General features: G+C 45.1%; 2 protein-coding genes across 3 annotated transcripts in view; one reads left to right on the forward strand and one right to left on the reverse strand.

Moving 5' to 3' along the window:
* The first annotated feature begins 1,223 nt into the window (after positions 1 to 1,223).
* On the forward strand, positions 1,224 to 39,775 carry LOC149351350 (nose resistant to fluoxetine protein 6-like). Its single transcript, XM_089580698.1, has 15 exons — positions 1,224 to 1,874; positions 14,794 to 15,002; positions 17,323 to 17,437; positions 17,655 to 17,739; positions 18,218 to 18,300; positions 23,609 to 23,791; positions 24,840 to 24,933; positions 25,350 to 25,436; positions 28,424 to 28,589; positions 29,431 to 29,513; positions 30,593 to 30,715; positions 35,417 to 35,537; positions 36,683 to 36,872; positions 38,969 to 39,111; positions 39,521 to 39,775. The coding sequence occupies exons 1-15, from the start codon at positions 1,565 to 1,567 to the stop codon at positions 39,773 to 39,775; spliced, it is 2,247 nt and encodes a 748-aa protein (XP_089436824.1). The 5' UTR covers positions 1,224 to 1,564.
* Positions 39,776 to 46,877: 7,102 nt separating this feature from the next.
* Positions 46,878 to 72,089, reverse strand: part of LOC149351351 (defensin-like) — a 26,495-nt gene continuing 1,283 nt past the window's right edge. Inside the window, exons 1-3 of one of the 2 annotated variants that reach the window (XM_089580701.1) lie at positions 49,508 to 50,036; positions 47,872 to 47,969; positions 46,878 to 47,390 (exon numbers count right to left, since the gene is read on the reverse strand). In XM_089580701.1, coding sequence (XP_089436827.1) covers positions 47,965 to 47,969; positions 49,508 to 49,889 — 387 coding nt within the window. In that variant the 5' untranslated portion in view covers positions 49,890 to 50,036 and the 3' untranslated portion in view covers positions 46,878 to 47,390; positions 47,872 to 47,964. Of the gene's footprint in view, positions 47,391 to 47,871; positions 47,970 to 49,507; positions 50,037 to 72,089 lie in introns of those variants that run through there. The other variant, XM_089580702.1, reaches the window with a different exon arrangement.

Consider the following 72,089-nt stretch of genomic DNA (forward strand, 5'->3'; position numbering starts at 1 on the left):
TAACTCCAATTAGAAGCAGCCGCCTTCTACGAAAACGACCTTGCTTGCCGCATTAGTCATGTGAGCAACAAATATGAGAACAATGGTGTCTTTTTCAGACAGCGCCCACGCTGCGTGAGAGGAAGCCCGGCCTAGAGATAAAACGGGGACAGCCGCACAGCTGAACACGATGCTATCTAGATAAAGGCCAATTTTAAACGACACAGTCTACACCTCAAGAAGTAAGACAAAACTCCCGATTAAAAAAACGTAGGTAAAGAGGAATATACAATTAAAAAGCTTGTCCTAGACTGTGCGAATGTCCTTCTGTTCGCTACGTTCTCCCAAAGACGCGGAAAAGGAAAACGAAGGAAAATTAGCAATACGTAGCACGTCCACGCAGAGGAAAAGCAAAGCCACACCACTCCTTCTAATTGCAGATTTTATTGAGAACGCTCCGGCGAATTGCTGAGTCACTGTTTTCTTTCTTTACTGAGATTAATTATCTTTCTCTTCATATGTAAGTAACGTATAAGACTACTGTGCACATGAAAGAATTACGGTAAGCTCACAGTATCTCTCCAAGCACTCATGAATGCGCTATGGACACTAGTCTGGCCGCCAAGATATTTCCTGTAGCTAGCCACGAAGAGCGAAGCGTTTTTCCAGCAAATATATAAATCACAAACAGTTGATTTTCCGGCTTGAGAGCGGTAAGTAAAAACGTGTACACGTCACATGCTAGCAGATAGCTCATATTATATGCCCTACACGAAGCCTTGCTACGAACGACTACAAAATGAAGCAAGAAAGAAAGGAAAAAAAATAAGCAAATAAAGCCGAACGTGTGCCACAGCCCTCAAGGTGACCTCCTGCTTGCATCACAGTTGTCTTTTTCCGCCCGACGAAGCACCACAGGCTCATCATTCGCATCTTTAATAAACTGGCGTGCATTGTGATTGCTCTCTACTCACCGGCAGCCTTGAACAGCCTATCTCCGGGCCCACACACCGCTGACGCACATCCTGCAGGACCTCTGGCCACAAAGCAGCCGCGACTGGTCACCCATGTCGACTCGGAAGCAGAAGACAGGGCACAAGCATGCCGCTTCAAGGACCCTCGAGGGGAAAGAAGGAGCATGCGCAGCTTTCGGACCCGAAGGAAATCGCCCGGGGCCTCATCATGCATGAAAAGCTCCACTCACTCACCCGGCTCAGTTGACATTATGCGGACGGACGAGCGGCATTTGTCCTTCTTGGTCAAAACCTCAATGATCTACCGTCTTTCAGCGAACTGCTGAAAGTTTGAAAAGAGCCAAACAGCAGTAGAGTGCTAAAATCAGTACGCCTTGAAACGCTCCCAAAGTCACCTGCCATCGGAGTGCGCCCAAGGCTACTATTTAAGGCTGCTGTAAATCTACCCTGAACTCTAGGGCTGAAGTCAGCGTAGCGTTCGAGCTACGTTTCCATTGGAAGCACAACACGCGAAGACAAAACTTCACCGCGACGGAGAGCACACCTAGTGACCGGATAACCCCGGAAGTCATCTTCGTTGTACCTTCAAGCCCCACTGACTTCCAACAACAATGCGATTATGCAGCCACATCGTTCTCGTCTTCCTTCTGTGCTCACCATTGGTTTCGGCTGCGGCGACAACGGCAAAGTCGTCTGAGGCCACGGCCACGGCTACTCAACCCAGCGTGCAAAACCTTCTTACAGTGCAGCCCACGCCCGAGTTTGTGATGGCTCTCAAGGGATTAGTGGATGGCATCTTGGGAAGCCCGAGCGGCCCTCTGGCCAGAAAGCTGATCGCGGCCAAAGTTTCACCCGACTGTTCTCTGGGGCTCGTGAACTTCGTGAGGGCCATACGAAACATGGAGCCCTGGGCATACAGATGTAAGACAACGTTTTGTTCTTTTCTAGCGCCCTTTGTTTTTAAATCACGCTAGTTCTGCTTCTTCTGTGTGTGCATGTAAGGGGGAGGCGTACCATTGATTTGACGAACTGTGGCATTGTGCACGCGCACAGAGGGGAGCACGCTTGCCTAGTGCGCTCGAGCAGTGCTTTGAAGAAGAAAGCACACTGAGTCTCACGGACAGTGCTTCCGCACAAACCCAGCCCGACAGACATACAAACCATCCAGACACTAGTCTTTTGCGCATAGAAAAGCAGCTGCGCTAACAGTATTTCATTTCATTCGTGCCGTAGCACACTGCCTAAGCACTCGTGACACGCGCGCTCACCTCGGTAAATTTTAGTTCTGGTTGCAGTAACACTGATATAATAACATCCATATAGAATTTCGATCAATGTTTCCGTTGTAGCAAGCACTGGAAATGCCTTAGTAAAAGTGAACTATAAGAAAGTTTTTGTACCCTGACGAACATACGCTCCATCACGCTTTTGTTTTGATGCAGTTCAAAACAAAACGGCGCCGTAAAAGGTTTTCTATAATTTTCATATGCTATCAAAATTTATATTCTGCGCTATCACCATCGCGAGCGGTAATCAGCAACCGAGACCGCCAATTCATGGCTGATATCGCTGAAGAGCTGTTTCGTTTGTGTACGGTTACCTACAGGCACTGAACGCCATATCACCCACAGAAAAACGGTTTGACAGAACGCATAAACAGAACACTCACCAACATGCTTGCCATGCATGTGGACTCTGACTGTAATAACTGGCACACCATACTGCCCTTCACCACATACGCCTTCAATACCCCCACTCATGAAATGGCCGGATACAGTCCATTCTACCTCTTGTACGTTCGCACGCCGCGCTACACCCTGGACACCATCCTACCATTTTCTACCAGTGACCACCTTTGTATCGCCGAGATGCTGTCTTTAGCTGAAGAAGCTCGTCGGATTGCCCGCGTGTAATCCATTGCTTCACAAGAGCGCTTAAAAGACCGCTACAATCGCCACCACCGGCATGTTATCTGCGCTCCAGGCGATATGGTCTGGTTCTGGAGAAAAGCCAACCGCCGCGGCTTGCACCAGAAGCTACTGGAGCACTACGATGGCCCTTACGTGGTTGTGGACAGAAATATTGACATCACATATGAGATTGCGCGCCTCACTGCAACTGGCTGTCGTTCCGCGATAACTGAACTATAACATGCTACTCGTCTTAAGCCGTGCCACTCTCGGGACACAACATAACTCGCCCGGCGTGCTTCGGCTGCGCAGGGGGCAAATGCCACGGACGAGCGAAGACGAAGTTGCAGAAGTGAAAAGAGATGGAAGTTGGGTGGGCTGGAGGCTATCGGGAGCTGACTTGGTGCGCCTAATACGCCTGGCGTGAACTGACCTTTACTCAAGGTCTTGCGCCCGTAACAATATTATTTTCATGACCAGCCGGTCTTTCACAGCTAAATACATCCGATTTTGTACTTATTCGAGTGAATTTAGAACTGCAGGCAAGTGATATTGCAATGAATGCATGTATGTGCGCATCTATGTACGCACATACATACATCATGTTTGTGCCTGTGCATGTTGTAAGCGTCGACATTTCTGCTCATGCGCGGACCTGTGGGCGGATTGGCAAGGACAGAACGCATCCTGAGCTTCGCATTTAGTGCCTTTTACGCTTACGTCAGCAGTAACGTATTAAAGGGGCTTCCAGCAGCATTGCAGAGCTCTAATCTGTATAGCTGGCATAGTGGATAGTTGTATAGATGTACAGAGGGCAAAACGCATGCCTAGAACAGCCGAACTGTGTGTTCCGCAGCTCCCAAAGCCGCTGCCACCAGGAAGGCAAAAACTGACGATAAAATCCTACGAGGTTAACTGAACATACTTACGCCGCCGCGGTGGCTCAGTGGCTATGGTGCTCGGCTGCTGGCCCAAAAGACGCGGGTTCGGTCCCGGCCGCGGCGGCTAGAATTTCTTTGAAGGAGAAATTCTAGAGGCCCGTGTGCTGTGCGATGTCAGTGCACGTTAAAGAACCCCAGGTGGTCGAAATTTCCGGAGCCCTTCACTACGGCGTCTCTCATAGCCTTAGTCGCTTTGGGACGTTAAACCCCACAAAACCAAACCAAACATACTTACATCCAGACCGTTTTTAACCTAATGCTATCGCTAGATATTGCGTGTTCAGCCCGAAACACGCCCAGAACGTGTTATAGGTAGGCGTTTTGCCCTCTATACGCATTTATGACCTATAACCGCCAAAATGCGCTTTTTTGGTCACAGCCTTTACTTCATCTTCGTCTATTTGGAGTTGCTTGACCATGAGCTCTAAGCAAATTTCAGTTTTACTTTACATGCATTGTGTATTGGAAATTATTGCCTTCATGCGTTAAAGGTTGTTACGATAATTAGTTTGTTCTTTAGGAATCTAGGGAGCACAGCCACTGAAACTGCCTACTGGGGCCGTATCCTATAAGGGTTCTTCTGAAATGGATATTCTTTTTCCATTTCATTTGGAGCGACGTCAACGTTACGGCAGCATTATATTAAAGCGACAAGCATCCAATCACAGAAATCACAAGGTAGCGGGCTCCCACGAAGGCGACAGCCTTCGACTCTCGTTGCATGCATTGGTTAACCATTGGCTGTGATATGCAACCAATGGCGAGCTCTGGTCGCCAGTGAGCCAATAGTCCGGTTACTTCCCTTGGACGCTTGAGAGCCGCAATGATGTCCCCTAACAACAGGGGCCAAGGCAATAGGGCCAAATGGATTAGAAATCGAAAACGGATGATGACTCCTTAAAGAATACGGCCCCTATTTTACGAGTCTCTAAGCACCACGTTTTCAGTACTTTTTTAACGGCTTGTAGTGCAACCGTTAAGTAAGCTGTAAAGAGAATTGCAAGAGACTACAGTCAAACATACTCCATCTGCAGCTTACGATAGGACAAGGACCAGAAAATGACACCTGAAGCAAAACAAAACACCACGAACGATCAGTTTGTAACTAATATGAAAGCTCACGCAGTATGTGAATTACTTAATCTCGCGTAGCTTGGAAACTGTATTTCGATGTAGAGAGAGAGCCAACGCTTTCTAGCAGTCATGTCAGCTTCACGCAATTCTGGTAGGGCTCATGTTAGTAGCATTTTTTTTCTGTGTTCTGTGATGCGGTTTAAGAATGAAAATTGAAGCAACGAAGTTTGCCAGTGCTTTGAGCTAGACAGTCCTTTTCTTGTCCAGAATTTGTCTGAGAGAATAGATTTGTGACCCCACTAACTGTAATGAGGGTCTTACTGGCCCGTTACAACTATAAGGAAGCGTGCGATTCAGCGCGTCTGTAGGACTTTGTGATAGAGAGCCTTTCGGTGTTGACGATTTCTTTATATACTGTCAGCGACGTGGACCTATCGTTGCACGGTCTTTTCCGCACACACACTTTTCGGTACACGCACATTTCGGTACACGAGCTTTCCATAGAGAGGCTCGGCACACGCATGCGTATACATTCTGACGGCTTCACCATGCGACGGGACATCCGTGATGACCACGAAATTCGCTGACACGTATGAAACATATATGCGGCAATATGCAGCTGGCAATGTGCAGCTGCAGCACGCCATTTTTCATTTTTCTCCTGGCAGGCGACAACCTTTTTCAACCTTTTTGGGTGAAGGTAGGCATCAGAATTGCTGCCTACCCTCAGCCTATGACCTGACCCAGTTAAAACATGATTTTACATGTTTATTTACACTAGATTCATTCACATTACCCTGTGTTCATCTACAGTGTGTCCGTTAGAATGAACAGATTATCCATTAAGGCAGCTTTACTTGTACCGGAAAGGACATGTTTCGATACATCCGCATGTCTCCACATTTCTTCAGAAATGAAAAACTCTTCATTCATGCCAAGTCATGCACAGAAAGGGGCACAATGAGGTCTTTAACAAAAGCCGTATTGCTGCAGAATAGCTCAAGAAAACGTGAAAAAACAGACATGCTTTACACGATTTATCAATCAGAGGGGGGAAATGTACAACGGGAAAATTTTGCAGACTCATGAACGAGACGTACTACTGGGGACAAAACTCTCCAGGACGCATACCCGGGAACAAAGGCCTATCGCTCTGTTGTAAGGCAGTTGATTAAAGCCAAACTTCCGGAAGTCATAGTCAGACTCATTTGCTCTAATGTGGTGCAATGACAGTAGATGTTCGTTGGCAGACATGACACCTATGGACCTAGATCGCATCTTCCGCGTCCTGGAGAGCTTCGTCCCCGATAGTACGTTACAGCTGACAAGACACAAACCTCTACCCATAGTTTCGCGTGTAGCAATTTAACTTCGATGGAGGTAGAATGAAACTTAACTGCGATCTACTTGAACATTAAAGACACGAAGGTAGTCTCTCCACTTCGGCGTTCCTTGCAGCCCAGGTGTAGTGTGGCGAGTGAAAATTAATCACTGTTTTTTTTTCTTAACCGTCTGTATAAAGACCAGGATTGTTACCGGGAAAGGACGACTCCGGGAATCTGACTACTGTCCTGAACAGCCTCTCGTATCAGTATACGAGGAAAGGTAAGGAGAGGCCCGGCCCAAGCGGTAACAACGAAGGCAAATCGTTACACCCTTGTCCGAGCATCCCATTTAATGATCCTCCATTGAGTGCTAACAAAAGATTTGGCGGACCGTCTTCCGCAACGCGAATCGTGAACTAGAGCTGCGCGACTAATGGAGTCATGGCTGACAGCGTCTGCTTGGCTATGCATAACGACGGCAAGGAATCGGTGGAGCTTCGTGGTTTCTGGAGAGGGCCAAATACGCATGCGACCTCGCATGGCTGCTTTCTTTCTATTTCGCCCAGGATCTGGATAGACGGCGACTGCGTTGTAAACAGTCGCCTATCGGAAAAAAAAAGAATTAAGCTTTCCCTTGTAAAGGAGGACTTCCGCGGACTTGTGCCGATAGAAAAAAAAAAAAACTAGCCTGCCGCTGTACAGCAACTCCTTGCTCAGGCCTCCCAGTGCTTGGGTTTCCGTCATATATTAAGCGCCGTCAACTTGGCGAGCATGCACGTCTCTCAAACTAGCTTGAAGTTTACATGTTTACGTCACTGTTTGATCGCATATTCCACATAATACGCAGTTAAAGCTCTCTTTACTTTTAGCAGCTGTACATGCACCAACGCTGCAAAATGTGATTATCTCATCGTACTTGGACGTAGTGTGAATGGCGGCGTAGGTGTTTCACAAAGAAGAGGAAAAAGCGCCTCAGGCTTTTGTATACGAGGTCTGTTAGAAAAGTATCCGACCTTTGGCCGAAGAAAAAAAACTGGCATAACTGGAGCGTTAGATACCTAATAAGCTTCAAAGTAGTCTCCTTGGGGCTACATATACATCTCCCAGCGGTGCTGCCATTGTTGGAAATATTCCGAAAAGGCCCTTTTCGGAATGGAATTTAGCTCTGCTGTCGTTGCAGTCATAATGTCCTTTCTTTTCTGAAATGGCGCTCCTTTCAATGGCCTCTTCATTTCAGGAAACAGCCAGAAGTCTTAGGGGGACATATCAGGAGAGTAAGGAGCCTGTTGAACTACAGGAGTCTGGTTTTTCGCCAGAAAAGTCTGAATCAAATGCGAGGAATGTGCAGGAGCAAATGCCGCGAGGGATGCGCCAATTTCTTGTTGACCTCAATTCCGGTCTCTTGCGCCGCACAGCACCACGTAGGCGATGGAGGACATCCCTGTAGTACTCTTTAGTCATTCTTTGACCCTGTGGGGTGCGTACTCGTGTGTGCCACACAGAGGGAGTCAAAAAAGCAGTCAGCATCACTCTGACATTACTGCGCACTTCCGGGCCTTCTTTGGTCTTGGGGACGTGGAATGCGTCCTCTGTAACGACTGGGATTTGGTTTCCGGGTGGTACCCGTACACCCAAGACTCGTCACTAGTGATTACGACGTCGGTGAAGTCAGGGTAATTCTTTGTGGAATCCAGCATCGCCTGTGAGACTTCAACACGAAGCTGCTTTTTCTCCACCGTCAGCAGCTTCGGCACAAATTTCGCTGCCACTCTCTACATGGCCAAATCTTCGGTGATAATGGAATGTGCAGAAAAATTGCTGATGTCCACCTCTTCCGCCATTTCTCGGATAGTCACACAACAGTCCCGCATCACCACAGCGTTCACTTCGGCAATTACCTGGTCATTTCGGCATGTTGATGGCCGACCGGAGCGTGGCTCTCTCTCCACGGATGTGCGGCCGTCTTTAAACCAGTTCCAGCACTGCTTAATCTGTGTGCTGCTCATAGCATCACCACCGGAAGCCGTCTGAACATTTCGAATGGTTTCCACTTGGCTATCGCCAAGTTTCTGGCAAAATTTGAGGTAGTAGCACTGCTCCTCTCGCTCCGCCATTTTCCTTGCAACAAAAAACCGACGAGAGCACTGCGCACTGCCTCACTCAAACGTTGCTTCCCAGCGACTAACGCTATCGGCAGGCGGGAAAAAATTCGTGCATGCGCACGAGGGTTCAAGGTCGGCTGCTGTAAGCGCGCTTGTTTCGTATCCATCAGGTGTTCGCAAAAAAAAAATAAAGTCGGATACTTTTCTAACAGACCTCGTACATTGCTCTTCAAAGTTTCATGTCACTCACGCGTTACCACAATACATTACTAACCTCCCGCAACCCCTCTCCCGCCTCCCCGCCTAAAAAAATGTATATGATCAAAGCGATAAATAAGCACAAACCTACAGAAAAGGAGAGATATTTGTCTTGCGCAAGGGCCACGTGTTACTGGTGCTTCCGCAATATGATGTCGCTGTGCGAGCTCCATCATTTCTTCTCTGAGGCGTTCTGCTTTTTGAAAAGAACATCTGAATCACGATTTTCTTTTGAAAGGAAACATTTTTTCATAAACACAGACGCAACGAGGGTCAATGATGCCAGAGATAAGCAATAAATTATTTCAACCACGAGGAAGTAGCCTCTCTTGCGTTCTCAGAGTGGGCAGCTTCCTGGAATGGTAGACTGCTACCTCCTACGTAATGCAATAAATCAGCGGCCCCCCATTAGGCGCACACCTCTTGTGTCCTTGGGGACCCCGCAGCGCAAAAAGTGTGACAAAACGTGCGCTGTTTCACTTATGTCTCCCAACGCCGCCTTTCATGGGTAAAGGGCCGTGATTATGTCGGCTTAACACCAGAAAACTCACGGAGGCGGGTAGCATCGACCTTGCACAAGCAGCAATTGCTTCATCGCATTTTTTTTAGCTGCTACGACGGAGTACGATTTAAGTTTGGGTTTGTATCCCACACCTCTTCTTTGAGGAAGAGCCGTTCGTAATGGTTCCAACACATTTTCTCGGAAATGTGTTGCGCCAATTTGCCTGCTTATTGCCTGACATAGATTGACAGAGCGGCAAATAAACAGAACAAATTTAGATCATCGGCTGCGGTGCCACGACGACAATATTGCATTTTCGTCCTGACTGTGGCATAATTACCCTACCTGTAGTTTACCACATCCTGCAGCACAGATTCTAGCTGTAGTCCACATAGTGAAAAAGCAAGGGAAAGAAAGCTGTGGTGATTGATAATAATTTCTGTGCCTTTTTTCAAACAACAATCTCTGAAAGTTGCGTGCAGCTTAGCATATTACCCATAATTTTATGTTTACTCTATTTTACCAAACCTGCGAGGATAGTGGCAATAACTTTAACATGACATCTTAAAGTTTAATTTACCGGTGTTATATTTCAAGCCTTCTTGCGCACTACTTGTCTGCTACGCTGACTGCTAAGAGATACCACGTGGCGTTTAGAAATTATTGTTGCTGCTTACCTAGTTATTTCAACTTAACTCCACTCATGTTGTTCTCGATCATGTGGGTGTGTTCAGATAAGGACGGTAATAAAAGCCCCATGATATATTTTCTTTTAAATTAGGTTTTTTATTTTATGAGCGAATGTGTCGTCGCAAAAGAATGGACCTTACTTTTGCAAAAAAAAAACTGTTGTATTCTGGGCAAAAAAAAATCATATATCATAAGGGAAAGGAAATGTCGCTTTTGCGAATCGCAGGCGTGGATCTTAGGAGAACCAAAAATAAATTTTTTTTAACGGGAAAGTGTTTTTCACCAATTATAGTGAAACTTCTCTTGTGGGAATGGCGCAAAAATACATTTTCGGTCTTGTAATTTCCAAGCAAAAAAAATGGCTGAGGCTTAACTTGGCGCCGTACAACTCTTGGCCCGAAAAAGCAACTAAGCATTTAAAATGCTAAAAAAGCACACATTAAGCCTGGAGAATGCGAAGCATCATTGTGTCGCGTAATTTGGAGGCGCACAACCACAGCGACGGCGCGAGGTGGGCCCCCATTTCTCCACTGTCGTGACGTCATCGCGTCACGTGGTGTGACGTCATGTATCACGTGATTTGGAGGCGCACAACCACAGCGACGGCGCGAGGTGGGCCCCTGTTTCTCCACTGCTGTGACGTCATCGTGTCACGTGGTGTGACGTCATGTATCACGTGATTTGGAGGCGCACAACCACAGCGACGGCGCGAGGTGGGCCCCCGTTTCTCCACTGCCGTGACGTCATCGTGTCACGTGGTGTGGCATCATCGTGTCACGTGATTTGGAGGCGCACAACCACAGCGACGGCGCGAGGTGGGCCCCCGTTTCTCTACTGTCGTGACGTCATCGTGTCACGTGGTGTGACGTCATGTATCACGTGATTTGGTGGCGCATAATCACGGTGAAGGGCTGAAGTGGTAGCTAAAGTAGTATGCTTCGTATAAAAAATCGCCTGCGTCGTTCAATGGGGTATGTGTGCTAAAAAAAGCCACTTTTCAGGACGATAACGGAAGTAAAAGAAATAAGAACATGAGGGTGAAAGTTTTCCTCAGTTTGTCAGTCCGTGCTACTACCGTCAGAAAAAATTGGTACTTCTGGATGAGTAAGTTGTTTTTCAGATTAGGTGTTGATATCTTCTCGAATTCAGGAATCTCTAAAAATGGTAAACTTCGATTCGATTAAAAAATAAATGTCACTACCGATTTCCTTTAAGATTTCCCTCATAGGTTAGGGTTATTGGGGCTGTTTCGGCACGCCCATATTGCGTGGTAGGATTTGGCTGAGTCCTCGCCGCAGTGGAGGCATTCTGCTGTGAAGTCAGTAGGGCACCACTTATGGAGGAGTTGTGGTGTGATGAGTGTGCGTGTTTGTAGTCTACAGAGTGTATGTTCTTCTTGCTGGGTGAAGTGTTTTGTGGGATGAGACTGTTTTTTGACTGTTTTGAGACTTTAGGGTGAGTTCGAGGTATGTGAGTTGCATTACGTCGGTGGACTCGATCGGTGGGGTGCTCGGTGGGGAAAGAAAATCGCGATCTTTTCGGTGGGTAGATTCGTTGCCGATGACCGACTGGTGCCCTGGGGGACAGATGATTTCCGACCTGAGGAGCAGCAAAGGGGCCGGTGTTGCATCGACGTAGAGGGTGTCGGGGTGTTCGTCCCATTCCTTGGAGAGGCGCATGGTTCTTGACGCTCGTCTGTCCAGGTTATTGTTCGGATTTATGCGCTCTGGGAAAAGGGCGAACCTGGAAGCTCGATCTGATCTTCCATATGATGTCTTTGTGTTTGTCAGTGGGTTGTTGGATCCGGTATTCATGCGGGAATAGTAATTGTCTGTCTGGGTCTGTTATCCTGTGTAAATAAACTCAAGGATGTAAATGTGTCTAGTAGTACTTGAACCCGTTCCGGCTTGTAGCTCAGCCTGAATAAATGACCAGCCAAACATGCCTTTTGACGTCGAGGTACTGATATTCACATTCGAAAAAGTCGCTGACTTAAGAGGACACGCAGCTCTGAAACTTTGCCACAGCATTGATTTTTCATAATTGTTGTATCCCCTTGTATGCCCCTTTATTTTATGCTGTCCCGAAGTTTTATTGCCGAAACCAGAGGGGAAGTACTCTTAAATGCAGTGTTTTGTATACCGGGGCGGCTGTGCATTCCAGGAAAACTCTCGGCCAACGGGCGTGTTTCTCTGTTGCGGTTTGCTACCTAGATGCTTTATCACAGGCTTTATCACGACCGTTTCATATATTTTTACCTAGTTTATTTTGTTGCACTCTTAAGACCATACGGCAGGTGACGACATTGTTTGTTTTTCAAATGTGTAAAGTTTAAATTCATTGCATGAAACTTGTCCCTAGATTTGTCCCTGAACACCACATCACAAAAATTCAAAGCCAGAATTTGGGCTTATCAAATAAAAAAAAAATCTAGAATGTCTTAGCCGACAAAAATTCTCATAATGTAAAAACCTGTAGCACGTTATTAGGAACGCAGTGAATGTTGAACCAGACTTCGGCTACATATTCTTAACTCTGGGATAATGAATAAAAATATATATTAGAAAACAACTTTCTGGACGTATAACAGTGAAGTTTTGTTAGAGTGGGCATAAAGTTATCTTTAATACTCTCAAAAAATTTATGCAAATACACCAAGAAATAAGAAAAAATTTGCTCGAAGCCGTGGCCCCTTTAATACGCACAAACCATAATTTCTATAGAGAGCAAGCGGTGATTAAAAGTTCATATGAGACAACAATCAATAAACAAATATAATAATAAAGCAACACTAACAATAAGTAACATTAAGTAACATGGGAACATTCAGGTTCAGAAGGACATATTTGCTTCTGCTGACATTAGCCAGACCTGTAGAGAGTACGCGAAATAAGGGACTGATTAGCGTTGAACTTATTAAAAATAGAGCGAAGAAAAACGCTTAATTCTAAGCTATTTTGTTTGATTTTGGCAATATGTTAACTACGATGCAATTTTATGCACTCAATTAGACGCCGAATTAATGACCGTTACTCTTTCTAATGGTCAATATCTAGCAATGGTAACTGAACGAAAAATTAAGCATTTAGTTTTATAGCTTGGCAATATAAGGCAACACCTCATTCGTAACAAAGAATTATTAGGTACTTTAGGTCTTTCAGCTAAATTCTTAAAACAAATCGGCGGTGAGGTTTTTTTTTTAGTCAGAGTTCAAGAAGAGTTTCGTACAATTTTATATTCCAGAAAGTTTCCACGCCCAATCAAAAAAAAATATCCTTCCAGATGTACGAATTTCCTCTTATGATAGTAGAAAATACCGATATATACTGAGGAAAATTTTCAGCCTCAAGTTTATGCTTCTTCTTGCCCCATCATCGTCCTGAAGTCTCCTTAGGATGCGTACCATTTGGAGCGATGTTTGCGACATTTTTGCTGCGAAAATCTAACAACCAGAAAATATTTTTGCACTGCTTCAAACAGTAACTTTTACACAGGAGTGATGAACAAATATTCACGTTTCACAAAATTTTATGTTCGGCTATGCGTGAATAAAAACTGGCGATTTTGCGAAATCATAAAAGCGACGTTTTCCAGCTCCTGTGATATACGATTTTTTCCAAGCACACTAAAGCTTTTCTCGAAAAGCTAAGGTCTGTTATACGTCGACACATTTTCGTTTCGCATATAAAAATGTAATTAAAGCAAAAAAATGAACATGGGAACTTCATTACCGTCCTGATCTGAATACATCTTATATATAACTAGCGCAGCAAAATACGAATTACTCTTGGGCAGATTTATCTTTCAAAGCAGGAGCTATGCAATGGGATAGGTAGTAGTGGAGGCCTCTGAATTAATTTACATCAAATGGGGTTATTTTATGGGCACAGGAAGATCAGCACACGAGAACTTTCCGCTTCGCCGCCATAGAACTGTGGGCGCCGTGCATTGCATCAACCCATAATATTTTGCCCAGTTTCAGGGTACCACAGGTGCTGAGAGGACCGGCGTGCCGGAGCCGGTCGAGTAGTAATGTCGGACCTATCGTCGAGATCAGTCAATGGAAAGAAATAGAGAAGAAAGAAAGAAAGGAACAAGAAAGAAAGGGAAGAAAGAAAGAAAGGAAGGAAGAAAGAAAGCGAGAAAGAAAGAAGGAAAGAAAGAAAGAAAGAAAGAAAGAAGGAAGGAAAGAAAGAAAGAAAGAGAGAAAGAAAGAAAGAAAGAAAGAAAGAAAGAAAGAAAGAAAGAAAGAAAGAGAGAAAGAAAGAAAGAAAAAATTGCACGGAGATGAAAAATTTTAAAGTTCGGATGAATATGCAGCCTCAGACCTTCAACATACAAAAAACAAGACATGGATTTAAAACATGTTTCGTCTTTTTCTCCTGACAAGAGGAGCGGCATAAATTTGAAGAATATATTTTACGCCTACGAAGTAAACATTGTGGGCAAGTTATTTCTAGTAAACGCAGACGTGACGCTAAACCGTTGAGGGCTACATCTAAGAAGCATCAAGGCTAATAAAGGAAATGAAAGCGCGCTCATCGCATGAGAATAGCCCTTTGCAGCCTACACACTCGTCATCAATAAATAGCCTAACACTGATTGCCTGATTAACTGACTGAAAGATGGCTACCTTGAGGAAGTGCGTAATATTTGTGTAACGTTTACTATGATATTCAATTGCGACGAAACTTAACTCAGCCTAAGATGAGGTAAATTAAGCAGTGTACTATGAAACATAATTAGGTTACTATATTGGTTAAGGAAACCACAACAAAACAGCAAGCACAATGCGTCCGGCGGTTCGTATTGTGCTTCCTTCGGCTTTCATGCGGGTCGCCGAGCCTGAGAAAGGGATAGCGCTATGTAGAGCCTGACCAAAAGGCATACGAAAGCATAACTCGTGAAAAGACAATCGCACGATGAACGCGCTCCTCTTGAAGTCACATTGAGGATGTATGTAGCATCAGCCCACTTCACTCTGGTAAATCGGACAACAGCTAAACACTGAATTTTGTCTTTATGATCTTTTTCCCAGTGATAGATGCCACGGGCAAGTATCCCACCGGATTGTTCCAAGGTACTCTGTCTGACGTTGGAGCTTTCGATGAATGCGTCGAGACGGTTGTGCAGGATCACTACGGAAGAGAAACTGTACGAGCCCATTACTGCAACCTGTACCTGGACGGCAACGCCACTGAGGTGCTCCGGTACTTGACACCGGCAATAACTCTGTCCCACCCAAGGGTGAGCAGCCAACTTGCCTGGCGCATGGCAAGGGCGCAAAAATTGCGGTAGTGCTGGCTCGCTTATGACGATATTTTATTTGTAAAAACTCCTCTGTGTAATAACACAATAAAGGGTAGGCAGAGGTCTTTTTTTTATTACTTTTTAAACACCAAGCTTTCGTGGTTACGTTATTGAAAGCAATCTATATTATTGACCAAGGAGTACCTCTTGATAGTTTTTGTCTACTAAGCCAGTGAATCGGTTTTGTAATACTAGTTGTACACTTCTTTGTCGGTTTTATATTTAATGAACACAAGGCAACAAGAAGCCTGCAAAATATTTATTGTTTTAAGGTATTATTAAAAAACTCCTTTAATAATCTTGTCTATTGAAATACATTATAAATCTCTCCTTCCTTTGCGGGCAAGGTGTGGACTATTCTGCACTCGACTTTCAAAACTTTTTCGAAGCGTCTACAGCTGTTTTTGCTTCTCACTGAGTCGGCTAGATTTAAAATCCCCCGCTGTACAGAATGGTAGGGCTATTTAATGCCTAGAAAGAAATGATCGCTTTTCAAAAACAAGAAAAAAAAGACGGACGTCGCGAGGTTCTATGCTGTGCCTAGGAAGTGCTGTCTGGTGCTGTAACTTTTTTTTTATCTCACGCTCTGTATGGTTTTACGGAAGGACAACGTAGCTGTATTTTCGTTGCACAAGCTGCTTCGAATGGTAAATGACGTAAGCTGGGGCGATTCCAGCATTTTGACTTCCCGCGTTTTTTTAACAGTCCAGGCTCTATTTGTCGACACCGTATGACAAGCCAAAGTTTAACAGCACTGTGACACAGCAAGCGAAACTTAATCCTCCAAAGAAAGCACACGACACGAAGAGAAATTATGCTTGGCTTGTGCACATGGTGCTGAAGCTAAAGTAACTTACGTGGCGCCAGAAAATAACCGCAGCAGTAAGGTGTTACGGCTACAAATGCACAGCATCCTGTTCAGCCCAATGGCTATTCGAACTTATTATCCAGCGAAAAAGTCACTCCGACTGAAATGTTAAACCCTTCAAAAGTGAACGATAATGTACTTTCATTCACTGAAATTTAGCTGCATTGTGAACTCTACAGCTAACGGCAGCATATTTGCGTCTGCATTGTCAAAACCTCTTCAACGTTGGCTCCTGATTGAGTGTTATTTTGATTATTCCATGCCCAACGTTCTTGGACAAAAATTTTGAATATTGAAATATTGTAAGGCATTTTTATGAAAATATTCAAGGTAATGGTTCATTCTTCAGATATGTAGCAAAGCCTTTCATTTAGAGTGTTTTCATCACTCGCATCAAGCAGTTAAGGCTGCTATAGAAAACCAATGGGGGACGCTTTTGACGACAGCAAAAAACGTTAATAACTAAAAAATGCAAGCCTGCCGACGGAAGATCTGTAGATATATTGATTGTTATAATGAAATCTTACAATATATGAAAAATTCGCGTTCATAAATTGGTTCCCGTTCAAAAATGGTTTTATCCAGAATTGTTGGGTATACACACGCGTGGCTAACAGGCTTGTTGAGGTCACTGGCTCGAATTAGTAAAAAACGGTCCAGCATAATCATACATATCAGCCTGGCTACGCCCACTGCGGGACGTAGGCATTTCCCACATCTCTCCAATTTAAAAGCGATGCGTTAAAAAATTTAAAAACCCTTTCCTGTGACAACCGCGGCTACATTAATCCCGCAAACTTCTCAATCTAATCCGCCCTATTAACTTTGTGCCGTTCCCTGCTACGCGGGCCTTCTCTTGGAATCCAGCCGATCCTCAATCTAGGTTGAACCCTTTTCGTTAGCCTCCACGTTTCTGCCGCGCAAGTGAGTTCCGGTGCGAACAGATCTGACACCTCTAGCCCTTGATTTGCAGATTTCATTTGCGCCTTCTACAATGGCGTCGGCCTTTAGTGGCACAGGGTATACATGGCATGCACTAAAATGGGGGCCTTTTCGAATCTACGGCATGTTATGGCAAACTTTTTAAAGCATTTTCATCAAAATTGAGTACGGTACATTTCAACTTTCAACTAGACGGCTGCATTTTTCAAATTCCTGTCGAAGTACTTCCAGCATTAAATTAATACTTATTTGCGTCGATTGTCTTCAGGTAAATGCCACCAAGTTTGTGGCCTACATCTGTGGAAACTCTCACAATCCAGGAGGAGAGAATCCGGGCATTTATCTTCTGGCTTATATAAAATATTATCGTGCTGAAAGCTCAATTTGCGAAACTAATCGAATGAGATTTGCTTCAAAGTAATACTAATCTCGTTTTTAAATCTGCAGGCAATAGATTTCGCACTTGAAAGTGGCAACAACAGGTTTGTCGAAGGTGCACGCATCGGAATTTGCTTCATTAGTGACTGCAGTGAGAGCGACATTCAAAGCCTACTGGAAGCATGTGAGTATAAGTTTCTGCGCGCCGCGAATATTTTATCAACGAAAACAAGCATCGCATGCCTGCTTTAGAATATATTCACTGTACGCGCAATTAAAATTAGCAGGAAAGGTCGCAACTAAACTTTTTACATCTTCATGAGCAAGCAAACAGAAGTCAAGAAAAAACTGCTACCCAGCTTATGTAAGCTTCACTCATGGTCATCTCATATTTCTTACAGTGGTCGAAGGAGCTCTTCAGCTCAACGTCAAAGACTGCGTGACAAACCTGAGCACTCCGATGAGCAAGACACAGAGAGCCATTGTGTGGGGAAATTTTTCCTATTACCCGTGTTTTGGAGCTTTCGCACACTTTTTTCTGTTTATTGCAGGTACTTGGGATGCAAGCCAGTATGACACTTGTAAATGGAGAGATAAAGTGTTCGTACATGATTTCAGAGACAATAAGAATATTTCACGTTTTCTTGGTAGCGAGGTGACTATGTTAAGTTTAGTCAAGTAGATAAACATAGTGCTTTCACTTCTATAGTCTTCCTGTTTCATTTCAGAAATATCTGATGTATAAATATTTCTAATTCTCTATGTGCAGTACCTTTATGCTTGCCACAATCTCTCTCAGAGCATTATAAAAAAAAGGAGATAAGTAGATCTCACTGCACTAAATTGGAATTTGACCCACCGAATACAAAAACAAAACAATGAACAGCGTGGGTAGCATCGGTGCTCTCAGTAGAAGAGGAAAATACGTTTACTCGGCCTTCATTTGTTACCTTCTCTTGTGCAGTGCCTTACTTGGCGCCCTCGTCGCAACGATTTGCGTGAGCAGCGTCACTGACATCTACCTGAACCGTGTTAAAGCTAACAAAAGTAAGTTTGACACGTGAGGGTCTGTTTGGAGTAGTTAGATAGTAAATCAACTAGGAAAAAAAGGAAACATCGTGCTGGTTTATTTCCCAGAAATGCGGCCTAGTTTCGGTTTTAGAATTGTACGGCTAAACTGCTTTCGGCACACATATTGAAAAAGAGAAGGGAAAGCCTCCGGTTGCCTGCCAACGTTTCGACAGCAGGACTTGACTTCGTCTGGGCAAAGCGTTCATCACTGACGTCCGGGGTGCCCTTCACTCCGAGGGGGAAGGCCCGGTGAAGGGGAGGAGGGTTGGAAAGGTGTTAGGATGTGGAGTGCTAATCTTGTCAGGCGAACGTGTGTCGCGAATGAACTACGTCGTGCCAAGTACGCCAGAGTGCAGCCTATCTAAGGCTGCTGTAGTTTCCTTTCAGGGTGAACGGCACTGCGGAAACTGAGATGAACAGTTCCGCCTTTTCTTAAAAAAAAACACCTAGTCAATGAACATTAATATGAAATTAAACAATAGGAAAAGCCAATAATACAGATACGCCTTCCTGAGCCCCGGCAGGACCGAACTCCCTGGTCAGAAGAGCGCATTAAAAAAAACTCACAACGCAGCAGAACCGGTCTCATTCAAGGCCAGTGAAAAAAGCGTTTTTCCTGCATTGAACATAAATAGGAAGAAAACCTTTTAGCCTTGTTAATGGATATTTTGTCAGCGCTTCGAAACCGTGCGAGAAATACATACTGCGCAGAAGAAACATTAGGCTTCTGTTAATACTTGACAGAACAGATGCAGTCGTGCGCAAGCACATGCACTGTTTGCAGGGGAAGAAAGATAAAGGCGCACACGCTTACAAAAAGAGACCGAAAAAGAAAATTAAAGAAAACACAGGAGCAGCGCATTTTTTTTCTTTTTTTTAACAGATTCGCACACTATAGCTGTAGCAAGGAAGGCGTTAACTGAAAGAACAAGAATATAAAATCGCCTAAGCCCACACTTCAAGCTGTCATTCAAGAAGGGTATTTTGAAGATAGCCCAACTAAGGAAGGTGTGCTAAGTGAGACAGTGAAAAAGAGTGTAACAGCTGAAGAAGAAGACCATTATTTCGTGACCATGAAAGATGGCAAAGTGCTCAGTGCCTCCTGTGCTAAATGGTAAATTGTGGGGTCTAACCTGTCGAACTAATTCACGCTATGACAGGCGTTGTAATGGAAGGCTACGGATTAATTTAGACTACCTGGGAATCTTCAACATGCGCTGATAATGCACAGCACACGGGCATTTTTGTATTTCGCCTCCATCGAAATACGGCCGCCGCGGCATGGATCGAACCGGCGACCCTGAGATCAGCAGAGAGCGCCAAAGCCGCTGCCACCGCGGTGGGTCGCCTCCTGTTCTAGTTACGGCTAAGGGCACTAAGTGTGAAGTTTGGTAAAGGAAACACAAACTGCCAGAATGAAAGGGAAAGTGAGCGCTCTTACCAAGACGAGTATTTTTGTTTTTGCGTATGCGACATAAATGCAGAATTTGCAAAGAAATAAAGAATTCATGTGCCACATTATTTAGCCCGCCATCTCAGTGTTTGTCAAGTCGGATTGAATCACAATAAATAGCACGAGTAATAAATTAAGGCAGGCGTATTCTACCATCACAGTCAAAATTTTTATTTTTATTTATTTATTTGGTCATACTGTTAACCCTCAAATGAGGGTCGTTACAGGGAGGGAACAAAAACAAACACATAAATGAGCAATCATGAGTCAGAGTTCAAAATTTGTGCACCATTTCTCAAAAATATATCAACACCTAGCTCAAATTGTTGCACGTTCATACTCTCCACAACATCACTTGGCAATTTGTTCCACATTTCAATTACATCAGGGAAGAAAGAATACCGGCACACATCCGTACGTGTGTTAATAGGCTGTAGTACCCTGCTGTGGTTTTTCCGGGAACCACGTTTTAGAGGCGCTTTCACATAATGTTCTTTATTTATTTTTAATGTCCCTTGCATTATCTGGAAAAAAAGTTTGAGTCTATGTTTTATTCTTCTAATTTCCAGCGTTTCCAATTCACACTGCTGCATCATCTTTGTAACCGAGTCAGTACGACGATACTTTGAACATATAAAACGTGCTGAAATCCGCTGTACTCTTTCTACCTTCTTTTTTAAGCATTTTTGGTGAGGGCTCCACACAGCATTCGCATATTCCAGAACTGGTCGTATAAACGTTTTGTAGGCGACTAACTTAATTTCTCTAGTTGCGTTTGGAAGTTTTCTCCTAAGAAAGCAAAGCTTCTGGTACGCTTTTGAATAGATATTCTCAATATGAATACGCCAGTCTAGATTATGCGTCACTGTCACCCCTAAGTACCGGAAACTCTGCACCTCGACCAAGGTATTTTCTCCAATATTATATTCAAATCTGATAACGTTCTGTTTTTTAGTTACGTGAGTGTATGTAGATTTATTGTAGTTAATTACCATGCCCCATCTTTGGCACCACGAGTTTAATGATTGTAGGCATTTATTTAGTTTGATCTGATCTTCCGTGCAGGCTACACGCGTGTAAATTAGGCAATCATCGGCGAATAGTTTAATTTTTACAGGTGGGTTAATATTAGACGGAATATCATTAATATACAATAAAAACAAAAGTGGGCCTAAAACAGACCCCTGCGGCACCCCAGACACAACTTCACACTTCCCCGACTCACTTTTCCCGATTCTGACCCTTTGATAACGGTTTTTTAAATATGCCTGAATCCACAATACTACATTTTCACTAATTCCTAGGCTCCTCAATTTGGAAAGTAGTTTATGATGTGCAACTTTATCGAATGCCTTCGCAAAGTCTATACATACAACATCTACCTGTTGGCATTCATCTGTAGCTGTACAAAGGTCATGTACAGTTTCGATTAGCTGTGTCACCGTCGAAAGGCCAGATCGGAAACCGTGCTGAACTGGGCATAATAAATCGTTTTTTTCTAAAAAATACAGAATATGTTTTGCTATTGCATGTTCTAGGACTTTACAGCACACAGAAGTGAGCGAGACCGGTCTGTAGTTGTTTACACATAGCCTATTGCCACTTTTAAATATCGGAACAACGGTGGCATCGCGCCAGTCCTGAGGTACTGAATGATCCCGCAAAGATTTTTCGAATAAAAGCTGCAAATAATACGACATCCATTCAGCGTACCGTTGAAGAAATACCGTTGGTATTTCATCTGGGCCACACGATTTTTATTTTTTTTTGCTATGATAGGCTTGCTTTTGTGCCTCTTTTAGCGTATACACTTTTCATGACTTCCACTGAAAATAATAATAATGATAATGACAACAATAACAATCTAAAAGTTACGGGCGCCAATTTTAGGAAAACGGAAGCTGTGTGAGCAAGTAGTAGGTGTGGAACGTTCATTTTTGAGTAAATGGTACCGGTAACTATCGCGCTTAACCTCCAAGCTGTACACCTTCCGCTGTTTCAAACACCAGGCATTAATTGTGCACCGAGATTTCTGTTTCAGTGCGAAGACGCTCTCACCGAAAGGTAGTGTTGCAAACTGACAAAAAACTTTGGCACTGTCCATTATGTACGCTACATTATAAGTAATGCATCCTATTAACGCTCTTCAATCAATGAAAAGTTATAGCAGTCTACAATAGTACGATGGACTATCTCGGTACTGTTCACTATATGTTACTTCTCGTTAAGGCGGAGAATTTCGTGATACGTCGCAATGCTTTGGTGCAAACATCGATTATAGCGGCCTGTCGCAAATTTTGATTTGTTTTTCTTCACAAGATTTAAAGTTAACAGACAGTGACGAGGTGAAGCGTTTTTACGCAGACTCGTATGAAAAACAAACGAAAAATGCCTAAGTAATTTAACCACAGTGGGCATAAACTGTCCCATCATTACACGTTTCAAAGTGGATTCACAGTAGCTAAACGTTATTTCCTGTGCTGAAGCGGCTAATGGACTTCCCACACGGAACAAATGCTTGCGAAATCTTTAAAAGTATCTGTTTTAGGGCGGCTTCAACTGAATGCATATTCTCAGGCTAAAAATATTCGCGTTAAAATCTACAGTTAAGGCCTATGCGCGTAAGGTTTCAAAATGCTACATGGCAACACTGATTATACAAAAACGCAAATGGCATGCTTTTCTTCCATATTTTATCATTAGATACACTGCTGCTTCCTGAGAACAGTACTCAAGATATCCCCATGTGAATAGCCCATTTCCCCGCGAAACTATTAAACTTTACTGCAATAAACATACTTTCCCCGTGCTCCCCGAATTCTCTGGGCCATTGCATTCTACGCAACTGCTGTCGCACCAAGCTCCTACTACCCAATAAGCCTCATCTCTATCGCTAGATTGAAGATGAGAAGGCATTAACAGCCATCTCTAAAACAAGATAATAGCTTATCTGGGCATGAAAAAAGTACTATTTGCTTTCGCCTGCAATTTCTGTCTGCTCGTGTAAAATAAAACTTCAGTTCGAAGTTTACGTTAGCGCTGAAATGAGAACATAGTAGTTGTTTTACGATTCTATCTAGTCCCTTTGTCGGCATTGCCTGCAACGACGCCCTGCTCTCGTTACAGCCGAGATTTGACAGCGGGAGTCACAGACAAGATTTGACAGCGGAATTGAAATTGACCATGACGGCCATGGATTGCTCTTAAGTACAAGCTCGAAAGTAATCTGATCCCCGGTAAAGTTGCCGTGGAAGCTTTTAAAGGTATCACGAGACGTGAAGCATAAAACAAAACTAGACGGCCTGTGGTCTTTTTCTGTCCCTTGCATTTTTTATTGCGTAAAGAATACTGCGCCAGGTTTCGAGCCGTCGCCTAGTTCCCGGTGGCGGTCACGGTTGACCTTTAGCCGCAGCGAGGTCAAACAGATGGAGCACCGTTGCCATAGCAACCGTTTCAGCCCCGCTCAACCAGGCTCCACGCTGCTTACGCAACTTGCCCGGTTTAACTAGAGCTAAACCTCAGCAATTTTTTTAACTACTGTTTTAAAATGCGGTTTACGTCTACTGGTTGTAGAGGAAGTAAAATTAAATGCACCACGTGTAGGAATGGGCGACTCTGGACGGAGCAATTAAAAATGAATTCAAAAGATTCTTTCTGTGCTCTATCTAACTTTAAGAGGCCTTTCATTATCCCATCCCTCTGCTTCCCTCAGCGACATAAATGACCCATATAACTATGGTCCATACAACTATAGCTCCATACAACAATGATTAATTCCAGACATCCGGTAGCGAGAAATAGAGCGCATCTTTTGCATTCCTCTGTTCGCAGGCTTTCTTGCCAAAGTTATGACGGCATTTTCCGTGCGAGCAAACTTGGAGAGTCTTCTCGAAGTTGCCAAGGACCCGGATTCCGACGCCTACACGTACAGATTTTTTCATGGCCTGCGATTTTTCAGCATGTTCATGATCGTCATTGGACACTCCTATAATATTTTTGATTTCATCAATACATGTGAGTATTGACACGATTACTGATGGAAAACTGACAATGGAGCTTGGCATTTCCCGAGATTTTTTTTCAATGCAAAGAAAATTTTTTTTTTATCAAATCTGTACCCCACTATAGCATCTATTAAAACCAAACAAAACGAAATTGCTGCCTTAGCTGTATAGTCTTGTGCAAGTAAGCATTCCTTTTTGTAACGCCAAGGTAAGGCGTCACAAACAGTATCAGAACAGCTGAGAATGTCATTTCGGGGTTTTCTTCAAACCTTTTAGTTCCTGTACGCTTGTATACGTTCTACATTATGAAGAGATGCTTTTTTTTTTTCGAGAACACCGGATCAGTCAATTTGTTTTTATCCGCATTTTTTTCGTTGAAACCAAAAATAACCAAGCAGCTAGCTCACCTCACTATTCTTCAACCATACATTTAATGCTGCTTGAAGGAGGGCTAATACAAGAGCAAAATACTCCTGAAGTCAGCTCGTGAAACGAGAAGCAAAAACGATCATTACCGACCTAGAAGGCGACGCCTCAAAAATGAGGCAGACAAAGTTTAGGTTCTATTTTTCGTTCTCAATTCTTCACATTCCCACCCTGGGATTAATTTTAAGGGCTCTTAGCTGCAAGGGCCTAACAAATGAGCCCTTGCACACCTAAAGGTTATCCAGTGGTAGTTCGGGCAGCTGGACCTCAACAGTAAAAAACCACGTGGAGTTACTTTTGAAATGCCAGCAATGACAGCAGACTCGTACGAGTACTGCTGTCATAATTGATTTTACGATTACTAGTCGCCGATCATTTTCAAGTGTGATGTGCGATGCTCTTCTCGTCTGCGGCGTTGTGACACCTTACAAAGGAGCGAGCAAGGCACAGACGTTATCAGGCCCGAAGAAAACGATGAACACGAGCACCACTTGTGTCGTTTTATTTTTTCCGCATTTCTGAGAACGTTTTGAAGAGCTGCGTGGGTACGTAAGTGCAATACGCGTTCTTTAAAGTACGTAAGCCTTACTATGTTAAAGTATTATGTATGTTTTGTACCTTTTTTTTTGCAGCCCGTATGGTGAACGCTCTGCATTACGCAGACAACATCAGCTTCTCTCTTATCATGACTGGATATTTGAGCGTAGATGTTTTCTTCTTCATAAGGTAAGAAATTAATGAATTCATCGAATTTTGGCAGACCCTGCAATGAAAAAAATCTTTAAAAGGCAGCCAAGGCTTGAAAAATAAATACCTAACTTGAAACTGAAATGAAAGGCCGTTCCAGGCTGCTGCAAGACTGTACTTATAAGACCTGCAGCAATTGTTTTCTTCGCCAGCTGAATACCACAAGAAACACCCGATATCGCAGATTCATCGGTTTAACTTCACCTTATTTGCTCAAGCTACGCATCATTATCGATTTCCAATGCTATAAATTTCTATAAATCGCTGAAGTAGCAGCGCGAACCACGGATAATGATTGCGCAGATTAGAACTTGCACTAAGAGATAAAATGTAGAGGAAACGTGCCACTGCTTATTTTTCTCTTCGGAACTTTCTGGAATTCCTGTTCTTTTCAGTGGCTTCCTCCTCGCACATAATATCGAGCCAAAGCCTCATAACAGACTTCTGGTGGCAGTTATTGCCATTGTACGGCGCCATATTAGGTAAGTAAAGCTGGCAGGTAAGTAAAGCTGGCAGTTTTTGTTTGAAGTTTAAAGTTTCCTTTGAATATATATGTTTGTTTGCCCACCATGGTGGCTCAGTGGTTTTGGCGTTCATCAGCTGATCCCAAGGTGGAGAGATCGAATCCCGGCTGCGGCAGCCACGCTTCAGTGCGGGCGAAATGCAAGAACTCCGTTGAAGAAGCCTGGTAGTCCAAATTAATCCGGAGCACTCCACTAAGGCGTTCCTAAAAGCACAGGTGTCGCTTAGGGACGTTAAACCCCAATAGCAATACACTTTTGTCTACGTTTCATAGCAAGTTCACTACAGTTTTTCTGCAAACAGCAGTACTGATTGCCGAATGATACCTAGTTTCCAGAGCCATAAATTGAGGAAAAATGGGCATACAATAAATTAGAATAGAGTATAATACAATACAATGGGATAAACTACAATGCAATGCAATACAATGCAATTTTATTCTGCGGGAGCTACAGATACTATTTGAGCCAAAAGAAGAGTCGCGAGCTTATGGGCGGGGCACATAGTCATTCGGTGCAAGTGTTGGCACCATAGGTCGGCGCTCGTAACTGCGACTGAAGAGTCATGTTCCCCATATACGCTGAGGCAGGATTGAAGAAAGCAGAAAGCAGTCTGAAAGGCATCACTAAGATGTGTGAGCTAGAAGACCTATACTATACAAAACCGTAAACACTAGTGAGTGTGATACAAGCAGCGGAAAGAGAATGTCGAGGCTGCATAGAGCGCATACTCAAAAACACTGGAACACAGGCAGGATAAGAGCATACACAAAAGAAAGGAAAAGGTGCAGGAGAAAAGCACAACAAAAAAACCAACACTAACGGCCAGGGGGGCAGCTGACTTCAATGCGAGCATACAAGGAAACTTAGAATTGTGAATGCAGGAATGCCGCACTATTATGTTAGCGTTATCTCTTTATCTGAAAAGGGAAGGAAGACACACCATAAGTGATAAGCAACGCCGTGATTTGAAAGCACAATTAGCAACAGATAAAACAATACTAAAGATTAAAGCAAGTATAGAAAAGATGACACAATGAGTGGAGCATCGGAAACAGCTACAGTGGTCTTAATGCGCCTCAAACGGAAGGTCATGCAGTCGAACGATACACGAACCCTTCATAGCATAGACTGCCCGGCAGAAGTATTCAGGGTGCCGCGGCACAGAACACATCATACAGGAATTACGCAATACAAAACCCTAGGATGTAGAGAATCACTTGACACAAAACACACTAGGTAGGAGATTTAGAAATGCCAAGGAAGCGATGCGTTCATATTGCACCTGATCCTTATTTCACGTTTGCACACAGTCACATCACATAACACTAAAATAGTAAAGAAACAAAGAAACAGCAACGGCGAAAAGCATCGCGCAAATTTGTAGTTTCGCGAAATATTATAATGTAACCATGCCTTGTCCTGAGATAATAGTTAAAGAAAGTTGCAAGGAAGTGAAACTACTCGTGGTAGTAAAGTTGAAAAGATGAAAAGAATAAAGAATTCACCCTCGTGGTTGAGCAGCCAAGAATTAATTCTTCATTTGGCTTTCTTGATAGAATCCGGGCCTGGGATATCAGAAGGTAGTCGGTTGAAAATCATATGATGAATGCTCGACATTTTTTGCCGCATTTCGTGTATATCCTGGGAAGTGCGTAGAGCGGTACTCTCTTCAGCAGCACCTTGAATTTTGCCTCAGGTTTCTTCAAGGCAGGAAAAATAAGTTTCTCGTTAAAATCACGAGGACAAATAGATCTTGAAGAGGGTGACCTCTGGAGGTTGCCATCTTTGTATTCTTGCCTGCTTTCTCCAAGCCGGTTTCGTGCAATACTTGTGCGAAGAAGCAGTATAGAATTTTACCGGCATGATGAATTCTAAATTTCCACGCCATACCTAAGCACACAATCTACATGAGGCTCGTAAAGACCGGCACACGTACCCCCTACCTCATCGCACATTCACGAGACAGGAAGCTGTCCTGTATCGGCAGCTACCGACCCCGCCTGAAAATCGATATGCCATTCACCCTACCGACATACCTCCAATGTAATATTAAGTTCGACAGTTCTGTAAACATCCACCAATAGTAATTACAGCTCATGAGGCAAGTGGAAGGCAGAACTTTATTTAAGTTAAGAAGAAGAAAAAAGAAAACAAAAAATTATGTCGTCGCGGGTGGGCCTCTAGGTACAAAAGACCAAGACCAGCGCTGGCTGTAATTTTCCGCGCACGGATGACCAGCAGAAGCTGGTCACGTTATCGCTCTACCACATGGTGTGGGAATGTGCCAGCGGCCCCAAGTGCTCATCCGGAACTCCTCAAGGGCCCTGTGGGATCACTGACTGTCCCTCCCATTGCCCAGCCACCAGCTTCTGCTGGTCATCCGTTCGCCGAAAATTACAGCCAGCGCTGGTCTTGGTCTTTTGTACCAAGAGGCCCACCCACGAGGACATATTTTTTTTTCTTTTGTATTCTTCATAATTTAAATAAAGTTCTGCCTTCCTATTGCCTCATGAGCTCTAACTATGGTTGGTGGATGTTTACAGAACTGTCGAACTTAATCTTATGAAGATTGCAACGATAAAAGAGTACAACGACCGAATTTGGCTTTAAGCAGTTACAGGGTTTTGTTGCCGCATGTACTCAGTGTATCCATGCTTTCTTATATCTCTGCCCCTTTTGTGCGTTTTTATTCGCTGCATGAGCCGAGGCTGTCAAGAACTAAGTTCATTCACGAGGCACATTTTACGCATAACTTGGTCACTTGGTAGCTGTCGATGTGAATAACTAAGAATAAGTAATGACCAGTAGCAGGACTACTGGAGAAATGCGGACGACTGCATGCGAGCATCCTAGAGCAAAATAAGATAATTTAGCGAAAAACTGGAGGACAAGCCTTCAGTAATGTTGTAGCGCTTCAATGCAGAACTTTGACCGTTCCTTTTCAGAACTACTGCTCCTGTCTTCTTTGCTATGATGAGCTGCTTACTGCTGCCTCTCGTTGTGTCCGGTCCTAATCTAAAGGCGTTGATGGAGAAATTTTACTACGAGTTTCGGAATCAGTGGGGACACATTGTACTACAGATACGAAACTTGTATGGCGAAACGGAAGTAGTAAGTATAAAATTTTATTCGCTTATTCATACTTTAAATTCTATTTGCGGCACCGTTTTTTCATTCGACAAAGAACGGGGCGATTTCATCTGCATATGCGCAGATGAAATCCATATGGAAGTTTCAAGACGTAAGCAAACTGCCGTATGATGCAGCCAAGCCCGGATATATCATACCCGGATATTTTGAATTATTCGCTATGTCGACCACACCGATTATTCTCTAGAAAATGCTAAGTAAAAGTATAGGAAAGTCAATCTGTATATCGGACTACCAATTCTCCGCCCGCTCTATGTATCGAACCGCGCGCCGCAACTTTGCAAATGGCGCTTCTCCTAACGACGCACCTTCGGTCCCTTCCCGCGCGCGGGTGGAGACAGATCGGCAGTGGGGCCTCGGACACCTGGTGACAGCGCTAGCACTTGGAAATCCCACACGAGGTGCACGTGGGTGTGCTTGAGAGCGGCCTTCGATCTCTTGTACTCATTTTCCATGCCACATCACTGTAATGTGGTGAAGCCAACCTAAGAAACTGAAGCCTTGTGGCGGCCACCACTGGCGCCATGTTCTCGCGAAGACGTTGCGGAAACAAACTCTACTTTATTACTAATGAGCGACTATAGAGCAGCGACTATTAAGACAGATTACAAAGGAGCGTAACATGTCTGTTTTCCAGCCGTTGAGAATTCGCCATGTAGTGTCATGTGGATCATGTGTGTGGCAGGCGAGCTTGTGAGTGGAGCCTCTCAGAACGGAGACGAGAGGCGACACTAGTGTTCTTGACATCTTAGCTCCAAATGCAAAGCAGATTCTTTGCTAACGCACTGTTTTACTTTTACAGGGAATGTTTGGTCACCTTTGGTTCATTTCAGCAGATTTTCAACTATTTCTCGTGGCCTTGCCCACTATCCTGATACTGAAAAGGTACGTCGAAGAACTAATACCTTGTCAAGCGCATAGTTAAGGGCGCTTATGGAGAGCGTCTCTCGCTACAAGTGCTCTATGACAAAGCCACACAGCGGCAGCGGAGTGTCATTCGTAAAAGAGCATATTCTTGGAGTGCGTTCACTGAACAGACTCGGAGTCCGAGAGCGCATCCTGACCGGCAGCGATATCAAGGGCACAAAATGTATCAAAAGCACGCACAAGTTTGCCTGATCTGTAACAGTGTTTCTAAAAAAAAAAATGCCTTATTACTGCAACGAGCAAAACGGTACAACAAAAAAACAAGATAACATGCAGCTCCTGTGCATGCCGCCATGTTGTTTGCTGTCAGAACTCTGGACAGGATAGAAACCCCTTCCGACTAGTCTTGACTTGCAGTGCCCTAGTAATATAAAAACGTTTATTTTTTTGTTAAACATGTTTTAAGTTTTTTTCTGTTACCGGCTCGATCAATTTTCAGAAATCTGCGCTTTCTCGTCTACTTTTTCCAAAATCCCGCCCTTTACTGGCGCCATTTTTGTCATTACTAGAAAACGCTTTGCTTCCCCGTTTAGCACTGCATAGCCCCAAGTGCCACTTGAGGCATCTGAACGCGCTCCAAGTAAATGAAATTAAATTTAGCGCTTGACATGACTATAAAATAAGATTAATGCTTTTGTTGTGAGTGCAGCAACTTTTATTTTTATAGCACGAATACAAAGCAAATTAGAAATTTCATGTCATTGTTCTGTCTATGCCTCGAACTTCGAAGCAGGCATTGAATGTTTCGTTTTCGATGCTAACGGCCTTTCCTGGATAAATAAATTAACGCCCTCGGGTCAAGTTGATGTCGTAGTCAAAGTCGACAGTGACCTATTACGCATGTCAGACGCATTGCAGCTTTTGTCACCCTATTCTGTTATGACGTTGTCTCATATTGCATGTTGTGGAAACATGCGATCAAGAAAGTAAGCTCGCTTATGCAAAGATAAGCTTAGTTTGTTTAATGTTAACGAAAATTTCATTTTTAACGGAAAAGAGGAAAAGAAACCGCTAACTTTCTTTCCGTGCTTTTACAGATACTACTGGCCCTTGATAGCTGTCTTCATCAGCTTCAGCCTGCTATGCTGCACGGTAACAGCATGGCAGGTCTTCAACACGCCTTACCCTCCTTTCATGACACCTGTTGTGGCAGACATTGGGTAAAGTTTCCACGAATCTCACAACCTATGCTAACGTTCTCGCAGTCTCGAGCTGGAGGTCAAGTGAACACAAATATCAGGAATTCTATGGTATCAAGCAATGCTCAATAGACGTAATCTCCAGTGGAGTCGCCAGAAATTTTGCTCGGGGGGGGGGGGCTCATGTTGCAGCGTGGCCTCCTTATAGAATTTGTTCAGGGATCAAACAGAAGAACAGTAACTGCATTGCCACTGACAATGCCACTGTGTATTAGATAACGCTACGCACTGTCTAAACAAGTGAAATATGCATTTTTTAAAATAAAAGAATATATTCGTATGTCATAAAAATCGCGGCAACATAACTGATACCAATGCTTCCATGTTTTTGCGTATTTAATAAGTAAAGAAAATATCACACGAAGTCTAGAACTATCTCGGTCTGAAACCAGCAAAGCAGCGCATGCCGCTGATATGAAAACGTATTAACGGCCATGAAATAAGCAAGTAGAGGACCAATATATTAATTAATATTTATCGCTCAAGAACCTTAACATTTTTGTACATATGCAACGGCCAGGAAAAAATCTCAATGACGCTGTCCTTTGTTTCAGTGTACTGCGCAGCAGCAGCTGTTACCGGTCATGAATTGCGAGTAATCACATCAAAATTTTAGTCGCAACAGCGAACACTTGCTCGTTCTGCAAAATATACCTTAGAAGTGCAAAGATATAACTTGATAAAGGACAAAAAAGTGTCACTGGAAACAAAGTCACAGTACGTATATACAAAACCTCGCAACAAGATATTTAAATACACGTATCTCTCCATTCAATTTACGTATCTAAGCAAACGTCACTATATATATTGCGTCAAACAAGGCTAATGAACATCTTGCGCAATCACAGATAGTAAACTTTACACACGGAAGGGCAGACGATCCAGGCAAGAACACAACTATGATAGTAGAAGTCGCGATAAGTACGTGGGCCATGCATGCTGCGGTCGGTGACAGTTCGAAAAAATTTGGGGGGGGGGGGGGGGGGCTGCAGCCCCATAAGCCCCCCCCCCCCCCCCTTCCCCCATGGCTACGCCCCTGGTAACCTCGATATGAATGATGAGAATTTACCGTAAAGTAAATCCAGCAGACCCAGAAATATGTTAAATCAAGCTTTGAGCAATACTAGGCACTTTGGCAGCGTGATAAATACGGGATTGCCGCCTGCATCACCTTGCGCACTTTGTTTGGTATTAATTTTCTTCAAGAGAAAAGGGAAGTCAAGGTAACAAGCCGTAGGCGTGACCGGGCCTTTTATCTCTGATACAGACAGCAGCACACAACTCTAATACGTGTACAACACAAAACAAGCATAAATTAAATTCCTCATGCAATATCTCTACAAACCACCACAGAACCTGTAAATGACGCAGTGGTACATATTGCTACCGCTGCAATCTCACAGCCGAGGCGTTCCCGCCAGTTCAACGGGTCAGAGACAATCGGCGAGCGGGCAACAGGGTTGAACGGGCCAAAAACACTTTAACTTCCTCTTATCTCCTTCCTACACTTTCTCCTTCGCAGCTGTTCTTCAAGCCCTGCATACATTAGCGCCTGCCGCGATGGCCTAACGGCAAGGTTCGGCGGCTCTGGCCATTCCTCTCACTAATACTCACGCTCGGCTGACTTCCATTTGCAGTTCAGACATTTTACCCAATGATCCCCAAGCAAATGGTTTAACAGAGCGAACCAACCGGGCACTCACCAACATGCTTTCCATGTATATCGCCTCCGACCACAGGACTGCAACTCTATCTTTTATCGCGAGCCCGTACAAAACCGCTCGGCACGAAAGTACAGGCTACAGTCCGTTCTTCCTCCTCTATGCCCGCTGTCCACGAAACGCACTGGATACCATACTCCCTTTCTCCACCGACAATAACCCTGGGATCGCTCAGATCCCCTGCAATGCCGAGGAAGCCCGCCAGATAGCTCGCCTGAGAACTCTCGCCCCAAAAGAGCGCTCCAAAGCCCGTTACGACGACCATCATAGCCAAGTCACCTACCTCCCTTGCGAATTGGTCTGGGTTTGGCGTTCACTCAGGAAGCGTGACTTAAGCAAGAAACTGCTCGCGAACTACTATTGGTCCCTATGTCGTCTTGGAGTGACTGAGTGACATCACTCATAGGACTGCGCGCATCGCCTGAAGCGGCAGACGTTCTGCCCGCACAGAACTCACCCATGTCGCGCGGCTGAAACTTTGTCATCCCCGTGGCGATGCCTGACTCTCAATAGCGGGCTTCGCCTGCGACGGGGGAAGTGTTAAGGACTTGAAGTGTAGCTACGGAAGGCGAGGTGGAGGAAGGAGAGAAGAGGTAGTGTTTTTGGCCCGTTCGACCCTGCTGCTCGCTCGCCGATTGTCTCTGGCCTGTTAAACCGGGTGGAAGCCTCGGCTGTGAGATTACAACCGTAACAATATTTACTTGTTTGCACATAGAAATAAAGTAGTACATGTGCATAAATAACAAATTTTATGCTAAAAATACCTGGCATAGATTCATGGTCACAAATTCAGAAAAAAAACACCTACAGCGACAACAATCAACAAAATTCTGCAGGACTTGCAATCAAATACTGTTGATATTGGTTTTAAAGACATTTACTGCTGTCCAGAATTCCCCATCTCGTGAGGTTTGGTTGAGACAGAAGGTACCTGAAAAGTTAGTCCTAGTGATATAGGTACGGTACCATTTTTCTTCGTGTTCATATATCGTATCTTAGACGGTATTTTATTTCACGATCACAACGGCATTGTTTCGCTGGGCTGGTGGGAAAAGTTGACAGCGAAGACCGACAGGCCTTTCAAAAGTGACGCTGATACAGTGACTTTACCAGAAAACGACAGAAGATTTGTGTGCATTTCTTGTTTTCATGGAAACATCGGTTAGTATATTGGATCACAGGGTGGTTATTCTCATCGCCAGAATTCTGCTCTCCGGAGACACTATTCAGGGTTCCACGCTGTAAGCAACGCTCGTCTCAGAAATTAGTAAAAATACTCCTCAATTTAGTGTCAGGTTACCCTGGCATGCCAGCCTCTTTCGTAAAAAACTGGTTTAGCAGTCGAAATGAACGTTTGTGCGTAATAAAACTTATGAATGCACAATCATTAAAGCGGCAACATAAACCTCGCCACAGCCAGCGGTTTCGTTAAGAAAACAGCTGGGCTCTCATTGATTTAAAAGAAAACAACTCAGCACGCTGTACTGATCGCGCAATATGGAGAAGAGTTGCATGCTTATCACAGTGCAGCGTACATAACAGATCGGAAGCGTTCTGTGAATATGAACACCAATAGCGCACCTGAGCAACTTAATGTCTGCTAGCACTCGGTGGAACTGTGCTACTTTGTAAACACAAGTGAGACTAGCTGCCCAGTATTCCTTTAGAAGCTGAAGCTTTCTTTTTTTTTCATGCGGGTTTGATTTCTGTGCAGGATGTATTTTTACTTTTGTTGGGTGATTTATTCCCATCCGGTTAGGCGTGCTTACTATTGGCTAGGCATACAAAGCTTTTCAGGTCGCTTCAAGTTTACATTGAAAATGATTGCTTCGCAAGACACGGTCAACGTCTGTGAGGATTTGCTGCGACATTTTTTTTTCTGCTGTACTCACGTAATGAGATTTGTTCTGTCTTCTGTTTGTTTCTCTTGTTTTCAATACAACCTCGTTTTGTCTACCTAAACCATAACCGCGCTTAGGTTTCACTTCGAGAAGGGCCAAGACATTCAAATTCTACGAGAAATATTTAAAAACACGTGAAGGGCAGCTAAGGAATGTAGGTTTTCATCAAATGGTATACTTCTTTTTCCAGGAGTATTTCGTATAATTTCAGCCGATACCTTGATAACTAAAAGGACGTCATTGCCTGACGTCTTGCCAAATATAATAACTTTCGTTTCAGCTAGCTACTTACGGCTCTGATCATAAGATTAGGTGGTGATTGGCTGACGCTCTTCTGGTAGACGATCGTAACCATCAATAAAACGGTAGCTAAACGCAAGTCGACGACTGAGGCGCGAACATCTTTATAAGAATGACTCCTCTTCCTTTACATAATAAGGCCCACTGCAAACAGTTTCTAGCTGCAGCATTTATTTAAGAATAATAGAACATTTTTACTTTGTCATAGCAAATTATTCTGGCCACCTGGTCGCTGCTGCCACCTAGTGCTGTTTAGTGGATCTCTTTGTGTGACACCAGAAAGACGGATCTTTCACGAAGGAAACGATTTCATGTTTATTTGAGCGAAGGAATTTGAAATGTATCGCCATGGTCTTATTTATTCGTGCTTAGCTATTCTAGAAGGCTTTTGATGAAAGTGCACGCCGCTGAAGTTCAGTTTCTGTGTTTTATACGCTTCGTATCAAATACTAAAGACGACCGCTCATAAAGCTAAACTTACGTAGATAAGCTGTGTCACGTCGAAACAATGTGTGGAATGGTTCTGGTGCAAAAGATAATAATTGCTTGGAAACTTTGTCACATCATGCGGCCAGTGTACTATGGTCTTATTTCCCCATATAATGAATGTTAATTAATGTCGCCTTCCACTTCTGAGGCACACCCTGGACGAACATAAAGAAAAGAAAACTGCATCTCCCATTGTTTTTATTTTTTTGTGAACCGTTCCTTCCTGTGACGAAAACATTGTTCTTTTCCAGCATACTTCTTGATACACTAAACGATGTGTACGTCCTTCCATTTTATCATGCCATGTGTTATTTCTCCGGATGTGTCACCTACCTGTTGCTGAAAAAATACCGACAAATCAAGATATCAAAGGTACGCATCATTAATGAACGCTATCTGGTGTTCTGTCTTCCAGCCTCCACTGTACCATTTCCATGATAATTATGACATCATTAACATATTGGTTTGGTCCGCACGAACATGCGAAAAATGTTATACTTGTGATGTTCCCGCCAATGGGGGACAAATGCCGACACTGTAAACGTTTATAAGTACTGAAATGAATTGCTGAGCAAGGGTTTGCTCAAACGGCCGCCTGTGTCCATCTTTCCGTCCTTTACAACATGAAGGAATTATGTTTTAACATAACAAAACAACCTTTCTTAAAAAAAATTTAATGAGCGCTTAGGAAAACTCATCCGATTGCTTTCTTTTTCCGAGAAGCTTTATTCTTTAGTTTGTGGGCGATTCCTCTGCGCGGGGACGCGCAGGCAGTGACTCGAGGCAGGTCTTTGTATGAAAAGGTTTAATCTCACATCAGGGGGGCCGGTCGTCGTCGTGGGGCAGCGGGGTCAGGTGGTCCTCTGGCAGGGCTGGTCCAAGAGAGAGAGCAAGCCTTCGCAGTCGCGCCTTAAGAAGGCTTCCTCCTAGCCTCGCTCCCCCCGCCCCACCACTCGGGAAGAAGGGGTCCGAGGCTACCCGCGGTGAGCGGCGCGGGATTTGAGCTGCTACCGGGAGCAGACCCTACAAGTTTTTTGGGGTTGTGTTGCTTTCGTTCGATTGGAACAAGCGGATTTACTGCTAAGAATTTTGTATTTGCGAAACGCATGCTTTTACCTCCATTTTTCGAAGTCGTGACATTGATGATGACGTAGAGTGGATTGCGGACTCGGTGGTCGCTTGATGTAGACGGGGATGTGGCCTAGCCTCAGAGATCCGCAATTAAAATTGCTTGATGCCATCCCAGTTTTCTTGTGACAACGGCCTGCAGCAATAGCGCCTCTTTTTTTGCTTATCCTTTTGCTGCTACAATTTTTTTTTCCCCTAGAAAGTACCCTCTTAGTTATTAAGACGGGAGGGTCAATTCAGTTTGAAAACCGTGTCGCTTTGAGCTCGCAAGTAAGTCACTCGTACATGCTAATCCCCATTGCACATAGCGCCTGTTAGGCTTGCGTACGTGTGGACAAGCTTCGGATGCGCGACTGCCACAGCGATGCTATTTTTCTCTTTTGTCCTAGATGAAGCAGGTGGGGATGTGGTGCCTAACGTTAACCTGTGCCCTCGCAACCGTGTTCCTGAAATATGACTGGAACCGCGGTCGGGGCCCCCCTGCACAGTGGCTCAAGATTCCACTGGTGTTCATCGACAGGATCATGTGGTCCTTCTGTGTCGGATGGACAGTATTCGCTTGTTCGACCAGCAGAGGGGGTAAGCGCTGTTGCACTATTTTGACAAGTTATACAGCAGTGTCAGACGAAGGCGGTATATATTTCGTTCTGAATCAGTAAAATGACTCCACTCAAAAGCAAGGATCCCTGATAACCCAGAAAAAGAAGTAAATACCGCAAACGGGCTTTTGGACTAGTGCACATGCGTTGTAAGTAATCATTCCTCGCAATAATTAGCCCGATGATGAAAAAAGAAACGCTGCAACGTTAAGCCACTAAATGACTGCTAGAAGTGCGCTGTTTATACTGCGCATATTCGTTGACAGAGTGTTTCAGACAGCAGAAGCATTGCAACTATGCAGTGCTAAAAGGATTTGTTTATTGGGGTGTAACGTCCCAAAGCAACTAAGGCTATGAGGGACACCGTAGTGAAGGGCTCTGGAAATTTCGACCACCTGGGGTTCTTTAACGTGCACTGACATCGCACAGCACACGGGCCTCTAAATTTCACCTTTATCGAAATTCGGCAGCCGCAGCCGGGATCGAACCCGCGTCTCTGGGGTCAGCAGCCGAGTGCCGTAACAACTGAGCCACCGCGGCGAGGCACTGTGCAAGAAAGATACTATAGAGAACTTGCACCGTCCAAATGCCCCCAAAATTTTTTTAATGTTCTGCGCAAAGTTGCTGGCCACAGCCACGTGGATCGTGACAATAACGGGACAGAATTCTATTCGACGTGAGAAGCACGCCTGATACATATCGCGGTTCCCTTTGTTTCTAGGTGCGCATGGTATAAGTTGCCTCGCGAAGGGGTAGCGTGTTCTACTTGAGGTTTCGTTCTTCGCTCGCTTCGTTGTGTGTTGCGTGGCTGCTGTCAGTAGGCTTCGCTTCGGGTTTCATTTCGTTGTCTGCGTAGAAAAGGCGTAAGTCTTCTTAGCGGCTTAGTAGAGGGCGCAATGTTTATGATCGTCGTAAGCCCCGCTTGCACCTCGGCAAAATCGCTCTATAGCCTAAGAGCTGCGGCCGCAACAACGTTAACTATTCCTTTCCTCCAATTCTATTTCGTGCCTATCGCCTACCTCGGTAAGTGGTTGATTCCAGCGATAATGGGGCTTCTTCCGAGATAATGACGAGGTACGGAAAGGGTCAAAATGAAAAAGAATTCAAATAAAATTATCATGATATTCCGGTCATGCATTCATATTTGCGCCCGAGGTGTACACATCAGGAAGGCAGCTGGACAAGACCAACGTCGCTTTGACTGCACTCTGTTAAGAATTGCCACAGCATCCGTATAGGTTGACATAGCGTCAAAGCGCCGCCGCGGTGGCTCAGTGGTTATGGTGCTCGGCTGCTGACCCGAAAGACGCGGGTTCGATCCCGGCTGCGGCGGCTGGAATTTTTTTGGAGGAGAAATTCTAGAGGCCCGTGTACTGTGCGATGTCAGTGCACGTTAAAGAACCCCAGGTGGTCGAAATTTCCGGAGCCCCTCACTACGGCGCCCCTCATAGCCTGAGTTGCTTTGGGACGTTAAGCCCCATAAACCAAACCATAGCGTCAAAGCGGCTGTCTTTCGTCACATCAGCATCATCATCAGCCTGACTACGTCACAGTACAAGTATATTTAGCTCCTGGAGCCACCGACAACATTAGCGATCAGGCAAAAAGTCGTCCGTGGTCACGCGAGCGCAGTTATACGTCGGACAGTGCCTGGACTTTCGCCTGCGAGCGGCACAGACTTGTCTAGCTTTTGTATTTTGTAAATAGCGTGCATAGCTCTTCCTTATCCTTTCTCGCTGTCGCTCCCCACTGTACTTCTCCTCGCTATCTCTTCCCGGCCCATTTAATTTCTGCCGGCCGCAGCTACGATGCTAAAGATATTTTATAGCAATGGCAAGGGCCGGCAAAGATCTTCCCTTCCTTTTTTCGACTTTTCTTTCAATAAACCACTATTCCTATTCGTTCGTTAACGAGTTTTCTTGACTGCCGCTATGCACTGCGGTGCAGCCCTTTAGTTTCATTACATGGGTGTATACATTCTACGCGCGATAAGCGCAAACACTCGTAGTCGGCAATAATACACAGCCACTATCCCCAGGGAAGTTAATTTTATTAACCAATTTTTCGTCCTTACAGGGGTCCTGCGGCGTTTCCTCTCCTGGAGTGCTTTCGTGCCGCTAAGCCGTCTGTGCTTCGGAATATATATTGTCCACGTGCCATTCTTCTTCATCAAGTCCAACATAGCCAGAGAGCGGATATTTTATTCTCACTTTTCTTTGGTGAGCACCGGTTTTTGTATGTTTCAAAACACAGCATGCTGCTCGGAATTGTGAAGTCTCAGTTCGCACTAATGAAACAATTATTTTCTTCTCTCCCCCCCCCCCCTAAATATAATTAACGAACAAACAAATAAAAACACGAAAAAAAGCATATCTCGGAACGCATTTTGACTGACTGTTGAAATAGGCAGAAGTCTAAGGAAATTCGTTTTCGCCCCCAAGCCCCATTCCTAACACACAGTAGCATGCCTGCGGGTTAAGCACGCTGGCTAAAATGTCTGCTTTTTCATTGAGCAATTCTCTATCTCCTGGAAGCAAGAAAAAAAAAAGCCTGCTTGTAGTCGCTGCCGTAAACAGTATTATTGCTCCAGCATCCATGAAATTCTGTTCTGTCGCTCTTATTTTCCAGGTGCTGCAGACATTTGCGGTATTCGTAGCATCGTCGCTTCTGAGCTTCGTCATGTACCTTGCCTGTGAGGCGCCTGTTGGACGCCTCGAGAAACTCTTCTTGATGCCAACTCGCCAGGACGAAAAAACTGGGCTCAGCTGCCATGGACGACAAATCAAAATGCTGAAACACCTTCCATGTAATGTAAGCGATGCACAGATCGCCAGCATGCAAGATCGAAAAGAACCCATTAAAGACCACTCAAGTCGTTTGTGAAATAGAGCACAGGGGCTGCATAATGACTACGGAATCTCCTTTCTTTTTTTTTTCTGGATGGGGGGAGCTACAACTTGGGCTTTGTTCCAGTCATCTTGAAGTGTAATTACATATAGCCCTTTTCAAACGTTACTGATTATGAGAATACAGTTCAACGAAAAGCTGCATTGCGAAAGCTAGTAAAAAACCACCGAAAAAAATTCAATTCAAATAATTCTTCCAAGTGATGGGACAAACGGGTAAAGTGTCTCGCAGAGTGTAACGGCGTACCTGGACAGAAGAACTTCGCCTTATAGCACAGCACGCTCATGTTTAAGGAGATTTTTCACTATACCGCGATTTAAATCCATATTTAGTGATTTTGAACAGGTGTAGTATTCGGATATTACACGAAATCTTACCGGAGAGAATCCAACGTAGGCTTTTATTTGCCATATAGATGGCCCGCACACATAATCCAACACTTTTTTCACTTACCCTATATGTGAGGAGATTTTGCCGTATAGGCTGTCGTGTAGCGTCGTCTTTTTATCTTTTTGGTGCTCTGAATGTGTTAATTTTCAAACAAAACTTCAGCTTTCGGAACAGTCATAAGAAATACGGACACATATTTTGCTATTTGGGTTATCGTACTCGCGAAAACGACGGCAGTTACTGTTCGTCCTTGGGAAGAATGAAACGCCTGGGAGCTCTCTTTTTTTCTGTGTGCGTGTGATCGGACTTTGATCTGCGCTGCGCTAATTTCGCGACGCCGTAAAGCGCGCGAAGTGACGCATGTACATCTGCCCCAATTCATAATTCAATTTTTCCTTACACTGTATCGATTTCTCGACCAAACGATGGCTGTGACATGTAAGAAGCGTTCTGGTCACATGAGGCATAAAAAAAAAAACTGCATGATAATCGCTGATGCATAGTTTTAATAGACTGCGCACGAAGCCAGACAATGTCGAAACCCAGGTATCGATTCTCATGTAGCGTTACACAAGCCCTTGACTTCCCACTCTCTTAAAATCCCTTCGTCCCTCTCCAAGTGCCCTGAACCGCTCTTGACGTCGCGCCTTGCTTATTTTAGCTACGAGATCCATCGCAAGAAAGGCCGCGAACGCAGCTGCCGAAGAAACGGCAATACCTCTAGCCATACAACACATCATGGACGAAGACCGCAACCCAAGTACCAGCGCGATGGACCCCCAAGTGGCTTTTCGGGCATTCGTGGCACCATCTACCTTAAGGGGAAAGAGTGTTACGCTCTTGTTCGGCAGGCACCGCGCCGGCCATGCACATTGTCTGGACGCCAGGACACACCTCATTTCCGGGTAACGTGGAAGCTCACGCTCTCGCCCGAGCAGTTACTCTTCAGGGTCTGGAAGGAGAGAATAATATCCCATGGACCACGAATACATGGCAAGCTTAAGCACCACCATCAAATAGCCTCAAAACACCCATGGAGGGCCACACCTACACTGATATCATGCAGTATTACAAAGGAACCAGGCTGGAATACCCACCCTCCCACAAATCCCTCACCTCAATGGATGCTACAAGTTGAGGACAGCTCCAAATCAATACATTCCCCAGTTTACGCCACAAATACTTTTCTTACCCAGTACTATACCCAGACGTGTGCCCTGACTGTAAAAATCCCAAACCTACAGCATATCACCCCTACTGGGAATTCCTACAGCTGCCGGGCGCACAACCGCCATTCCCTAATGCAACCTACGCCCCCTGAGAAGACGCTCTAACCAGCTCGGACCCGAAGGAACCGCTTTAGCTGATCCAACTGGCGAGAGCAATCGGGGAAGACAACGGTAGCCGGAACTGAAGGCAGCGACCAAACCAGGCGTCACGAACCCTTGAGCCCCGAAAGATTTTCTTCATCATCGTCTCTGCATCCGGCTCTGCGCAACCGGGTCGTTGCTGATAAATCACATTACTCGAATGCCACTTTCAAAAGATTCTCTGTTTATTAACAACTTAGAAAGAAAGAAACAGTTAGAAAACTACTTAAAATTAACTTACCCGCAGGGAAACACGACGAAATCGGCCCCTTATGGCGATTGAAAAATAATAATTTTCGCAGTGCGCGGAGCGGATTTCGTCAAATGTCACTGCACTGTGAAGGAACCACAAATGATCTCAGCCCACCCTATTAAGGATCACGGGAAGCCAAAAACTATTTCTCATCCTTAACGGTATATAATACGCTATTTATAGTTGTGACTCTATTCAAACACGACTGCTTTCCCTTTCAGTAGAGAGCCGCCCTCGATCTTTATAAAGCGATCTCGCTTTGCCACGAACCAAAAATATGCGCTGCCGACACTCGCGTTCATTGCCCTCCTGAACACTCACAGACCGGCCGTTTTTGATGCAAACTCATTATCCAAGACCATCTGGCACAGAAGCCGTTGGGAGGAACCCGTTGAAGTATACAAAAGCACGCGCAACTAACAGCCTAAGCGCCAGCAGCAACGCAGCTTACGCTATTCAGTACCGATAAGCGGGCACTCGTCGCCTTAGCAGGAAGAGCGGGAGCACACTGCGCAATATGGTCTCGAGCCGGGAAAGACACGCGACTCGGGTCCCTTTCTTTCGAACAGCCGCAGTGCGAATTCAGTCAGAGAGCTAGCGCAGCAGGACGCTTGGCGGCTCATTACTTCACCCGCACACAAACACGTGCACAGGGGATGGGCCAAAAAAAGGTGGTTTTCCCCGTTTACGTGGAATCTTCTCCTTTGGCCAAGTCGCTACGCCCTCCAGCGCCATCCACGAAGGTTATCGGAACAGCGCAAAGACGTGGACGTGAAAAGAGGACACAGGCAGGGTGCTGACTTACAACTGATTTTCTTGAGGCATTGCGGCTGTCTATGTTCTGCGGCAAGCAATCTTAGGTGAAAACACAAAAATTACAAGAATCCTGCCCATGGCAAGCGGACATAAGAACGCTTGTACACTTTCTTTGCTTATTTATCATTTAGAAAATGAAGTTCTTTCTGGTACAGTGGTATATAGCCGGTTCTTACGCATTTACACATTTTTCTTGGCGTTTGGGAATTTGTGGGCTTCGATTATTTATCTTGTCATTTTGTTTTAACTTTCTGTAAAGATCTTGCACTGGCTGAGAATCAGATAGCATGCTTCTTTTTTATTTTCCTATTTTTCTTCGTGCAGTTTCTGCAGTGAACACCTAGATGACTGGCCACATGAGGCGCTCACGTGCTAATTATGTTTCTTAAACGGTCACTGAAGCCCGCCTGTCCCCGTGTAGTGCTTGCCACATGGCAAAGGGATCCTGTACACGAGCTCGCTAGCGCTAAGCACAAGTCTTTTTTGGTGCTTGTAGACGTAGCCCACATTTCTAATGTTGCCAGAGTTTACAGTGTAGCGCAGCTGTGCACCCCCCCCCCCCCCCCCCTCTGCAACCGCCACTGGCGGGAAATCTCCGGATAAGGCATTACCACGACAGTTTTCATATCTTCCTCATTTTCTCTCCCTTTTTTCTATCTCCCATTACCGACCACAAAAATTTCTCGCATACCTCTGGGATGACTTCTTTGGGAAAACGGGCTTTTTAAGCTTATCACATTGGCTTAAAAATTTGCCTTTTATGGCACGCTGCAAAGGACAGCCTGAATCGCGAGAGAACTGCACAAGTGCTAGCGAGACCGGGCAGGCTTCAACAGATGACCGGTGGCCGGTTACGGTAACCAGACTGGATTCCAAGAGAAGAAAAATATGGGTCTTGGCAGAGAGAGAGCCATATGGGGAAATTCGAATGGGAATTTTCGAGGTCTAACGCAAGCGCGACTTTACGCAAGGCCAACTAGAGTTGCTCCGGGGTCTGGCAGGTTTTATCTCTCCCGCCTCTTCACGCTGACGTTAAAGTGCGAGAACTAATGCCTCGTTTGGCTCGTGTGGCTGTGTATGCAACTGCATCTCGTTAGAGATCATGTCCACAAGTGCCATGATGACTTCGGACCTTGAAACACACTTCTGAATGGCTAATTATACGATGCACCAAACAGCATGTCTTTGATAGCAGTCTGTGGGGTCCCAGCGCTAGCGTTGCCCTTCCTGTGCAGGGCACAAAAAGAACAGACACATACGCTGCTTAATGTTAAAGCAGTCTTCTTCCGCCCTCGAAACGACGTGGCGTTTCACCTTGATACTACCAACGAAATGACGCGTAATGTTCGTAGGGCACATTTATGAATGCTCTGATTTTGAGGCCTTCATTCTATTTCGGGCTTTTCCGACGCGTAACCGAAGCCGCGTGTAATTCTCGGTAGCCCGGGTCATTGCTGCAAACGCCATCGCTGGCTGGTAACCTTGGACCTGCGTCACTTTGCAGGCGTTCTCTCGTAGCGTAAGTTGAGCAGACGCCCTTGAACTTCTCAAGTGCGCCTCCTCGGGAAGGTGGAAGCAGACGCAGCAGGTGGCGGCATCTTGGCTACGCGTATAGCGGGGCCATTCCCCACCCCGTATACAAAAGTTTTAATCACCCGTCTGGTTGACGAAGTGGAGCCGCTTCTAAGAATCTCCTCAGATGCTACTGGCTCGGGCCTCTGCATGCGTGTTAACATTTACTCTGGGAAAGCTTTTTGAACCATATTGGAAGACCGTTTCGTGTTCTTCACCTCTATTATATCAGTTATCTTGTCATCAGTAAAAGTTTATGATTCTCCAACGCATGCGTCCGCATTATGCATTCCATGGGTCAAAACGTGTCGAAAGGTGGTATGCGGCCCTATTTACTGACGGTAGGCTTAGAATGAGTAACGCAGGAACGGTAACAAAGAAACAGCATGTGCAGTCATTCAAATAACAGCACTTGAGCCCGTGACTGGCACGTCTTCAGCAACCATTAGAAGCCCATTGCAGTTTGTAAAGCGAAGGAGCACACGTATTATCTGCCACGTCCGAGTGCCGAAGCCCCGGGGTCTTATACATCGACAACACTAGCGGATATAACGAGAAAGCGCTGAAAACACCGAAACTACTGTATAGTGGGGTAATATTAAAACAGAAAGTACTACGTTTGAAAGCATTCCCTTGCGAAAAAATATACTGAACGGAACAAAATGACATCACAACTCTGCAGACCTGCCCGCAGTACGCGATTATAATGATAATGATGATGAATGTTTATGGCCCAAGGACAATTCTGGCCAAACAGTGCCATGGCACAAGATATTTTCGTCTGCACAAGTTAGGGTCAAACACCCATTTTCTAAGCATTTCACCCCAGACACGCTGAGCATCGGTCGGCCAGGGAAAAGCTTGTGGCCGCTGGAAACCGGCGGGTACCCGGTATTACTGGCCATCGAACCCCTCATCTCCCGCATACGAGGTAGATGCTGAAATCATTGGGACACCGCTGCAGCCCACAGTAAGCGAGACCGCCACATTACCTATCTATCCGTCCGTCCGTCCGTCCGTCCGTCCGTCCGCCTGCCTGCCTGTGCCTGCCTAAACGGCAGCCGGCCTTGCAACTACATTTTTCACACACCATAGAGAAGCACGCGACTAATTTACAAAAATATGCTTTTTGAGGTGAAAAGATTGCGTTGCGGCGTAGTCGATAGCTGGCAAGCGTTACAAAATAGGTAGTTCGTGCTAACTAGTCAGCTAGTTAACTAATTTGTACTAGTCAACTTGTTAACTACCACAGATAAGCGCCTGGTTGCAAATAGAGGTTCGTAGCTGGCAGTTAGTAATAGCTGTATCAGTTTCTGGAATTTTGAAACCGCATTTATTCCCTGTGCTGTGGCACAACAAATTTTGGCCAATGCTCGAGTAATTCAGAAATCGCGCCTCTGCGGTGCGCGCACACCAGCACCCACCAGAATGTCTCTTCACGGCGCATGTGCCACGCAACCTTCTCTGCTCCGTTTCAGATATAGCAGTGAGCGGGCGGTAGCACCCCAGCGTGGGCGAGACAAAGGTCACATGGCGCGTGAGTCGTGACGGATAGGCAACACTCTGCGCACACCACGGGCGCGTGATTCTCGTATTGCGCTGTAAATGGCAAAACTTAATTGAACCACAGCGCCGAAGTTAATCGCGCTTTCGAAATTATATAAAGAACCTTAGTTTCGTCCACGTAAATTTTCTACCCTATAGTTAAATGCTTCATTCTTTCGCTCCTTTTTGTAGTCATACTTATTCTCTAGTTTCTTGCTTTATGACGAATATTTTAAGTTTGTGCGCGCTTGTTGCTGCTGAGGGACGTTCATGCAACCGTGTGCATTTTGATCGGTATATAAGTAAAACTGGATCCTAAGCATATATATTTTTTACTATCTTTTTTTCAACCTCTAATGGTAGGCGTGCTTCCTATTGCGTTATTTCAGTTTTTGCGAACTTGCTTTTTGCTTGTTTTTCATAGGGTGTCCAAACGCAGCCGCGATTTGGAGAACTTCCTCCGTCAAGCACTCTTTATAAACTGTGTTTATTGCAGTGAAGTAAACTTGGCTTGATTGATTTGATAGAGGCATCATTCATGCCTCGGCTGCACGCCTCCCTCTCTCCCTCGTGGTGCGAAATGCGGAAACAGAACGCTTCACTTGGCTAAGCCCCTACCTGTTTTGCGTGAATTACCTTCTAGAAGGCAGTCGTTCCAGCACCGCAATTAAAGTTTTTGCACTTTGAGTCCCAATATAAAGCAGCCATCTACTGGAAGCATTCTGGAAATTTCACTGACTGGTCTAAGAGCCAAAAGGATGCTTGCGGTCACGGGTATGAAAATGTGGCGACCGAGTGTACTTTAACGGGTCTCACTAGGGGTTTTTCGAAGAGAGCAACATTGTTGGTCAGTGCCATAGTGTGCAGCCACCACAGTGGGTGCCGATCTCAAGAATACTCATGTGCTCTGAATTTTTCGGGGGGCGGAGTAACAAGGTTCTCGAAATTTAGGCGACATAGTAGATGGGGCTTCAAATCCTCATAGCACATCCGTTAAAATTCGGCGACTGAGTAACATTGGGGAAGAATAAAAGGTGCTAAAATAGTCCTAAATTAATTATGTGAAAATCTTGCACAGATAGAAAAGAAGAGGCACATTGCCTTTCAAGAAATGACACGTAATGAGCAGAACTTTTCACAAAGAAAATGCGTTTATTGAAAAAAAAAGGAAATATGCTTTGACTAGCAATAAATTAGCAGTAATTGTACAGCAGGATAATCCATTTTACCCACGCATCCACGGCAGTCATTTCTTCCTTTTAGGAACGTAATCACAGATAAATTAACATTAATACATCACACCAGACACCAAACTAGTAAAGATGTAAAAGACATGGGATCTGTCACCAAAGTAGCATAAAATGAGCAGAAAGGCGACAGATGACACCATTCTCAAAAATTACAATTTGTAAGGTGGCAAACGCTGGCCAGTCAAGAAAGACATTAGAGATTCTCAATGCATTAGAGATATCGGTTCCTTCGAAATAGTTGCTGAAACCACCAGGAATCCAGTGCCCAAGTTTTCTCCGATCTCAGTAACAAGTACAGACGATGTTGTACGGCCCAGTACAATAGCCGCCTCGGTGTCCACGCTGATCTCTGCATTCTTGTAAGCAAGACAGGGCTGACTTCGGGCACCCAAAACCTAAAAGGTATGAAAAAGAAGTTTCGTGGTATTTCAGCTCTGACATAAACCGCATGATGACACTTGCCCAAGAAGAGTCACCTTAGGGGTGAGAGTAAAGCATTACGGCCTCTTTTGGACTAAGAAGTACGGTGTGCTTTACGGCTTAATTAGCATAGAAACACCCAAGGAAAACTGTAGCCGACACGCAAGAAAAAATTAGCTAAAAAGCACAGACGGCCATTGCAAAATTACGGGTGCAGTGCAAATCCAACAGGTGCCAGTTAGGGATATTTACACCATGCCTTGGATCAAGCCTTCGAACCAGTCAATAAGGCAGAGAATTCGTAATTATTGGCATAATGTATCTTCGTAAGGAAAGCCATCGCTTAGTTTTACGGTCGATAATTTTTTTCGGCAGCTCGCACGCAAAGTGAAGTCACAACAAAATTACTTAATGAAAGCAAACAAAACATGACCGTCTCATTCCCATTTAACTCACCAATGTCGAAGAAGGTCACGTCGTAAGCTGTGGCCATATCCATCAGAGCTGCACCAACGACGAGGACAAGCACAAAAGCGAGCAGCCTGGCATTCATTCTGAAAGAAAGCACAGATATTGTAGAACATTAGGATAATACATTACAATATGTTTATTGCAAATGAAATACTGCGCAACGATATCCAGTATGTTGCAAAATCCCCAGAATACATTTCTTTTTTCACAGAAAATGCAAACGAACCTTATTGCGCAAAACTGAATTACTACAAATAACATTGTTTTGGTATGTAAAAAAAAAGAACATTTTGAAGGTAATCCGCGGCGGTTAGCTGCGCCAGCAAATACCCCCGCGCGATTTTTCCAGCTACAGATGTTCGCGGGAATCTTCCACGGGAACAGCGCTGGCCCGTGCGCAGGAAACTTTCGGCCACGTGATCGCTCCGCGCCGCCGCCGTGTGAAACATAGAACGGAGTTCCGGCAGTCCTTCAAGCGAACGTGCTAAATATGGAATAGCTCTACCATATAGTAAAAATAACATTTCCTCCCTATTTCGGCGCCCTTGAGGACAACTAGCAGGACAAAGTCACGGTTTCAATAGGTGCTTAACTGCTTATGTTAAACGATAGTTTTGGACTGCTTCAAAGCACATAAACTCAAAGATCCCTTGAGCCCAGTGAGTGCAGTTGTCGACCCCTCCAGCTACCTTACCGAGTGCCGTGAGTTACAAGCAAGCAAAACCAAGCCGTCGATAAAGCACTCGCGGAAAGGCGCAATACTTTTTTAATAGCAATATACTAGGCTTTTGAACAGTGTTCTGCAGGACTATAAATTATAACTTTTACAACACACGTGCTTTACTACGAACATTTTTTGGCCCTTCTTTACCCTATACGAACTATCATCTCTGACGTACAGCCATTGATGCGGATTCGCGGGGAAAAAATTATTGCGGTGAGGTCAAGCACAGCAGATCACTGAAGTGCATAATAACATGAGGAGACGTGCGTGCTCTATCTGCTGCAAAGACAAAATCTGCCCGTCCAGTGAGGCAACGCAGAATAGAATTTTTTCCCCACAAACTTTTGTCCATAACTGTACATTCATATCTTGGTCCGAAAGGCACTGCAACTGCGCTTGCCTTGCCTTGCTTTGTACTGCACTGTCATGGATCGGCATGACATTGCACGACAGAACATGACGATGGCTGGCGTAAATTTGTGCAAGAAATACAAGCCAAAAATAAAAGCACTTATGACACAAGCAGTCTACTCTCCTAAAATATATAATGCGGGATTCAGAACCATGACTTAGCCTGAAGCCGTCTGCATTTATCTTTTGTTAAATTAAAATACACAAAACCGCCTAGTTGAAATTCTCCACCCTTGTGGGTCATATTGTTAGCTGTGATTAGCGCCGAATGGCAACAACACTGAATAATGTCGCATGAATGGGACCCCTCTGCACCCACAAAGCATAACGTTCTTTATTTTTTTTTTTACGTTGCTCACTATCCCCACGCTAATTTGAGTCAGATTCCACAAGAACAAGTTATTTTTCGGTAAAGTGCCCTTAATTAACGCCAGGGAAGGCAGCACTCGGAGGACGTGAAAAAGCAGCGAAGTCAGCGGTACTCACTCGACAGCGAGGGCAGTCTACGACGCGGGGGATTCCAATCTCTCTTGCTGCTCCCGACGGCTGAGCTCTCACGATTGGAGCGGGAATGCCGCGCGGCTGGTCTTAAGGCCCCGCAGCCCATGCACTCCCTCTGCCCGGGAGGGCAACATTCGGGGAAGCCCGGCCAGTGCGGCACCGGTGGCGCAAAGCTGGGCGCGGACACGTGCCCACAGTGATCAATGGTCGGCCCTCTCTTCGGAGAGGGCCAGGGACCACAGGGTATCGCCCACGCTCCTTCTTCGCTCGGTGTCTTGCCGCCGGCGCGGGTCGCACGGTACGGCGGTCGACCACACCGACAGGTTCTCAGACGCCGGGTTTTCCAGTTTCCGCCGGAGGCGGACATTGCGCCCCTATGCAAGGCCAGCGGACCACAGTCGGGCGACTTGTGACACCCATCCTTTGTTTGCGGTTATTATGCCCTTCCTTCTCCACCCCACACCTCTCTTCCCATGACTTTATTTGCTTGCGCCAGGTTCGACCGAAAATAAGGTTCCATGCGTATGGCTCGACGCAAGAAGCACGAAATGCGCTGCCAATCCGCAGGAAACGGTGATAGCGAGCCCCCCGGAGCTCTCTACCTCGCACGTGTATAGGACAACGTGCATCCGGAAAGGAACTCACACGCTGTTTTTATTTCTTACCTACACTCACTTTTCGTTGCGTGCGTCTATCATGAAATAAAGAAGGAAGCTCATTTCAAGGTGTGGCAGTGGTAACGAGAAGGCACAGGATGTGACGCCTACGAACGTCGACAACCGACTTGCTTTTCCTGTTTCCATTCCGCAGCTCTGTCAAGAATGAATAACCAACATGCCCAAGCTGCTGTTCTGGCGCAGCTCTGTGCCACCTGTGTTTTTGTTCCTTCATCTTTTCACATGCCCATCCCTCTCTCGTGCGCTGGTGTTATCGTGCGTGACGTGGTAAGTGAGGTGAATGACGTGACCGGCAGCTGCTTACAAACCAGTCTTGAATTCCTCCCATTTTGTACTGATATTTTGGTGCACGTTAGATAACTACAGCTGGTCGAAGTTACTCTCAAGTTTCCCACGGCGTGCCTCTTTGCCCAGGCGCAGGTACTAGCTCGTAAAAAATCTAAACTTCTTATTTTTCTTCTTTTCTTCCATTTCAAAGCAGCACCGTCGTCTACCCGCGAACTCGTTGCCAGGGGCACAGGTCTGTTAGAAGTAGGCGAGGGGGGGGGGGGGGGGGGGGCGCTTCTAGCCGATCAGGCTACTTCACTCCTTTCTTTCGTCCTTTGCGTTCAAGCACTACAAACTACACGTGGATCTTTATGCGCCTGAGATATAGCCCAGACCAACCACGAAACCGATGAGGGCAAACTGAAGCAGTTTACCTTCCGGAGGCTTAAAAACAAAAAGCTTTAGCTAATAGCCTACACTGCAGGCGGTCAGCAGTTCATACCGACCTTTTTGTCCCATTGGTTAAGCATTTTTTAAAGTGATATCGCTTGATCGGAGACACAAATCTGATTCCAATAGTATGTAATTACTGGGCTCATCCCGTACTACACCTAGAAAGCGCTGCGCATGCCGTATCTTTATTGTTTTCTACAGTTCTCCTTGTTGTTTGTATCGAGAAACAAAATGCTTCTGCACACTGGTTATCCTACCGATTCCTTCTAGCTGTTCACTAAGAAATCACAAGTGCAGGCGCTAAGAAAACCTCCGACTATTTCCCCAACCCTAACTTGACCAGACAGGAGATCGGATCACTTGCAGGTAGCTTAACAGTCGCCTAGATCATAGGAAAAGCCGCTCTGTAGGAAAAGACTCCTTGCAAATCAGGCCTGCAATAGTCAGCTGTAAATTTCAACGGACGTTTTGTACCTGACCACTTCCTTTCATCCATATGCACGGAGTCGCGCCTCAAGTAGTCGCACATCCCTTCGGGGACGTTTTGCTCCGACTACCACTGTATGACGTGCGTAATTACACGGATCGAGCTGGAGATTTGGAGTCAAATATCTCGGAACGTGGATGTGTTGTAAGAGTTCTAACAAACGCTTTAGTCTCGGAACGCGGTCGCCTTCAAGTTTTTAACACATATGCAGGCTAACTGCAATGACTAACAGTTTATTGTGCTATTTTGGTTAGTTAGGAAATTAACGACGTAGATTTTCCTTTCAGATTGTGTCCGCCTCGTCGCATAACCTAGTTGCAGAAATGGCTTTCGTGTACTGCTCCCCGTTTGTTTTTGAAGAACCCCGGAATATAATTTTGAACACCTTGTACAGTGTCGCTGACAGGCAAAAGCGGACTGCCAAAAATAGACCTATATGGGTGAAACTATCGCGTGCGATGGGGCTTCATGTTACGTACCAATACTGCGCGTAGCGGTTAAAGGTAACGGACTGGATACCAAGAGAAAACAGGCGTAGCAGGGGGTGGCAGAGAGTTAGGTGGGTGGCTGAGATAGAACAAGTTTGCGGGGATAGGGTGGCCGCAGCGGGCACAAGACAGGGTTAATTATAGGAGATATGGGACAGGCCTTTGTCCTGCAGTAGACGTAATCAGGCTGTTGATGATGATGATGACTACGTTCAATATGCTTGCGCATTGGTTGGCGAACCCATCTATTCTTGGCATTGGTGCAGCCATTGCACATATACTGTAAATAGTAAAATGACCTCACGTTGTTCTGCAAAAATGCATTATTTGTTGCCCACTACTATTCACTTCACGTTTAAATTCAGAAGAGCTTAATAAGGCGCCGTAACAGCACCATCGTAGTTAAAAAGATATTGCCATGAAAAGTGCGATGGACAAAATTATAACTCCGCAGCGTTAATTTCAATTGAGATTTATAGAGAACCGACATTTCTTCTCTTGCTGCAAAGAAAATTGTGAGGGCACCGCTAGAAGCCCATCCAGAGCCGAAAATATAACCTGTTAACCGATAATTAATGACAACATCGAGTGCGACTAACTTTACTGATAACGCAACGAAAGCGGTTCGTTGCAATGTTCCTTCATTTTACTAACGTGATGCCGAGATGCCTTAGAAATACGGGTTTACGACAGTGTTCCTGCTGCTTCTACAACTAAGTGGGCTATTAGCGTTGCAGTGTCCTCAAAAGTTCCTTATTTTTACTGGTGAATATTTCAACACCACTGAAGTGAGAGCTTCAATTATAAAGTTGTAAAAAGTCGGAGAAAGTCCCAAAATGTTCTAACTTTCACTTATAGGTGCACTGAAAGTATTCTTCATGCTTTGAAAAAACTATGAATTGCAAGATATTCGTAACCAACAGCAGTGCTTCGAATCTACTATGCCTATCAGCGCGCCCAAGTTCCCGCAGTGGCTCTCGCTACAACTGCGGGTGACCACCCACAATATCGTGCTGCTTCTAGTGCGTTTCACGTGCTTCGTGAAGAGCGCGTAAATTATATTCTGGGGCCACAATTTTCGCATGAAAATACCTCTACAGCTGAGCAGCAAATTCGCATTACCGAGTATCTTAGTGGTCCAGAGAGTTTTTTTTTTGTATCTCCGAAAAGTTCAATTCAGTCGCTCATTTGTTGACCCACTGCCATCCGCAGCTACTGATTCTGACATCAGGGTTAAAAGACAGCACTATTAGACGCCGCCTCAGGTATTTAATGGATCGGGAAAATAAATATCACCAAGTACAACCCCGGAATGAGCCTGTATTTGCATAAGCTGTGCCATTTGTAATGTCGTTTTCGTGCGTTTCAGAAATTTCTGATCAAACTCTTTCGTCACCTGTAGCAGTTCATAATTCATTGCCTATATTTTTCTAGAAATAAATTCATTACCATAAACTACCAAGCGCTCCTCTTTTCTTTAGAGGAACCGCAAAATTAACGTACGAGTTTCATTCTTGACACACGTAGCATTCTTTTTGGAACCTCATAGCTTCTCATACTTTGGGCACCATTTACAATATAACCCAAAGAAATGCAGATCGAGGTCCGCGAGTTTTCGAGTAGTTTTCGAGTTTTTGAGCGCTTGTCCTACGTCGTTCTTGAACTGTGTGTGTGTGTGTGTTTTTCGGCGCTACTGTTTTTCCATTTTCGAGTACAATGAACCATCTAGCCCAAATAGAAGTTCTTCTAAACTATCCGCGGAAGTATATCTGCGTCGTCATTTAGCTTTTGTATTTTATCGCGAAAGTTTTGCCACACATCACGCTGTCAAACATGGGAGTGTGTTGCAGAAATTCTGGAAACAAGGCAAGTATCTCGGAGTCTCCTATGGACGAGTTTAGCCATGTTTCGGTTAGTACAATAATGTTGCTTTCCGTCGTGGGTACGACACTGTCGAGGGTGTTAAGCTGAAGTAGAAGGCTGCAGACGATAGTGTAGAGAATGGGCAAGGGGCGGAGCTTTCGCTTTTCTGAGGAGCTATGTACAAGCTATAGAGTGCGGGAATGACTTTGTTTGAAACGCGGTCATAAGTGTAGGTTGTGCTATCAATAATTAGCTTATCATACCAGAATTTGTATTTTTCTTCTCTGCGATTTTACAAATGAAAGTAGCTGCTTCCTAGCAGAGAGAGTAGTTTTCGAGTAATCATCAGTAACATTACAGTCACTGTCCTTTAGTTTGCTAGCAGAGGAAATATTCTCTTTCGTTTTATATTGAGCAAAATTAACTGGAATCGGTCTGTTTTTGTCAACATCAAACTTTCTTTGTCTGTGAGCTCTATTACTGCCTTTTGGGTTGAACGTCACGTCTAGTTTATGTTTGCATAGTTTATTATCAAGTTTTCCGATTCAGCCCTGGTCTCTCGGCTAGTATCCTTTAAGCAAAAAAATGATAATAAATTAGATCGGTGTGCCCTGTCTTCGGAGCCGGCCAGCTTAGACATAATGTTCGATATTCGCCCTGCATTCTGCTCCGCAAAGCTCCCGAACGTCGCTGATATCTTTTTTCTTTACTGCGACAAATGATTCGCAATCTTTTTAAATTTTTGTTTGTCTGGTTCTTATTTCATCTAGAGCTTTGTCATTTTTGTGTTAACGGGTTACGAATTGTTTTCGTTTCTACCGGCAAAGATACTTGCCCAGATCAAAGTTCATTGAAAGCTTCCACTATGTGGAAAAAATTTTGCGGAGCAGTACTGTGGGTGTTGGGACTGGGGTTTACTTCAGCGTCACCCGCCAAAATCAGTAGTTGACGGATGACACCGAGGCATTCAAAGGCAGTCGCGACACAACACTGAGGGCGCGGCGTACCCGCCTAACGAGTACGCCGCACAAATGGTGAGTATTCATAGTGTACCTGCACGTCATAGAGGCGACCAGGTGTATGTACGTGGGCGTCGTTTCATTGGTGCCGAGCCCATTCACGAAATAATATAATGCATCGATAATAACAGCAATGAAGAAAGAGAAAAAAATTAGATAATTTCGAAACACATAGAAGTGGAACAGACAGCAGCAACATCATAGCTTCAGGTCATCAAGACTTAATTAACCTAGTAGTGGCCATGCTACTGCTCAGGTGAGGTGGCAGTCGGTTCCATTCTTGGATTGGCCACAGGGAAAAGAAACGAATATTTAAAACCGTTTTTTCGAGAGAATTGTAAGGAGTTAGATGTTCATGACGATGCTTTGCCAAACGGGCATCAAGGGATTTCAGGCAAGGAGAGGAGCTCATTAACAATTTATTGTGTTTAAGCAGAAATAAAAGTTTACGTCTCTGAATCTTGCATCGTATTCAGAGTGTTGGTATGCTATACTTCGTCTTATGGCTCGGTTGACGTGTTCGTTCCACGATATTTAGAAAAAAAGGAAGCGGACAGCCTTGCGTTTCGGGATTTCAAATGCGTAATGTTAAGTGTTGTGTACGGGTCTCAAACGGTGGAAGCTAGGGTGTTATGACTGATAAGTATGCTAAAAGGTTGCAGACCGCGGAGCTTGCTTTTGTTTATGTCTAAGAAGCAAGATCTTTCAATGGAGGATGCATATATTCAGGATATTCAGATAGCCACTCAAAATATCAACCTACAGCAATGCATTTTCAAGCATAAATGATTACGTTATAATTTAACCCTTCTGAGGCATATAAATTTGTACTAACGCGGAACGCCACTGTAAGGAAAAAAATTACCTTTGGCTAGGCTCCGGTTAAGCCTGAGTGATTGCGAAAGCAATAGCTCCCTGGCTGCGCTTGGCTCTGCTGGTGGTTTGGCATGGCTTCGCCTTTTGTTCAACTAAAGGATTTCTCTGGACACAACATGGTTTCTACTGTTTGTTTATTCCAATGAACACGCTTTGGTGGTCCGTAAAGTAGTGACTCTCGGTCTGAACACTGGTAATTACATAGTCGTCCGAATGTCTATACATCACCAAGTCTAGACTGCTACCCCATTGGGTAGTACTCTTTGGTTGCAGAGGACATAGCTGAAGGTAGTACTTTATCTGTCTCCTCGGCACGGCGCCGGCGTTTGCGCACAGCACGTCGCTCCAGCGACGCTTTGTAGTACAACTCCTCAGACATGACTAAGCGGAGCGCGCCTGCGGCGCCCCGTTTATCCTCTCCTAGCGAGCGCCCTCACGCGGCGGGCCGAGGAGGCCGTCACGTGGTAGCCGCAGCGCCGAGCGAAGGAACGACTACGGCCGAAGAAACGAGTTGGGGCCCCTGCTCTCCTCTGGTCGTGACGTCACGCTGTCACGTGGTCGTGCGCCGCAGCTGCGCCGGAGCGAAGGAACGACCTTCACCGACGGCAGAAAAGTGCTAGCAGTATTGGTGTCGCAATAAAAATTATTTCGGCGCAGCCACGTAATTTAGTCGCCTGAAATGGGCCAAGACTCGAGGGGACGCGCATGTTCTATATCCACTGGTAACAATACCACGTGAGTGGGTAGCGATGTAGCATTGCAATAAACTTTTTCCGAGAACACGCGTGCGCAACAGTGCGTATTCTGCAGGCACTACTTTTTTTTGAGTTGTTGGCTCGTCACACGGCAGGTAGGCCACAATGAAGCTGCTGCGGAACGCTTAAGTATAGGTTAAGAAATGTGAGAGAATTTTAAAGCTGACTTGGGCACTCTTCGTGCATATTTGCTGCCGGTAGCTGAGATTAGCCTCAACGTCACGCTTTGTTTCATTCCGCTCATTTCGATACCTACTGTCTATAGCCTTGTCAAACTGACTTGGGCAGATTAGCTTACCATCTCACCCGTTCTTTTGTGCAGGGTAGCAAGTATGTGGCATTCGCTCTACCGACTCAAAAACTGGGAGAAGAGAGCAGGGCACGGAGTCTATCGCCCTCATTCTAAACAAGAAAGGTCTAAAAGTGCCGCAGTGATTTTTTCTTTGGGAGTAACTGCACTGCTGCAACCAATAGTATCTCAAAAGAACCAACCGTTACTCCTTCAGAGGCTAATTACAAAGGTACCTGAGCCACAGTGGGTGGCCACACGCACTAACCGTCCGTCGTGAGGTCCAAATGGTGTAATTACTCCAACTTTACCTGGTTACGCCTTAGAGCGGACTGAATGCGGGAGCAATGTTGGACGGCATGGTGTTTCCTGGGAAACCGCACAAAACTAAGAAGCATGCAGTGTAATCAAGCTAGCTGGTACGAAATGGTCACTTGTGATAGTGCAGGAACAAACAACAACCGTTTCTGTCCCTTGTATTTCTTGTGCTTTGGATTTGGCCTGCATAAAGTGTAAGGGCGCTCAATACAAACCAAAACTCTGAGGCTCGTTACCGTAGGCTGCAAATTATGTGGAGAAGCTTTAAGTTAGCGTATCCTCATGAATGATGCTCGTAGACAGGCATCTTCGACTGGTCACTTTAATCCTCTGGATAATTTAAGCCCGCAGATTAGGGCGGGCTGTGAATCTGAGCCGGAGGAGGCGCCGTCAAAACGAATATGCCAGACGCTCTGAGAGCTGTCACGTGACGGAAACAAGGCATCAAAGCTTTTCGCTTCGCACCGACTGGTAGCAACATTTGGTGCATTTTATTTATTCCACATCGTGCCACTGCGTCAAAGCACATCCACATTCCATCCTCAGAGCGCTCTCTGAAAAAGAGCTATTTGATATACTGGGCGTTTCACGTAACCTGAACCAACGATTTTTGAAAAGTGACGCATCGGAGCTGGGCGAAACCAACGGCATATTGTTGCTCGTCGTGTGTCGCTCGTCAGGGTATTTTTTTTAATTCCGCTTAATTAGTTATTTATTTTAGATTGATTATGCAAAAACTTTAAAGTTTATTTTAGCATCACTTGCGTTTCGTTAAGTTGTAAAGGGGTTTAGGAAACAGGCGATCCAGTTTTTTGTTGTAACTTATCCTTTACGTGGTCCTTTTTTTCCACGTGATTGCGCTGTTGCGCTATCGTATTGTAGCGCTGCCAAGCGCGTCCTGAAGGAACGAAACGTGCGCGTTCCCCTTCTGGAAGCGAGCTGCCTACACCGCTCTCAGCATAGTCTTGAGAGTGCGTTAGCACATTCTTCCTGAACAGGAAAGTACGCACAGTTATCTGCGAGAAGTGATAAGCAGGCCATCGACGGCCAATTCAGACGGAACTTCTATTGAGCCATCGCATACGCAAAATAAATAGGAAGAGAAAGCAGGGAAGTCGCGTATTTCAAGGTAGCCTTCGGTTTCTATTTTTATCAGTTTGCATCACGTCGAACTGATCGGTGGCCTCTCACTTGGGCGCGGCAGCACCTGGCACGGCCAGCGTGCAAGTTTCAATCGTTCAAACATGGTTGGGAGCGCTGGAATATGGTAGCGCATGAGCGCAGTCACGTTTTCATTTTTTTTTTCATATTTCGCGGGCTTTCTTCGAAAGCCAAAAAAAGGACCACGTAGGCGATACGTTGCTACAAAAAACTACATCGCTTCTTTCCTAACCCCTTTTACAAAGCACGTGAACCGCACATGAGCGTAAAGTGAATAATAGAAAGTTTGCATAATTAATCTTAGTTAACTAATCAGCCTTTTTCATTTTCCTGTGCTGCCACCTCGCGTACAACGCTCGAAGCTCACTGGAAGGGTACTGCGCGCCCAACCCGGCCGGACTGAGTGCCGTTGCGGAGCACTTTTTGTTGGAATCTGTCGACGATGGCGTATCGTGGGCAGCTCCTGGTATCTGGAGGATTTCTAGGGCTGACTGATGGCAGGATGCGAAGTCTGAGGCAGGCTGCTGTGCCCACTGAAGAGCAAATTCTTCAGTATCTCCGATCATCTGGCATGCGATACGATCGCCAGCTAAGCAAGGGACACGGTGGCAAGGGATGCCGCTTCAAAGATGAAGGCTACATTCGACAGGAAAATGGCGCAAAAGACGTGGACAAAAGAGACAAACACGACAGGACCACGTCTTTTGCGCCATTTTCCTGTTGAATCATGAACCAACTAGCCCAAACTAGAGTTCTTCTTGAGCTACATTCGGAACGTAATGTTCAATCAAATATTCCCGATCATTTCCCATTTACTGGCGGTAGTGCTGCTTAGCTTGATCAAATCGTGCCGCAGCCCAGTTGCATGGAGGCCGACCTGCATACAGTCGCGATATTGAATGTGCAGCCTCGTATGTGCTTGCTGGTGTGCGATTCCAGTTCGCAGTGTTTTAATGTAGGAACAGATAAAATGGCCACATTTTTGCCTGGGGTGTCCGCTATTTTTTCTTCCATTCCACCGTCCGCCCATTCGTAGGGATCCGTAGGGGTGGGCGCGCTGCAAAACTTTTGCAGAGAATTAAATATGCCCTATTCAGTTTTTTCCCTACCAGGATACCAACCTAAAGCCATTTTTGGTGACGAACTGGAAGCGTACGAGGCTACCGCCGAAGTGCACCTTTGCTTGTTTCTTGAAAAAGTTTCCTGCGATGAGCGCACGCCGTGGTATTACACGTGGACTTGAACGTCTGACACATGGGCTGTGTGGAACGCTTCAGTGGAGGGCTCCGTATTAATATATGCGACTTGGACTTATTTCACAGCACACTAGTGCTTTTGTATTTCGCCTCCACTGAAACGCGGCTGTCGTGGTGTGCATCGAAACCGCGATCTTGAGATCAGCGACCGGAAGTCTGGGTGCCACGGTGACATCCGAGGCCTTCCTGCCCATGAATAAAATATTTCGTGATAGACTGCACACGCATTTAACCGCGGTACCTCGTCCGTACCTGTCACAGCTTGACGTGCTAGACGGTGCCCAAGGCCGGTCACGATCGTCGAGCCGGCGAACTGCTTTTATCCACGCTTCGCGTCGAAGGCGGTCCCGGGAAGCGTTCGGAGAGCGAAAAAGTCTGACTTTTCTTCCCTTTACATACTGGGCATTGCAGCCGTATGCAACACATGTCGTAGGCATCGCCAAATGCGTCGTGCTGAACGCCCGACGGCTGCAGCTAAGCACCCGCCGCGTAAGAAGCCGGTTTGTTTACACTTCCAGTATGTTTCGCGACACCGCCGCCAGGGGATGGGCGCATGCACAGTCGCGTCATGAAAAAGGCGGATTAAGCGGAATTAAAAAAATTCGCTGAGGAGCGCCACACGACGGGAAGTACAATGTGGTTGGTTTCGCAAAGCTCCAGTTGTGCCACTTCTTTTAAATCCTTGGTTCATGTTATGTGAAACGCCCTGTATATAGAAGGTGTTTCAGGGAAGTTGATCACTAATTTTTTTAAATGGGTTTTTTGTGGCAAAGAGAAGTCCTTTGCGGCATAGTAACAACAGTGTTGGTGGAAGTCAGGAAACAGGCGAATCATGATAACTGGTGAAATGAGTAACTAAATTCTAATAGTTAGCTTTTCAAGTATTACCGATAGGTCATTGATTGCAATTAGAGATTTGTATCAGGCAGGTAGTACTAGCCATATCAGTTTTCAGAATTTAGAAAATGCGTTTACCCTCGCCGCTATGGCTCAACTAAATTTAGCTACATCGTGCCTGAAATATATGCTCTTTCGAAAAGCATGCAGGAAATGCAACCCCTCCAGTGCACGTAACTAATCGAAATAGCCAAATTTTGTCGAGCCACAGCGCCGAGAGTAATCGCGTTCTCAGAAAGTATTATTTTCTACCATGTGACGCTCCTCGGATGTTGTTTTAAGTTCCGCTTAGTAAGTTAATTAGCTAAGACTAATTATGCAATTTTTTTATTGTTTAATCTAGGGTCACGTGCGTGTCCTTAAGATGGAGAGTGTTGAGAGAGAACCGATCGAGTTTTCTGTAGCAACGTACTCTACGTGGTCCTTTTTTGCGGCATTTAAATAAAGCCCGCGAATTATGAAAAAGAAAAAAACAACACATGATTGCGTTCATGCGCTACCGTATTCCAGCGCTCCCAACGTGTTCTGAACGAAGGAAACGTCCACGCTGATCGTGCCCATGTGAGCGGCCGCCGCTCAGTTTGACAGACTGCAAGATGATAAATAGGGGAAAAAAAAACCGGCGACTACAATTCCTCTAAGGGTTTCTCAACTCGGAAGTCGCCCAGTAGAATATCTACCTTACTGCCTGACGGGCAATGTGACCCGCTCGGGGCCGACAGGCTCAATCAACAAGCCCAACTTTCAACTCACGTGCACTTTGCACGTCGCGGAGGAGAGTTATAAGAACGCCCTTCAGTTCACAGCTCTGTTCTTAAAGTGCCAAAAAAATTAGCTTTTTTGTGGCTTCGAAGTCTCGGAACCTTCTGCGAGCACCTGCGTCTAATTTTTATGGTTCACAATAACAAAAGAGCAAAGCCTCGCTTTAGGTTTAACCCCGCATGCTTAAAGCCAACAAAAAGTCCGTTTTTTCTTTCCTTTCCAGGTGTCGCAGAGGTTGTCATGTTTGTGTGGTCCAACGTCCTAGGTTACTTTCTGTTCTTCGCTTGCGATGCACCAGCGAGTCATTTCTTGAAGCTGATCTTGACGGGCGAGGCGTCCAAACGCGACAGCTGTCAACGACGGCATTGAAAAGAACACTGGTATACTTATATACTCGGCGAGCAACATATATAAGCCACGCCGTTTTCGGAATGGCGCCGTTGACCGTTCAGAAACTCACGTTTGCGGCCGGGAGCACTGTGCCATCAGCTACAGGCTTTGACATCCCCGTTGAATCTACGTTTTCAACGGTACTGCAAACAAACAAAAACGATTATAATTTTAAATAAATATTTTCATTCAGTAGGGATCATTTGTACACGCGCATCTTGTGAATACCATGTGGAGCGAGATAGTTTCAGACATGGGACACGCGCTGCATCCATAATTAGCACCTTAGCTGTAACAGGAGCCCGTATGCGCTCTGAGAGGCCTTGCTAAAATGGTTATTGACTCTGGGCCTCCTGCAAGACCTTTTTTAAGGACTACGAAGACCCTCTCCGGCTTTCCATCTCGGCGCCGAAAAGCGGTGGCGAATTGGTAGCTGCCGTGAAGCGTATCTTTAGAGTACCCCAAAAAAGAATAAAACAGGACCGCATAGTACTTTTACAATGCCCAGTACATTGGTTTCGCGTGTCAGGAGCATTTTGAATTTCCGTCCGTTGCTCCTTTACAGAAAACGGGGGGAGGGAGAAATGGGTGGGAAGACATGCTGTGCTGCTAGGGTGTAAGGCGCACGGCTTAATGTGTCGATCACGCTACGATCATGGGAACCCTCACGGAGGAACAACAGTGGTGAGGGTGGACTCATCCTCACGTGCCCGTAACTCTCACGGGATCAAGTGAGGGTGTATCGCGCAGCTGTGTCGGAAACTTGGGAAGGGAGGGAACGAGGACAGAGGTGGTAAGGTGAGGGAATGCAGCATGAACGAAGGGAGGACAAGGTAAGGCGTCTCCCACAACACCACTGGTCACCTGCATAATATGCTCGCCGGTATTCGCACCGAACTATTCACCGTCTTCAATCGTAACGTCCTCAAAAAAAAAAAAAACCAGTTCACTCAGCTATGTACGTCGCACCGGTCATGTTATCAGGCCCATCTCACCTTTCTCGACGGGTGAATCATTCACGAACTTCAAGATTTACTCGCCCATTCGGCGTTCGTCAGCATTGCAGCCAGAAATCAATTTACATAGATATGGTTCACTATGGCAGTCCGGCAGCAGTGACGTCTTGCTGCTGCGCACGGAGCTGGACGTGTTCGATAGTGGCCACGGTGAACACTCTCTGAAGCGGGGCGAAATTTAACACGACCGTGCACTGGGACTATGTACTGCGCGTTTCTCGTTGCTAATCGACTGCAGCGGCGAAAAATGACGTACTGTACACGATAAGAACCAAAAGCCGCGGTCTCCTGGAATTCATTCCGCCAGAGACGAAATTCTACAAACCGAAGTTATCCATATGAGCTCTTAAACATTTTTTTCTCCCACGGTTTCCCGGAAGAAAGTGCAGTCTGGTGACAGTTTTCCTGCAACTGAAGTAGGAAATGCATACGTGATACTCGCAGATGACATGTTCGCGCAAGCGAGTGACGATAGCTGTACGACAAAAATAGTGAAATGTACTCCAGCGTCGCTGTTTGGCTGTAAACTTCCGTTTTGAAGCAATGTGAGCATGCAGAATTAAGAAGTGTCTGGCGGTTTATTATTGCTAAGCATGAAATATTGCACGAAGGCACAGTTTTTTGCAGGTGGACACCACAGTCAGGCACCTGAAAGCGCGACTATACAAAATAATACTCACTCCTCTGTTCGGCCAAAAGTTTCAATCAAATATTAAAATGCTTCTTCGCTCAGTGAAAGCGAAATTGATAGTACATGGTTATTACAGTATTCCGAAGAAATGCGCAGTGTGCATGGCTTAATTAATGAATATGAATAAATTATTTGGGAGTTGAACTCCTAATAATGGAGGTCGATACTCGATGGCTTGGGACGGGTGAGGTTTTCTGCGGGCTGCCGCTGAGACTGAAAACAAGGGCGTTGAGGATGCGATGAAATGACGAGCAGATTTTATAAAGGAGGATGAAAGATATCAGTCATAAAGGTTCCGAGGCTGAGGATGAAACAAAAAAGCGGTCTTAGAAGAGCTAAGAGAATTATTCTAGACTTTTTTTTTTCCTCGCGTAACAAAGTACGATATTTAGTTCGAAGCGATGTATGCTTGCCGTCCCTTCTTGTTTCGTTGGAGGACAAAAATTGGCGCATTCCCAGCAACATGTGGCATGTTTACGAGCGGTAGGAAGAAGAAGGGGGGGACCTACACTATTTTGAAAAACTTCGCCTTATTTCAGTAAGGTGAAGTTTTGGGCCAGTTAGTGCCATATAGAAGAAAATGAGCCGTGACTTGAGACAGAACTTCAGGCAAACAAGAGGACGCACGTGTAATCCACTTTTCTGCCTTAAGTCCTGTCTCAAGTCCAACATTCGCCTTATTGTTATTTGCAAGCAAATATTGCAGGTTTATTTGCTACCACCGTGACATCGCGCTCGGTGAAGATGAAAAGGATATCTGATACGGAACCCAGATAAACTATGTTATTCATAATTTAAAAACGTAGCATTTTTCCCTCACCAGCGGTACAAAATCAGACACCGCGCGGAGAAAATGAGACGGCCCTACAAGACAATTGAATTAATGAGTCCTGTAAATTTGCTCCCTCTCTAATTTGCGCGATGGGCCGCAACGCTACCATTGTGAACGTGGGTCGCATGACAGATACTGTATCCGGACGCAGAGGCACTGTTTTGTCACATGACTCGCTTCAAACTTCGTTGTTGTATAGCTATGCTTTACGTCTAGCCTGGCTTCGCGTCCATATGAATTTTCTGTCCCCTTTGCAACGTTTTTTGTTTTAGTGTCGCAGCTTTCACTCTTGCGCTTCCTCCGTATCGAATAGCAACGCGATATTTCTCCATTCGCAGTGGTTGTGCCTTCGTCACCGCAAGTGTTACATTAATGGCCGTTGTTGCTAGTTGAAAAGTGCGGTGCTTAGATCCCAAAGGAAGTGCGCACAGTTCCTGCCCTTCGCGTTCCCCCTTTTTCTTTTGTGTAGGGCGTCTCTAGGGGCACGAAAACGTTTGGCGGCACCGGCACTTCTCGATGATGTCCTGAGTTTACGCAAGTGAAGGCGAAGGACTTGCGAAAACCGAACTCGTTAGTCTTGCGTTGTGTTCCAGGACGCACGTGACTCGGCTCTTCAGATAAATATCCAGGTAATTTGATCGCACGCTTAAAAGTTACGTGGCACAAAGTAACAATTTGTCGCATTTTGCCCCACTCTTCCCTGAGTCACGGGACTCAAAGTAATTAGACGGCGGCAAACAATGCCACATTTCACGGTCGAGTGAGATCTGCTCAAGGACGACGCACGGAAGATACCACTAAAGCTAGAACTAGGCAGGAAATAGCCTCGGCTGTACAAGACGGAGTCGTTTGGCGCGCTTGCTATACAGCGCCAGTTGCCACCGTCGGACTAAGGGACAATGTGCACGCGAACTTCCATGATAGCTTCGGTGCTTGAATAGGGTACCTTTTTCCGTAATAAAAGAATCGCACGCCCCTGTTTCTAGTCCCGCTAATGATCAGTAGCTGAATGTGCAACTGGCAGCGCTATATAAGACGGTCACTTCAACCGTAGTGGCCCAAAAGTAGGCCTTAAAAGCTAATACGTACCTGCTCTCGTTCAGGATAGTCTCTCATAAAGCTAACACTGTGATAAAGATGAACTCTCCTGACGCCATAAACCCGCTGTCTCTACACTTCAAGCCCAGCTTTCTTTGACGCAACTTTTAATTCTGAGGCAGCTGTAGAATATTGTAAGGTACTGTTATGAACATACTGATTTGGATGGTCCAATCTTCCGATGCTTAGCAAAACCTTGCTTTTGAAGCTTGTCCTTCGCTCATACCGAGTAGTTAAGACTGTCAGTCGCTTTGGGACGTTAAACCCCCCTAAACCACAAAGCAAAGTTAAGACTGCCATAGAGAATCAATGGGGTGTTTTTTTTTTTTTACAATAGGCACAAAACTACAGGTATGGTCCCTATAAATACTTGCTAGTCTACCGTGTCGCGCCCGCTGCAGGGTATCCTCCGTAATGCATACTGAGGTGGCGCTGCATCCAGTCAGAGCGCGGTCGGTACGGCGGGCCCGCAGGCGGCTCGGCCAGCCCGGTGGCCGCGCGCGGCTGCGCGAGTTTGGTCACTTTTACTGTGCGCTTTCTTCAGTCACCATTTCCTTGCTATAACTGCTGCACATAAATAGTCTTTTGAAACACGGGAAAAGGTGGCAATTTAAACTTTTTGTTCCTTGCAAATAAATCGTCTAAACATCCGAATGCTGACAACGGCATTTCAGCGCTTTTTGCCTTCGCGCCCTCCACGGAACTCAAGTCCAACATTATTCGACGAAAATTTTGAATGTTGGAAGATTGTAAGGTACTGCTATAGAAATATTGAAGATAATGGTCCATACTTTCGATGTGTAGCAAAAACTTTCTTTAAAAGTTTCTCCATCGCTCGCATCCAGCATTAAGACTGCCATAGCGGAACGCTTTTGACGATGGGAAAAACATTATCAGCAAAAAATGTACAAGCTTGCTGGAGGGGAGATCAGCGGAAATATTTACTGTTATAGTGAAATCTTACAATGTATCAAAAATTGCACTCGTAAAATATTTCCAGTGAGAATGTTCAGAATTGTCGCGAATGGCAACGAACATTGCGCGCGCGCAGGTCTTTATATTTGATCTTCTGGGTGCCTGTGATGGGTGCGTGGGATCATTGGGCATATTTTTAAATGCAGATATCTGTGCTATTGTTTTCCTAGTATTCCTTCTTATTTATCTCCCTATATGCCCATTCCCTGTCATTTCCTCCGGCTGTGGATCAAATGTTACGAATATTTGGCAGTTGCCGAAGCCTATAATTTTCCTTCCTTATTATTATTATTATTTATTTAACAAAAACGACCCCCACTGCCTACTACTCCTACTCCTTCGATGAGTTAGATAATGAGCCGCCGCGGTGGCTTAGTGGTTATGGTGCTCGGCTGCTAACCCAAAAGACGCGGGTTCGATCCCGGCCGCGGCGGCTAGAATTTCTTTGGAGGAGAAATTCTAGAGGCCCGTGTACTGTGCGATGCCAGTGCACGTTAAAGAACCCCAGGTGGTCGAAATTTCCGGAGCCCTTCACTACGGCGTCTCTCATAGCCTGCGTCGCTTTGGGACGTTAAACCCGAGAAACCGACCCAAACCAGTTAGATAATGATCTTTTCAATAATGCAAATATGGGTTCCAAATTTTCACTCAGAGGATTTTTGTCACCTTTCTTATGCACCACTAAATACAGAAATATCTTTGAGGTGATGTAAACTCATATTCATTGAGCAACAAACATACGTGACTCACAAGTATGCGAAACGTTATTTAGAACGTTTACAACATACTGTGGTTCGTATTATAATACTTAACCGAGTTCCTTTAGTTCTGGCACAAAAACTACGTCAGCAGCAGCTCCTCATCTTCAAAAGCTTCATTTTTTTTTGCTGTTTCTTCCACACTATCACTGTTGAGTGATTTCGTGAAAATTCTAAATCTCAGGAGGATGTGGAATTATCTAATGTCTTTGGCGATGGCTGGTGTGCTGAACCGCCCATAACATGTCCAGCATGTTTGGACAAAAATTTTGAATATTTGAAAGTTGTAAAATCCTGTTATGGAAATATTGAAGGTAATTGCCCATTCTTCCCATGGGGGCAAAATCTGTCTTTTCAAGTTTTTTACCGCTCTCATGGGGCGGTTAAGACTGCCATGGAAAACCAATGGGGAACGGTTTTGACGATCGCAAAAACGTCGATAACAAAATAATTCGAGGTTTCGAAGGGATATCTGCGGGTAGTGTTGCGGGGAAATCTTGCAATATATGAAAAAACTGCGTTCATAAACTTTCACATTCAAAAATGATTTGACCCACAATTGTTCGGTATGAGGCCAAATCTGTATTCCACAGGAAGGCACAAAATTGAATAGTGTTTTTTTTTCTTATTTATGCTCAGCTAAAAAGGCTGTGAAACCATTTTCAATCATAAAAATAATGGTTTTCAGTTAATTCCGTGGCAAATAATCACCTCGAAACATTGAAATCTACAGTGGAATCTAGTGGGATTCCTTCTTCTGGGCAACGGTAAATCTAATATTTGAAAAGTGGATAGATTTATGAATAAAACGGCATCCACAGCAGCAAAAAGAAAAAAAAGGAGAGAGGCTTGTAAGTAAGCACAGCACAGGAAGCATAATTTGGCGTACAGAATTTAAGGCAAGGTGTATTTCTATGTTTCATAAATATGCCACATTACCTGTGGGTTATAGGCTTCGCTTGACCAGGCGGATCCTTGAATTGCTTTTGAAGGGAAGAAAGCAGTTTTTGTATTGTTGCACCATTTATGAATTGGCCTCCCTTGCCCCCTGCATGGTTGCTTTTTTTTTTCGTAGGGTTCCTGTTCTCTTGATTTTGTTCTTTTTTCTTCTTTATGCTTTTTTTTCTCACCTCTCCTTGTCTTCACTTGTTCATTTCACTTACCTCTTTCCTAATGTTAACTTTGTCGATCCTCATTAACGCTGAACCCCGTTTTTTTATCCTTTGTCAAGTTGGCGGCAGTTCTTCAGTGGCCAACAGTTCCAATACCAAAACCTTTCCCCCTCATTTCCTTTTTACCTGATGACAGTTGTCTTTCCCTTCCCGTATACACATTTGCAACCTCTGCTTTATCCGCAACACTCACACGCGCCGACTATTTTTCATTATTTTGTGTTTATGCTTCACGCCTCATCACTCGGCGTTTGTGTCACCAGGTGAGGTTATGATTCTTCAAGGTCACCTAACTCGAGTTCGCTGACGTGCACGAAGGCCTTTTAGGTATATCCTACGAACAGACGACGCGCTGCAGCGGGCGTTGTTTGTGCAAGAATAAGCTGGATTTTTTTTTCGTTTTTTGCTGGGCCGGCTGCGAATGGGACTATGAAAGTTTGCTTGGTTAACGAGGGTTCCACTTATCGCTGCTTGAAGCAGCTACGCATAGCATGCTTTGCTTTTAGCGCTCCCGTCGCGACAAGATAAAGGTTGCACACGTGAAACCAGCAGCCTAGACTGCCCTGAGAATTATCGCACCGGAGCGTCGACCGAGCCAAGATGGCGGAAAAGTCAACCTGAGCCCTGGACTAAGGGTCCCACCCATCTCTTTGTGATTATCTTAAATTTAAATTTTGAACCACAACAACACTGGCGAAGCAGCCGACCGCGCTCCTACTGCGTACTGCGCCGCTGCAGCTATTAACAACTTACATTTGAAAAATCCGCTTGCCCAGAATTCTTGGATACGGAACATATCCATTCTACAGAGTTTTTCATATCACCTCCATACCACTTGATTATTATTTTTAATTTGCCAATGTATTTTTCCAGAATACTAAGTGAAAGTATTGCTGCTATTACCGACTATGTCGAATCTTAGGTTCCGGCTGTGCTTTCTGCTATGAGGTCTTTCCTATGAGCCAGTAAATGGATAACTGTTTGCGGATATAGTACATCGTTCCCAAGTTCCCGCATCCGACCAATTCTTAATGAACATACACACACTAAGTGGCTAACAAATAGAACTATTGTACGTCATGGTATTAACCTGTGTGTATGATTGGGAACATTCTGACTGAAAAGAAACAATAAGCCTCGTGCAATACTTGCATGGACCAGGAAGATCGCAATGCTACTGCATCCGCGAAGCCTTTCACGTTTATGTGGGATTAAAACAATTCCGCCTAATGAAATCAACTCAGGGGTTGCCTATCGCTGTACATCATAAAACACTGTGCATCATCACTATCATTAACTGAATGACGTCAACTGCGTGGCAAATACACCTTCCGGTCACCTCTAGTCATCTCCGCTTTGCGCCTGCAGGTACGGCCATGCTTTCCGAACAAATTTGCTGAGCTCGTTACTCCATCTGAGTCTTTGCCACCCTCGGCCAAGCTTTCCTCCCTCTGATATTCACTGCGTCACTCGGACAGAAACTCTAGGTGTCAGTTCTGAGCACCCAAGTTTGTTCCCCCATGTCAATTACAGCTCAGATATCTTCAACTCGCGCTTTTTATCAGGTCCGCATTGCTTTACCTGTCTCTTAGCATTACATCTAGTTCTTTTTTTTTTCGATCGATCGTTATCCAGTCGTGCCTCCAAGTACCGGCCCCATAGCTGAGTAGTGATTGGGCACATCGGGTACATAGTTTCCAGTTCAGGAATACGAGTAAACTGCTCTCTAATTTGGTAGTAAGATCCATATGCGCACTGCCGCTCATTCTCATTGCAGCAACAAATTCTTGAAGTTACGGTCTACAGAAATTTTGGCGTCTGTGGTCTGCATGTAGCTGCATAAAAAAAAAAAAAAAAACAAGAGACAAAACTCTCTAATGCGTCTCTGGTTTTGTGTCGACGCAGAGAGAGCCACTACGGTTCCTTGCATGGATTGCTCCTTCGGGACGAAATACGCTTGATGCACGTGACTATGACTTCTGTGACAACTGCACCACGACCCACAGGCGTCTCTCATAGCCTCAGTCGCTTTGGGACGTTAAACCCCAATAAACAAACAAACAAACAATCCACAGCGGTCTCTGTCATACACTACATGCAATAACATTAACCTAGTTCACAGTTTTCGCCTGCTGCTTTCTTTCGTAAAATCAGTATCTGCAATGATCCTATAGTCCAGGAAGATGCACTCTCTACGTTCAGCCTGTTATTACTTATTAGAGCTTCGTTAGTTTATTTCCCTTCTGATCCTTGTATTACGTGTTTTAGACATTTTGCACACTCACGCACAACGTTTTCTCTGCTAACCACGGAGCACTGGCGGCTGCCAAGTGGCGTCGTCTCCCGGCTGATGAACGCACTTTACGGTTATCGTTGTTGTGCATAGATGTCGCTACGTACCGCAGAAAGTCCCTTCATGGAAAGCATAAAGTTTTGTGAGGAATGTCACAAATACTCTCCCACTTAATGCTCTAATCAGGTTCAGAATTGATCTATTTCAGTATCGTTTTCTTATGCGGTAGAAATGCTTATAATATTTAATGGCTTCGTGGACTTGCAACCGAATGCAAAGAATGAATTTCAAGGCAAAATCAATCGCTACAGCGTTACCGCCCATGTAATTATTTAGTTTCGTTGTGTAAACCAGCTCTCATGCACATCAGTTGATTATTTGAGTTGTCGATAAGTGTCATTCCTTTTAAAAAAAACAGAATATAGTTATTAAGTAAGCATGCAGCATACGCTGCATCGAGCGAGAGTGCTGCATTACGTATGAAGCTGAGGTCTATGTTTGGTCCGCAGCGATGATGCATAGCTGATGAAATACAATGGCACGAGAAAACAAGGATAAAAACAGTAGAGACAAGACAGCGCCAAACTACCAACTGTGATTATTTTTTCGAAAAACCGCAAATGACCACACAAGAGTACAAATAGCAGAAAGAAATCTGAGCTGACGCAAAGAACGATAAGTTACACTTGGAACGAAGGTACACTTGGAAGCTCTTTTTCTGCGTTTTAAAGTGTATGTTATCGTTCTTTGTGTCGGCGATGGTTTACTTCTGCCGTGCGTACTGTTGTGTGGTTATGAGCGGGTTTTTTTTTCGAAAAAAAAAACTAAACTCAATTGGTATACCTAGCTCTCGTACTGCCTACCTTGTGTTTTCTTCCTTGTTTGCTCGCGCCGTTGCATTTCATCAGCCATGTCTCACCCCCAACCAGCTCAAACCAAAGTCTCACTGGACGACGCATTGTTCTTTTGCCTTCCTTTTTTCTTCGCGCCCGCCACATACACCACGGATTTCAAACGGCCACAACACCGACCCGCCTTCCACATCTTCGCAAACAGTATGGACAGGTCTCCGCAGCCACCTACGTGGATATTGCCTCCTATGCCCACCCGCAAACAAACGTCTGCACAGCAGCAGACTGCAACCACACTCCATACCTGGCCGCTTCCTTCCGGGCCCCAGACCCCATCGCCACTGAAGCGATTGCTGTCACCCTCGTCATTGAATTTAGTGGTAACCATTCCCAGAGTTCACATATCTTCACCGACTCATAGGCCACCTAGCGAGGTTTACAAGCGGTCTTGTCCCAAGGCAACCTCTCCGCATCGAGGGTCTGGCTGGAAAAATCAGGGCTGATTCCCTAGCTCGAGATTACATTCACTGAGCGAGATTACATTCACTACCCCCTATACACTCACTACGCCACACGCTAAAAAACCTTGCGTCTAAACAGGCACCTGTGTGCCCCCACCACCCCACAAACACCTTTCCCTGAGAGGCTCCTACTTTCTCCGGAGAGTTCTCACCCTCACACAGCCTAATCTCCACCACCTCAAACTTTCACCCAAAAATATACGTAGATGCATCTCCTTGGTATGGCGAAATTCCTACTTTCACTCGTATAACATAGACATGTCCACACAAACCCAAGATGCGGCCTCGGAGGAGTAGGAGGTGAAGCTGGCCAGGGTCTCCCTTGAAGACCAGGAAGCGCTGCTCATCATTGCCAAGAACTCAGTACAAGCCATCGGCGTCCTGCACTAAGCGCCGGACCCA

The sequence above is a fragment of the Amblyomma mixtum genome, chromosome 3 (assembly GCF_055824585.1).
Source record: "Amblyomma mixtum isolate Tamu chromosome 3, ASM5582458v1, whole genome shotgun sequence".
NCBI classification, from domain to species: domain Eukaryota; kingdom Metazoa; phylum Arthropoda; class Arachnida; order Ixodida; family Ixodidae; genus Amblyomma; species Amblyomma mixtum.

What these genes read in the sequence shown, in the direction of transcription:
- LOC149351350 (XM_089580698.1), top strand. Translation starts at nt 1,565, where the DNA reads ATGCGATTATGCAGCCACATCGTTCTCGTCTTCCTTCTGTGCTCACCA. An exon ending in TTTTGATTTCATCAATACAT is followed by an intron (nt 23,792 to 24,839) that starts GTGAGTATTGAC and finishes TTTTTTTTGCAG; the next exon opens with CCCGTATGGTGAACGCTCTG. An exon ending in ATTGTACGGCGCCATATTAG is followed by an intron (nt 25,437 to 28,423) that starts GTAAGTAAAGCT and finishes GTTCCTTTTCAG; the next exon opens with AACTACTGCTCCTGTCTTCT.